General features: G+C 48.7%; 1 long non-coding RNA gene across 1 annotated transcript; it reads right to left on the bottom strand.

The window, feature by feature from the left end:
• Positions 1-20,567: 20,567 nt before the first annotated feature.
• LOC140409470 (uncharacterized) lies at positions 20,568-50,281 on the bottom strand. The gene is made up of 3 exons (XR_011940338.1): positions 50,183-50,281; positions 44,940-45,031; positions 20,568-20,882 (listed from the first exon to the last, which is right to left on the bottom strand). It is a non-coding gene; the product is annotated as an uncharacterized lncRNA (long non-coding RNA).
• Between the last annotated feature and the right edge of the window lie 21,808 nt (positions 50,282-72,089).

Genomic DNA, 72,089 nt, shown 5'->3' with positions numbered 1-72,089 from the left:
GTCGCTGCCATATCTGTTCATCATAGTATTGTTAGGAGTAACTACTACAGGGTTATAAATCTAAGGTAGTTATTAATAAATCCAATAGAGGATTTAGAAGTAATGTCTGTTCCTGGAGTGGGGTTCGAATATGGATCTTGCTACCAGCAAGAGAGAGAATCTAACCACCTTCTCTTGATATTCCGCAAGCCCACATGACCATATAATATAGGAGCAGAATTAGGCCACTCGGCCCATCGGGTTTGCTCCATTATTCATTCACGGCTTCTCATCCCCCTTCTCCTGCCTTCTGATAACCCCTGATTCCCCATATTCAACAGAATTACCATCGCTGAATCTTCCACAATCGGTCAGCAGCTTCAGGTTCATAAGCCAGAAACATAACCGCACCAACGCCACTGTCACTACAAAGCCAATCAGAGGCTGGGAATTTTGTGGTGAATGGTTCATCCCCTGACTGCCCAAAGCCTTTCCACCATTAACAAGGCACATGTCAGCTGTGTAGTGTGACACTTGCCTGGATGAGTGCAGCTCCAGCAACACTCGAAAAGCCCGACGCCATCCAGGACAAAGCAGCTCGCTTGATTGTCACCTCACCTTGAACATTCACTCCCTCTATCTCTGCGCACCGTGGCTGTAGGGTGGAGAGCAGTTTTTCAGATTTTTATTTATTCCTTTGGGGGATGTGGGCATCGCTGGCCAGGCCAACATTTAATGCCCATCTCTAATTGCCCTCGAGAAAGGTGAGCTTCCCTCTTGAACCTCTGCAGTTTGTGTGGCATGGGTACACTCTGAGTGCTGTCAGGCAGGGAGCTCCAGGATTTTGACACAGCGACAGCGAAAAAAGATCTTGTTGGATGAACTGAAGTTTATAAATGAAGATGAGAGGCCAATGAAACGAGCATTGGCACAGTCAAGGCTTGAGATAACAAAGGCAAGGATGAAATTCCTCCTTAGGAAGGAACTTCCTTAGTTTTCTAAAATGTGTGATCTTACACATTCAGTACAGTACTGCTTTTCTCAGCTTTGGGAATGTGAATCTCAGAGTGTGAATGAGCAAAAAACATGATCAAGAAAGGGGAGGGTGAATGAGGAAAGGAGTGGTGGAGTAAATGAATGAGTAAACTAAAGAGCAAGAAAAATGGCAGAAGAATTTAATTGGTAGAACCGTGGAAATTCAACAGGCAAGTGGTTTAATCCCAATAAATTAATCAGTCAAATAAAGAAGCTTGTGGACACTTTCCCCTTCCCCGCACTGTAAGACATGCACTGAACTCTAATACAATATTACGATGGCTTGTTGCCACTCATCAGTACAGCAACATGTTTAGAAAGCATATTCCCATTCCCCTCTTACCAGTTTGACCGCAGTATGCAGAGTGCTATAATGAATGGGAATATTTTTGTGCCACCCACTGCCATCTGTGAGAGATGGGACAAGCTGTGATGTGAATGAGTGAACCTCAAATTGGAACTTTAATCTGCAAGGTAATTAAATAATAGTGTAATAGTTATGCTTTATGATCATGCAATTTCTCCCCCCCCCAACCCCGGTCTTTGCTATGTTTTCAGAGGGCACGCTGTTTACTGACCGAGTAGAGAATATGCAAAATTCATTGTAACCAGGGATACAGTGCTCGCAACTGAGTGATGATAATTGTGCCCAATTTTGTAATACTGGTGCAGTGCTTCCTTTGATACAATTCAGAGGCCACTTGGGTTCACCTTCGCTTAATTTGTAGCCTTTGATGCTCCCCTTGACTGTCCATTTACTCAGTCATGGCGAAAGGGTATTGGACAAACCGGGATTAACCAATGTTTTCTCCTCTCTTATTGCTCTGTATCCGGGGAAGGCAAGAGAATTCGACAAGAGGCAGGATCAGCCCAACTTCCAGTCAGTCAAAGTGCCCTGTGAAATGCATATTAGTCAGCCTGGTAATTGCTTTTCTTTCTTTGAGAATGAACCACCAGCGGTGGCAAAGTGAAACTTGAAATTAAATCCGTTGGTATAGATTGCATCCCATCATTCTGACATTCCTGAGAGCAGTTATTAGCTGCAATTTCAGCCCTTGACAAAGTCACTCGGTAATTACACTTTACTTTGCCGTCTTGCACACCTTACTGATAACTGGACGGCACAGTGTTTCTTGGTTGAAACGTTAAGCTGAGGACTTGCCTGCTCCCTCAGTTCGATGAGCAAGATCCCATGGGACTGTGTTGAAGAAGAGCCCCCCCCCCCCCCCCCCCCCCCTGCACCCCCGGTGTCCTGCTCAGTATCTAGCCTTCAACCAGCATCATTGCAACAGATTAGCTGGTCAATTTCAATGCGGAGATTGCCTGTTGGGCTTCTCACAATTCAACAGTGACTACATTTCAAAAGCCCTTCATCTGTGCGGTCGAGAAGCTGTGAAAGGTTTCTTGGAAACACAAGTTCATTCTTAGTCATCAGCAACATCATCATCAATGGCAAAACTTTGCACTCAGTGGCCTAGAGATTCCACAAAATGAGTTGTTCTGGTTTTACACCAACGCAATACAATTTGTGACACTCGTGATCTGGAGGTGTATTCATGAGCGTGTCCTGGATTGACTTTGGGCCCCGTATCTAAGGAAGGATGTGTTGGCCTTGGAAAGGGTCCAGAGGAGGTTCACAAGAATAATCCCTGGAACGAAGAGCTTGTCGTATGAGGAACGGTTGAGGACTCTGGATCTGTACTCGTTGGAGTTTAGAAGGATGAGGGGGATCTTATTGAAACTTACAGGATACTACGAGGCCTGGATAGAGTGGACGTGGAGAGGATGTTTCCACTTGTAGGAAAAACTAGAAGCAGAGGACACAATCTCAGACTAAAGGGACGATCCTTTAAAACAGCGATGAAGAGGAATTTCTTCAGCCAGAGGGTGGTGAATCTGGGGAACTCTTTGCCGCAGAAGGCTGTGGAGGCCAAATCACCGAGTGTCTTTAAGACAGAGATGGATAGGTTCTTGATTAATAAGGGGATCAGGGGTTATGGGGAGAAGGCAGGAGAATGGGGATGAGAAAAATATCAGCCACGATTCAATGGCGGAGCAGACTCGATGGGCTGAGTGGCCTAATTCTGCTCCTATGTTTTATGGTCTTAGGGACTTGCTTGCATATCGATGTAGAAATGTTTGGCATGTAACCTTGTGTAAAATGGATACAATCGCTGCTGGATTGTGTGGAAATTGGAGCCTAGACTTTCAATAGACTGCCCTGGCAGAAAACAGCAGCCTGGCCAACACCAAGGTTAGCAAAGAGCACGACTTGTTGGTCCGTTCACTTCACCGCATGGCTATGAATTTCATTTTCCCCACTTTCCAGGAGTGTCTGGCACAGGCAGCCAATCAAGGCTTCAGGGTTTGACACACAGGCCAGAAAAATGTCACCATATTCTGACGATTGCCACCTCAGAGGAAGTTGATATCAGATTACGTGGTGTCTGTAACTGCAGGCCTGCCAGAAATATGTCCTTGCCTCCAGGGGTAATGGATGACTAGGACATGGTGTGAGTCAGCATATGGGCAGCAGATTTTCAGATAAACTCAAATTGGTCTGCAGAACAAGAGTCCAGCCAGGACAATCGAGTCCAGATGGTAACAAACAGGGATGGGTCGTGGTGATATGCCTATGCATAGTTTTGTATATAGTTGTTTATCAATGTACATCGTTATCGATGCGACCTCCAACCAGCTGGTGGCGATAGAAATCTACCATGTGACTCGAGATATCCGACAGTTGGTAGTAAGTCGTACAGGAGGATAGTCGCACTAGAACTAGCTCCAGAAAAATTCACTGAATTAATTAATTTTTTTACCGTTTGCATCATCATTCGTCTGTTATCTTTCCACGTGGTCATTTTGTTAATTAAACCATCTTACTGGTCAAAGAACTGGATGTTCTGTGTGCGTCTGAACTATGTTCACAACACAGAACATAACATGGGTGAGGGTTTCAGTTACAGGTGGGCTGATCGAGCCAGGGATGGAGACGGGCAATGGGACGGAGGTGCAATTCAGTGGGGCTTCTGATTGGGTATCGGGTCAGGGCTCAACTGTGGCCTCTGATGGCGCTCTCATCGAGAAGCGATTACAAGAGAAAATTCTGACAGGATTTGCTGCTGCCTCCTGAAACTATCCCCAGCAACGTTGAAGAGTCAAGTCCAAGGGATGGCTCGCTGCAGTGGCCTTTGACTTCCCTTGGATTTTAATGAAGTCGACGTTCCCATTTGGCAAGAACCTGTCCCTTTATTGTATTGAATTGTGGGGTCCCTCCAGAATATGCTCATTACATTTAATAGCAAATAGTAATATTGCAATACAATCAATGTGGATTCAGATCAATAAATCAATGCACAGATATCAGTGTCTGCCTCTGTGGCAGCTAATTCCCGATCATTTGCAGATACACGAATACAAAAGGTGATGTCTGTCTCGTCTGAGATACACTGGGAATTGTTTATCAGTCACTATTTGTTTGGCTTTCCTGGAAATGTCCCTTTCTGGGTTGAGGACGTCTTGCTCCCATGTCACCAGCTCAGTTAATTATGGAAGTTAGGACAGTGAGCATAACACGAGTGTTATGAATGCAAATGGCACCTACAGCAGGCTCCTTTCCACACCCAAAATCTGGATGAATTATTTAACTCCATTAATAATACAGTGGCTGACAAAATTGTGAATCGATACTTTCAGTGAAAGGGAGCCTCTGCAAGAATATCTCTCGCTGCCGAAACTCAGCCTGCGCAAGAGGTGTCTTTAACTCTTCAGAGGCCAGCCGCTCCTAGGGTACTCCGTCACCGAGGACTGCCAAAGTACCCCTCAATCGTAGAGTTGTAGAATTATAGAATGATCGTAGCACAGAAGGAGGCCATTCAGCCCATCATCTGTGTCCTGGCTCTGTGCTTGACCCACTCGGCTAGCTCCACTCACCTGCCACTTTCCCCCGGCCCTGGAATTACTTCCTCATCAGTTAACGATCCAATTACACTTTGGAAGCCACGTTTGAATCTGCCTCCACCACACTCTCAAGCAGCGTACTCCAGGCTCTAAGCACGCAGTGCGTAAAAAAAAAAAGGTTTTCCCTCATATCGCCTCTGGTTCTTTTGCCGACCAACTTAAATCATTGCCCTCCGGTCCTAGACCATTCACAAATGGGAACAGTCTGTCCAGAGCCCTCATGATTTTGGAGACCTCCATCAAAACGTCTCTCAGAACAACCAGAGCATTGCCCGGCTAGCCAATTTTTTTTTATCCTCGGAATCCTCTATTCTCCTAAACCTTTCAGTTACGCTCTTTGAACCAATCCAGATTTATTTGCACTCGTAACTTTTGCTCATAACTTTTTTACCATTCTGTCCCCACTCCCCCAGGCAGATAGGGGGAGTCAGGAAGATTCCTGGCTCCGCCAGCCCACCTCAGGAGAAAATGCCCACAAAGACATTCCCAGGGGCCTGGGGCGGGTGCAGACTGGTCTGTGAACTAATGGATCATATTCAGTTCCTTGGTCAGACTGTTTTCCCTCAATGTTTTTCAAATTTGGGAAGTGTGTGTGGTCACATGAAGGTAACTGAGTGGACATTATGGCAGCAGGGTGGCGCAGTGGGTTAGCCCAGCTGCCTCGCAGCGCCGAGGTCCCAGGTTCGATCCCGGCTCTGGGTCACTGTCCGTGTGGAGTTTGCACATTCTCCCCGTGTTTTTAAGGGTTTCATCCCCACAACCCAAAGATGTGCAGGCAAGGCGGATTGGCCACTCTAAATTACCCCTTAATTGGAAAAATGAATTGGGTTCTAAATTTATTTAAATTTCTTTTTTAAAAACTGAGTGGACATTAATTGCCGGTGCGAATTTGTATGAACCTGCGGACGCTAGTGATCTTTTTTTTGGAACTGATATCACCTTGTTGCAAATTAAGCAAAGTGGCCTTCCATTCTGCTTAGTAACAAAATAATCCAGCTCTTTTACCATTCTGTCCCCACTTTCCTTTTTGGCTGATTCTTCTTCCTCTGTGTGTTTTGATTTTGCACTTGATTCTCCCTCTCCTTCACGGCAAGGTAGCACCGTGGTTAGCATTGTTGCTTCACAGCACCAGGGTCCCGGGTTCGATTCCCGGCTGGCTCACTCTCTGTGCGGAGTCTGCACGTTCGCCCCATGTCTGCGTGGGTTTCCTCCGGGTGCTCCGGTTTCCTCCCACAGTCCAAAGACATGCAGGTTAGGTGGATTGGCCATGCTAAATTACCCTTAGTGTCCAAAAAGGTTAGGTAGGGTTACTGGGTTACGGGGATAGGGTGCAGATGTGGGTTTAAGTAGGGTGCTCTTTCCAAGAGCCAGTGCAGACTCGATAGGTTGAATGGCCTCCTCGTGCACTGTAAATTCTATGATTCTATGAACCCAACACAGAGCGATCCACCATATAACTGGGGGCAAATTAAATACCCGGCAAAAGTAACATAAAAATGCACTGTCATAACCTGGGCTCTGTTGAAACCAATAGTGTCAGGGATCTGGTCTTCTCAGAATGTCTAGGGGAATACGCTTTACCCCGCTAAAGGGGAGGAGCTATCTCGAGCTTCTGGAACAAAACCGTTCGGCCAAGAACCGGCCGGGACTCACTCGGCTGGGTAGCACTTGCTTGGACTCTTTGCTTAGACATAGAAATAAACTTCGCAACTCGGTGTGGGCTCCATTCCTTTTGGGGGATATAATACGCATAACCTCCCTCGTCCACCGGTGTCATAACCAAGCCGGTCTCCCGGGATCGGGTAACTTTGGTAACTGCGCTTGCGCCCCTAGCAGTTGGGGGGTGGGGAGGGGGGGTGGGGGGCATTGAACCGTGGCAGTGCTTGGTTGAATGTAGTGGGAGCGCATGGTTCTCACAGCCGTTGTGGGCACTCAGCGCACGTCTCACTTCATGTGCCTTTCCTTAACGCACAAATCACTTAATAATACGGTGGGAAGGATAATTGCGTCGATGGATGGATACCAGTGGAATCTGGCAACCAGTGGAATCTGGAATAAGCATGGGCGACAGGCAACAAAATGTGTCATGGGCCACACTCAGAACGCAGGTAGGCCGCATGTGGGTTGTCCACCACAGGTCGATACTCAGAAGAATGAGAAGTGACCTTGTTGAGATGAATACATTCAGAGGTGGCTGTACAGGGTAGGTGCTGAGAGGGTGTTACCCCTTGTGGGAGAATCTAAGACCAGTGGCCATAATTTAAAAAGCAGGGGTCTCTGCTTTTTAATGGGGATCAGGAGGATGTTCTTCTCTCAGAGGTTAGCGTTTGGAATTCTCTTTCCCAGTGAGCAGTAGAGGCTGCTGGGTCATTGAATACATTCAAGGCTGAGTCAGACAGATGTTTGGTTGACAACGGAGTCAAGGGTTATGGGGACAGGCAGAAAAGTGGAGTTACCATCACAATCAAATCAGCCATGATCCTGTTGAATGTTGGAATGGGCTTGATGTGATGGAGGGCCCATTCCTGCACCTATTTCCTGTGTTCTTCTATGCACATATAGGCCCAGGTCCCTCTGCTCAGACCATTGCCAAACCGGGAGCTTTTGTAGCTCAGTCAACAGCAGGGCTGATTGGTGAATGTTACCTGCTGTGAGTTAGGATGTGGGCGGCGGAGTTTTTCGATGAGCAGGAAGTTTACAGAAGGTGCAAGGTGGGAGGCTGTCGAAGGGAGCACCTGAATGGTTGGTAAGAAAGACATGGTTCAGGGTTTCTGCTCGAGGTGAGCTGAGGCTGTGGTGGAGGCAGGCGAGGGAGGTGAAAGTTGGAGACCCTTCGCATCAGAGAGGATTTTGAGTCGGAAACTCAGCTCAGGGTCAAATGGAGTGCTGAGGTTGCGAACAACCTGGTTTAACCCTGAAACACGGGCCAAAGAGAGGGATGGAGTCGATGGCAGGAGGCTGCCGCCTTGGAAAATATCCTCTTCTATTTGAATTGGAAGAAAAGTCTACCCAAAACACTGGTCTAATTAATTCATTATTTAGCACCGTGAATCTCAGTCAAGTCGTGAATTGTAATGAAGTCAGCTTTTAACATGACAAAGAGAAAAGGTTTTTAGGTGCAAAAATAATTTAAATTCAGAACTCTTGGTTGATTAAATGCGCAAGGGCAGAAATCAGAACTGGTACACACCTCATAGTAAAGTGTCTCACTTGAGTTTCTCTGCCTTCCCCATTTGAATGAATTACAGCAGAATTTTAGCAGACATTAAGTGAATAAACCCCTTCACAAAAGTAATAATCATTTCTGAATTCGAACTGAAACTTTACACGGAAATGAAATAATAGCGTTCCAAAACTGCACTGCTATTCCTTATTTTTGCACTGCCTCTGTCTAAAGTGCTTTCTCATTTCCATTCCTGGTCCTCCAAACTCCATTGACCAATCCAACTGGTACATGACCAGTCACTCTGGACATATAAACAGGTACAAACTATTTAGCCCCTCAAGCCTGTCCCACCATTTAGTTAGACCATGGCCAGGATCCCAGGATCCCCTCCCCCCCACTTTCCACCCCAAACCCACACCCCGTGATGTGGTTTCCGGCGCCGGAGGCAGATCGGCATTGGCCACCGGCAAGATGTTCCGGTCTAGCCGATGTCTATGCCGTTTTTTTGCACCGCTCGCCCAATCCCATCGCCGTGGGGAGTCATCTTCGGCGTGACTGGTAAATCCCACTGGTGAGAAGGGGCAGAAACCCAGCCTCTTAGCGGACCTGAGAAATAACTTCATACACCCACCTTCGCCATATCCCTTTTAAAAAATATTTTTAATCAAGGCATTTTCATTTTCTTTCAAAAACACGAAATACACCCGTCTGCGAGAGAACAACATAGAACATACAGTGCAGAAGGAGGCCTTTCGGCCCATCGAGTCTGCACCGACCCACTTAAGGCCTCACTTCCACCCTATCCCTGTAACCCAATAACCTCTCCTAATCTTTTTTGGTCACTAAGGGCAATTTATCACGGCCAATCCACCTAACCCGCACATCTTTGGACTGTGGGAGGAAACCGGAACACCCGGAGGAAACCCACGCAGAAACGGGGAGAACGTGCAGACTCCGCACAGACAGTGACCCAGCGGGGAATCGAACCTGGGAACCTGGCCCTGTGAAGCCACAGTGCTATCCACTTGTGCTACCGTGCTGCTATCATATAACACAAAGTCTCCCCCTTACCTTAAACACCCCACGTGCCCCATTATACATCTATAAAATAAAACAATAATAACTACAACTCAAAACAAAAAGCAACCTCTACCCCAACCCAAACAACGAAAACTCCACCACCCCAGGCTCGTTGTCCCAACCCAAACAACGAACAAAGAAACCAAAACGAGGGTAAGAAACAACCTCGCTCCCCCCCGTAAACATCCAGCTGCGGCTCTTCCCACCCACTCCACCTCCGTTAACTAGCGTTTCTACTCGCCAGGTGACCCCCACCTGAGGCTCAGAACGGACTCCCCTCATAATAAAACAAAACCCTGACAACCCGCTCTCCCACCTACCATCTCATGGCCTCAAACCCCTCCACCCCCCCCCCCCATTCCTCCCCCACCCCCTCTGCCACTATGCGCCACATGCTGAAACCCCCATACCTATATCCGAAACGCAGGGCAGCAAACATCACAAAACTGTACTGTTACACATTAACAATACAGATTTGGTGACGATAATACACAAGAACATACAATCTCGCCCCCCCACCCGCCCCCCCCCCCCCCCCCGTGTCATCAAGGAAAGAGTCTACTACCTTTCATTGTGCAAAGGTATGTTTCTAATTTCGCTCCTGAAAGAGGCTCTAATTTTGAGATTATACCCCCGTCGCTGGACACGCCAACCAGTGAGAAAATTTTCTCTCTTTCTACCCTGTCAGTATTTCTTGGAATCTTCAATCAAATTATCCCCTAATCTTCTAAGTGCCAGGGAATGTGGTCAAAGTTTGTGTAATCTCTCCTCATAAATTAGCCTTTGGAGTTCAGGAAACATTCTAGTGAAGCACTACGAGGCCAATATATCCTGCCTAAGATATGATACCCAAGATAGAACACAGTGGTAGACCAGCTGTAGTCTACCAGGCCTTGTATCACTGTAGCATGATCTCTCACTGCTGGTTTTAGTCCTCTAGATATAAAGGCCAACATTCCATCAGCTCTTGGGAATACTTTCCATGTATGTCCATGACATGATTCAGGTTCAAGCACCCTAAATTTCTTTGGACCCCAACTATTCTAGCTTTTCACCACTTCACCACCATGGGGCTGTTTAGCACAGGGCTAAATCGCTGGCTTTGAAAGCAGAACAAGGCAAGCCAGCAGCACGGTTCAATTCCTGTATCAGCCTCCCCGAACAGGTGCTGGAATGTGGCGACTAGAGGCTTTTCACAGTAACTTCATTTGAAGCCTACTTGTGACAATAAGTGATTTTCATTTCATTTCACTTAGCGAGTACTCTAATTTATCTTTCTTGAGGTTCTCCAGGAGGTAAATGTAGACTTTCTCCTCAAAGTTTCCCTTTCTTCCTGTGGGGAAGCTCCAATTCCTCTCCTGGCTGTTTTCTAAATGCAGGACGCTGGGAGTAGGGAACACTCAGTGGGTGGGAAAAAAAAATCAAAATACAGCCAACACCACCTCCCGTCACTCTGGGCAACTCTGGCTCTGCTGGTAATGCTTGTAACTAAATATTGGAAATAAGAGATATGTCACCCAATTACAATTTTGTGAAAATCTTTGTTATGTTAATTGGGCAGTAGTCTCGCCGGCAGTCCTTTCATGAATTTGCCGAGCAACAGCAGTAAAATAAATTCAACAAGACATAATAGAATGTGTCCTGCCCAGCAACCGGTAGAAATCTGCCTAGAGACAGCAGTCGCCGGTATTCAAAAGGTCGGGTGAAATACACCTCTCACAGCAGCAAGATTAGAAGGCATTTCAGATAAGAATAATATGTGAATAGCTGATGAGTAGACGATTGGATTGGATTGGATTGGATTTATTGTTACGTGTGCCAAGGTCCAGTGAAAAGTATTATTCTGCGTACAATCCAGACAGCTCGTTCCATACATAAAATAACATAGGACATACAAGCTGTAGCTGGGTGGCCACCGCACCCTGCCTGGGAAGCTCGTATTCTACGATTCCCATGAGGAGACCGACAATGGTTTCCCTATGGTCCTCGTGGGAGCTACGCCAAAAATTATTGCAAAGGGTTGAGTCTAGGAATGAACTGCACAAGTACTCTTTTAGCGGTGTGATCATTTTTAGATTTGCATGGAGGATTCCCGCACACCAAAGGCAGGATTCAGTAGCCAGCTGAGCACAGGTTGTCCGAAACCTAGACATAGAGACAACCTGAAATCCAACCTTCGAGCATGCAAAATGGGCGGCACGGTGGCACAGTGGTCACCACTGTTGCTTCACAGCTCCAGGGTCCCAGCTTTGATTCCCGGCTTTGGTCACTGTCTGTGCGGAGTCTGCACTTCTCCCAGTGCACTTCCTGCCTTCTTGAACCGCTAGAATCCCTGAGTGTGCTGTTAGGGAGGGAGTTCCAGGATGTTGCCCCAGTTACAGTGAAGGAACGGTCATATATTTCCAGGTCAGAGTAGTGAGTGACTTGGAGGGGAACCTCCAGGCGGTGGGGTACCGGCTGCTCCTGCCCTTCTAGATGGTCGTGGTCATGGAAGGTGTTTGGAAGGTGTTGTCTAAGGAACGTTGGTGAGTTACTGTAGTGCATCTTGTAGATGGTACACACGGCTGCCCCTGCTCGTCAGTGGTGTAGGGTTTGAGTGTTTGCGGAAGGACGAACAATCAAATGGGCTGCTTTGTCCTGGTTGGTGTTCAGCTTCTTGAGTGTTGTTGGAGCTGCGCTCATCCAGGCAAGTGGAGAGTATTCCATTACACTCCTGACTTGTGCCTTGTAGATGGCTTTTGGGGGGGGTCAGGAGGTGAGTTACTCACTGTGGGAGTCCTAGCCTTGAACTTGCCCTGGTAGCCACAGTATTAATATGGCTAATGACCCTGGCGTAACCCAAACTGAGTATAAGTGCCGTTTGATAGCACTATTGATGACTCCTTCCATTACTTTGCTTACGATGGAGAGTAGATTGAGAGGGTGGTAATTGGCTGGGTTGGATTTGTCCTGTTTTTTTGTGTACACGACACAACTGGGCAATTTTCCACATTGCAAGGTAGTTGCCAGTGTTGTAGCAGTACTGGAACAGCTTGGCCAGTTCTGGAGCACAAGTCTTCAGTACTATTGCTGGAATATATTTGTGTGTTTGTGTGTGTATGCACATATTTATGTGTGCACGTGTGTGCTTGTGTTCATGTCTGCATGTCTGTGATTGTTTGTTTGTGTGTGCATTGGTGTGCGTGCATGTGTGAAACTAGCCCGGGTTACATACAATTAATACTATTCTCTTTGCTTTTTTCATTACAAGTAAGCCTGTCTGTCTATGTCTCTTGCAGTAAAAACACATAAACATGTGAACAGCCACTGAATTTGCAAGCACATCCTTTTTACAAAATAAATGAAGAGGGAAAATAGGGAACCTATCCCCCGCCCCCTGCACCCCCCCCCCCCCCCAACCCTCCCAACCTGATCATTTTGGTGATATGCGTAGCAATGTATATAGTTGGATGTACAACCTCCAACCAGCAGATGGGGACGGTGGTCCACCATGTGACTCCACAGATTGGGCAGTTGGTAGTAGGTCGTGCTAGAGGACAGTCGCTTTACAAGTAGCTCCAGGAGAATTCATTTATTCGTATTGTCGTTTGTTAGTTATCTTTCCACGTGTTCATTTTGTCAATGAACTATCTTACCAGTAAAGAACTAGATGTTCTGTGTGCATCTTTACAGTGGCCACAACACAGAACATAGCAATCATAACAAAGTGATTCTCTTTCTTTTTAGCACTGCACTGTGAACTGAAAAGTCTTTCAATTTTATTTTCCTACCGCATCAACTTCAGTCTGACTATAGTAATGGTGCTGTCACTCCTTAATACACGAGCAAACAAGCTGTTCCCACCTGAAGAGTGTTATTGACACAGGAATTTCCGTTCTGAGGATATCTCATTTACAGAACCTTCCATCCATTTGTATGGTTCTTTCAACTCACACCTAAATATAGTCGTGTTTTTCTTTTGATGGTAAAGACTGTTTGTAGAACCACATATTCTCATTTATGTTCAAGTATTCTGCCTTCCTTTCCTGGAGTTACTGAGCACTTCAGCAAACCGTTCCATATCACAGACAAATCACATCCGTAATTTAGCCACTGTGAATAATGGAAGAACATTTGCGATGCCATTGTAGTCAAGCCAGTCCTATTTGTATCTCACATATTTGCGTGTGTCTGACTGTTCTAACCAGCATCGTTCAATTTTGCTAATCAGCATGGAAGGTTAACAGAATTCTTTCCATCCCATAAACCCAAGTGTGGTGGGGGCAATTGGATTGTCCCTTACACCAGCGATCCACATACATTTTAATTTTTTTATTCATGAACAGAATTTGGGCATTGTTGGCAAAGCCAGCTTTCATTGTCCATCCCTGATGGTCCTTGAGAAGGTGCTGGTGAGTCACTGTGATCCATGCGGTGCAGGTACACCCACAGTGCTGTTAGGAAGACTGGTCCAGGATTTTGACCTCGTGACAGTGAAGGTATTTTTCCAAGCCCCGTGATTTGCCGTTACAGAGTCATTTACAGTAACAGAAGGACATAAGGCCCATCGAGTCCAAACGGCTCTCTGTGTCGCAGTCCATTCGGTCTCACTACACTACCCCTCTCAATTCCAGTGATCTTACAGGTTAATCTTGTTTAAGTGTGTGGTAATACCAGGTATTGCAGTACCTGAGAGGTGAATGACCATTGGCTAGACCGCGGGGTCTACCATTGGATAATGTACATAGCCCCGCCCTGAGAGGCGGGGTATAAGAACCGGTGCCGTCCCAGCAGCCTTCACTTCTGTAACATCGCTGCTGGGTACAGTTCTATCTGATTAAAGCTGAATCGATATGACTCCTCGTGGTCTCAAGAGTATTGATTGTGCATCAATATGCCCAACCAATTTTCTTTTGAAATCATTTATCCTCGCTGCTTCCACCACCCTTCTGGGCATGGAGTTCCAGATCACTATCAAATGCTGTGTAAAACCCATTCTCCCTCTCACCCCCCCTGCATTTCTTGCCCAAAACCTTAAATCTGTGCCTCCCTAGTCCTTAGCCCGAGTACTATGTCTACCTTACCCAAACTTGCCATTCTTGTACACCTTTATCAAAGGTCTTGTACACCTTTATCAAATCTCCACCACAACCTCCTTTACACCAAGGTGAACACCCCCAGCTTCCTCAACCTAACCTTGAACTAAAACCATTCTCCTCGGCACCCTCTCAAGGGCCCTCGAATCTTTCCTAAAATGCGGTGACCAGAACTGGACGCAATACTCCAGTTTGGACCTAACCAGAGCTTGATAAAGGCTGAGCATAAATTATCTGCTTCTGCAATCAATGCCTCTAATCATGAAACACAAGATCCCATATGCTTTGCTGACAAATTTTTCGACATGTCCTGCCAGCTTCAACGGCCGATACACATGCACCTCCAGGTCCCTCTGTCCCCTCATGCTCTTTAGATTCATGCCATTGCATCACTATTACCTGTCTTCTGCCAAAATGCACCACCTCACACTTCCCACTATCATATTCCACTTGCCTTCTCCTGCCCTGACCGCCAGCCTATCTTTGTCGTGTTCCAGACTTGGAAGGAAACTTGCAAGATATTTCCATGAATCTGCTGCCCTTGTCCGTCCAGAGGTCACAGGTTTAAAGTGCGCTGTCGAAGGAGCCTTGACAAGTTGCTGCAGTGCATCTTGCGCTGAGGTGAAGGACGGCAGCGCTGCCTTATCCAAAGCTTTCAGCTGAGACAATGTAAGTACGGAAGAATAGATTCACTTTGAATTTCGAGCATCCAATATCCAAATGAATCGCACCCAGGACCGATAAAGCTGCAGAGCATCGAGAATTGTGCTCTTAATCCTCAGGGACGCACCTCTTAGCTTAACTTCGAAGCAGCAACTCCGACTGTAACGGTGCCGCACACTTCTGATTTTCTCACTGCCCATTCCATGGTGCTGTTAAACACGCAAGGCCGCAAGTGATTGCAAATTTGAAAGTTTGGCTGCTTCGCGCTTTTGTGCTTCAGTTGCCTCCCCACCACCCCACTCCCCCTGGTCCTGAATGAGACCTGTTAAACATCACAATATCAGACCCTCAGACTATCCAGGAGGTAACCACGGGAGATCACTTAGTCTCCCACAATCATTTATTTCTTTTTATTGATAGGTCTGTATTTTGATGATAATTTGAGGATGTTTATTGCTGTGGTTCTACCCAGATTTGAAAGGGTTTAAACTGTCCAGGTGTCTTTGTTAGAATCCTTCCGGCCACATATGTCCCTGTCAGGCAGGGAAGAGATGGTCAAGTGAGGGAACCATGGTTGACAAGAGAGGTTGAATGTCCTGTTAAGAGGAAAAAGGAGACTTATGTAAGGCTGAGGAAACAAGGTTCAGACAGGGCATTGGAGGGATACAAGATAGCCAGGAGGGAACTGAAGAAAGGGATTAGGAGAGCTAAGAGAGGGCATGAACAATCTTTGGCGGGTAGGATCAAGGAAAACCCCAAGGCCTTTTACACATATGTGAGAAATATGAGAATGACTAGAGCGAGGGTAGGTCCGATCAAGGACAGTAGCGGGAGATTGTGTACTGAGTCTGAAGAGATAGCAGAGGTCTTGAACGAGTACTTTTCTTCTGTATTTACAAATGAGAGGGGCCATATTGTTGGAGAGGACAGTGTGAAACAGACTGGTAAGCTTGAGGAAATACTTGTTAGGAAGGAAGATGTGTTGGGCATTTTGAAAAACTTGAGGATAGACAAGTCCCCCGGGCCTGACGGGATATATCCAAGGATTCTATGGGAAGCAAGAGATGAAATTGCAGAGCCGTTGGCAATGATCTTTTCGTCCTCACTGTCAACAGGGGTGGTACCAGGGGATTGGAGAGTGGCGAATGTCATGCCTCTGTTCAAAAAAGGGACTAGGGATAACCCTGGGAATTACAGGCCAGTTAGTCTTACTTCGGTGGTAGGCAAAGTCATGGAAAAGGTACTGAAGGATAGGATTTCTGAGCATCTGGAAAGACACTGCTTGATTAGGGATAGTAAGCACGGATTTGTGAGGGGTAGGTCTTGCCATACAAGTCTTATTGAATTCTTTGAGGAGGTGACCAAGCATGTGGATGAAGGTAAAGCAGTGGATGTAGTGTACGTGGATTTTAGTAAGGCATTTGATAAGGTTCCCCATGGTAGGCTTCTGCAGAAAGTAAGGAGGCATGGGATAGTGGGAAATTTGACCAGTTGGATAACAAACTGGCTAACCGATAGAAGTCAGAGAGTGGTGGTGGATGGCAAATATTCAGCCTGGATCCCTGTTACCAGTGGCGTACCGCAGGGATCAGTTCTGGGTCCTCTGCTATTTGTGATTTTCATTAATGACTTGGATGAGGGAGTTGAAGGGTGGGTCAGTAAATTTGCAGACGATACGAAGATTGGTGGAGTTGTGGATAGTGAGGAGGGCTGTTGTCGGCTGCAAAGAGACAGAGATAGGATGCAGAGCTGGGCTGAGAAGTGGCAGATGGAGTTTAACCCTGAAAAGTGTGAGGTTGTCCATTTTGGAAGGACAAATATGAATGCGGAAATACAGGGTTAACGGTAGAGTTCTTGGCAATGTGGAGGAGCAGAGAGATCTTGGGGTCTATGTTCATACATCTTTGAAAGTTGCCACTCAAGTGGAGAGAGCTGTGAAGAAGGCCTATGGTGTGCTAGCGTTCATTAACAGAGGGATTGAATTTAAGAGCCGTGAGGTGATGATGCAGCTGTACAAAACTTTGGTAAGGCCACATTTGGAGTACTATGTACAGTTCTGGTCGCCTCATTTTAGGAAGGATGTGGAAGCTTTGGAAAAGGTGCAAAGGAGATTTACCAGGATGTTGCCTGGAATGGAGAGTAGGCCTTATGAGGAAAGGTTGAGGGTGCTAGGCCTTTTCTCTTTAGAACGGAGAAGGATGAGGGGCGACTTGATAGAGGTTTATAAGGTGATCAGGGGAATAGATAGAGTAGACAGTCAGAGACTTTTTTCCCGGGTGGAACAAACCATTACAAGGGGACATAAATTTAAGGTGATTGATATAGGGGGGATGTCAGAGGTAGGTTCTTTACCCAGAGAGTAGTGGGGGCATGGAATGCACTGCCTGTGGAAGTAGTTGAGTCGGAAACATTAGGGACCTTCAAGCAGCTATTGGATAGGTACATGGATTACGGTAAAATGATATAGTGTAGATTTATTTGTTCTTAAGGGCAGCACGGTAGCATTGTGGATAGCACAATTGCTTCACAGCTCCAGGGTCCCAGGTTCAATTCCGGCTTGGGTCACTGTCTGTGCGGAGTCTGCACATCCTCCCCGTGTCTGTGTGGGCTTCCTCCGGGTGCTCCGGTTTCCTCCCACAGTCCAAAGATGTGCAGGTTAGGTGGATTGGCCATGATAAATTGCCCTTAGTGTCCAAAATTGTCATTAGTGTTGGGTGGAGGTGTTGACTTTGGGTAGGGTGCTCTTTCCAAGAGCCGATGCAGACTCAATGGGCCGAATGGCCTCCTTCGGCACTGTAAATTCAATGATAATCTATGATTAATCTAGGACAAAGGTTCGGCACAACATCGTGGCCCGAAGGGCCAGTTCTGTGCTGTTTTTTTCTATGTTCTATATATATTTATTAATTGTCACTGATGGAGTACTGGGCACCCTTAGGGTGCGATCTAACCGAATTACAACAGGGTCCCATGTCTCGACGTTTAGCCGGGTTTTTCCCAGAGCCGGCAGCGCTGAGAAAGACCATGCTATCGAAAGGGACTTTATTCCAATCTGGAGCCGGTGGGCACCTTGGCAATGCCAGGCTGGCGCCTAGGTGGCACTGCCAGGATGGCAGGTGCCACATTGGCCAAGGTACCACCCTGCAACTACCGGGGCAACTGCCTGGAGGCCTTCGACCCCCTGGGATGCCCTCCCGAAGTGAAAGTCCATCTAGCCCCCATTTGTGGGATCCAGCTGCGAACATGCTCGCCTGAGGTCTCCGAGGCGAAGGATATCACTCTAATATGCAAATTTTATAAATACTGATCTTGATTCAGATCCCGTTGACTTGCGAGATCCCGTAAATCTTGCAAGGCGTGGCGAGCCGGGTAGATCCATGAAAAGGGATCTCTCGGCATCTACCGAACACGTCATGCCGCCATTTGGGCGCAACGCAGCGGATAGATGGCGCCCTGAATTTCATTGACCATTACTACCTAAAACTAGCCATGGTTATTATTCCGCATAAAAGCCAAAGTCCAGCCATTATCTACATTCTCCAATCCCCCAGCCGCATGTTTCTCAGCAGCGCGCCATTCGCTGGTGGCGGGGTTCTATCCTCCCGCCATTTTTCAATTGGATTTCCCATTGAGACCCCCCCCCATGCCGCCACCAATCCCGCTGATGAGGGGCCGCTGCCGGCAGAAAACAAGAATCCTGACATCTGGAGAATTCCAGCCACAATGTGTGGTCGGAACCTTGCAGCCATTTGAGCCGGTGGGATCTCCCGGTAATGCCGAAGGCACCCCCTCACCCCCGCAGGGCGTTTCCCGGTGACAAGATGTGCATTCATTGGGAAACCCCGGAGACAGATCCCGTCACCTGCCAATGGCGTACCGCCTCCAACCACCCTGAAACAGGTGGTAAATATCGGCTGTTATCTCACATTGAGAACAATGCCACTTATTCTATGTGCTATGAACGACCGAGTGTGATCAAAGGTGCAGCACCTGCCCCTTTTCTTCCTCCCACCCCCCTCGCCCCTCCCTCACCGTTCTAGGCCCCAAACACTACTTTCAGCTTAAGCAGTGTTTTACTTGCACTTCAATTTGGTTGGCAGTATTTGCTGCTCCCAATGCCGTCTCCTCTACATTGGCGAGGCGAAACACAGACTGGGTGACTACTTTGCGGAACACCTTCCCTCGGTCAACAAGCATGGCCCCGACCTTCCTGTCACCTACCATTTTAACTCGCCATCCCGCTCTCATGCCCACCTGCTTGTCCTCGGCCTGCTGCAATGCTCCAGTGAAGCCCAACACAAGCTAGTGGAGCAGCGTCTCACCTTCTGATTGGACACTGTAATGATATGCAGACATGTAACCAATGGGTCATCAGAACAAGAAACAACCAATGGGTAATCAGAACACCCAGCGGTGGCATCACCACAAGAGGGCAACACACGACCACTATAAAAGGACAAGGTACACAGGTCCTGCCCCTTCCACTGACAGAAACCTAGAGTGCAAGCCGTGTGTGGTTAGCAGCTCCGTTACACCATGGCATGTGGTCTGGAGCAAGTTCATATAGTTAGTAGAGTATACTGTGTTACTAGAGTCAGATTAGTAGAGTGTGGAACTCATTTAGGAGCTTTGTTAATCGCTCAATAAATACGTTCAACTTACCTCAAGGTCTGGAGTTTCCTTCAGCAACGCCTACACCAAGTAGCGGCTTGTAAGTAACATAACTACACAGACACGTTACAGACCTCGGGCTGTAACTCAACATTGAGTTCAACACCTTTAGACTGTGACCTTTCTCCTCCATTTTAAACCCTTTTTAAAAAGAATCCCATACATTTATTGTCTCCCTACTGCCTCCCACACCAGGCCATCTGTCTCTTGTTCTTAAGGTTGCTACATCTTGTTGCAGTCTCTCCCAGCTATAGTATAATAACCAACACATTGTCCCTCTCAAAACGTTCACTCTGTTTCCTCCCCCTCAGGCCTGCTGAGTGTTTTCAGCATTCCCTGTCCTGGTGAGATCAAAATTCAATGTATTGATCATAGAATCCCTACAGTACAGAAGGAGGCCATTCAGCCCATCGAGTCTGCACCGACCCTGCAAAACTGCATACTACTCAGGCCCACTCCCCTACCCCATCCCTGTAACCCCTTAATTCTACCTAATCTTTGGACACGAAGGGGCAATTTATCATGGCCAATCCACCTAACCTGCACAACTTTGGACACGAAGGAGCAATTTTATCATGGACAATCCACCTAACCCCTACATTTTTGGACTGTGGGCGGAAACCGGAGCACCCGGAGGAAATCCATGCAGATACCGAGGTTGGAATTGAACCAGTCCCTCTGGTGCTGTCAGGCAGCAGAGCTAACCACTGTGCCACCGTGCCACACATACCACTGTGCCACCGATGTTGTATAATTCAACGTTCTCCGTTTCAGTTTTCACTCAGCAACCTTGTAACAAACTCAGTTACCTGATGTATTTTCAATATTCTGACAAAACCATTCTCTTAACATTGGCATGTGTTCAAACATTTAAAAATAAGCTTCCCTTCCATTGCCCTCCCTCCTCCCCAAAATAAAATCAAGGCCCATTTCTGTTTCACTGCGTTGTTTTTAATTTTGAATCTTTCATTTCACATGAATTAGTTTTTAAAAATGCCCCTGTTGACGGCAAGGTCTACAAGACATATGAGCACGATCGCTCAGTGATTTTACAACACAACTTACTGCTCATTAGGGAGATTTTCTTTCTAAATGTATAGATAAATGTCCTCGCTGTTGGATGCACTGATTGTTCCTGGGATGTGTAACAAGCTCAAAGGGTGAAGATTATTGAAACAAAACTCACAAACTACTATGATTCATGAAGTAGTCTCTCTCCTTTCAACGGGATTTATAGATGATGAAGAGTTCTGGGGGAAAAGAAAGCAAAAGTAATTTCTTCATGAGCAAGCATTGACTCCCAAGTCCCATTGCATTGAGTAATAATCTTCATTCCCGTCAACCCTGAAAATCACTCCGGAGCTTTGCAGTAAATTGTATGAAAGCAAAGTAACTGCCAACTCCTGTCAGGTTGAGAAAAACATAAAACTGTTTGCTGCTTATCGACCAGATGTCCTGATGGGTCAGCTGTTGTACAGCCGCTGAGGAGTGAGGCTCTTGGCCTGTGAAGCTTCCTCCTTTTAAAACAAGCAGGAATTTTCTTGAACAATAACAGCGAGCTCATGAAACATGTCATAGATCATAAATCATAGATCATAGAATTTACAGTGCAGAAGGAGGCCATTCGGCCCATCGAGTCTGCACCGGCTCTTGAAAAGAGCACCCTACCCAAGGTCAATACCTCCACCCTATCCCCATAACCCAGTAACCCCACCCAACACTAAGGGCAATTTTGGACACTAAGGGGCAATTTATCGCGGCCAATCCACCTAACCTGCACATCTTTGGACTGTGGGAGGAAACCAGAGCACCCGGAGGAAACCCACGCACACACGGGGAGGATGTGCAGACTCCACACAGGCAGTGACCCAACCCGGAATCGAACCTGGGACCCTGGAGCTGTGAAGCAATTGTGCTATCCACAATGCTACCGTGCTGCCCCCATCATGAAGTCATAAATTGGCCGGCGATTTCAGGGAATGAAGAGATACGCACGAGTTGGAAATATCACCAGCTTTGTTGTTGATTTGTGTCTCTCTGCCGTTTGCCTTGCACAGTGGAATCCAGTTCGGCTGCCATGATTTTTAAGGGCTTGATGTATTAGCACATTAATTGCCCTTTAAACGTATCACAAAAAAGTTAGGCTTAGTATCTAACAGCCTAAGCACCCTTCGGGTAATGCTATCATTGTTAATGCAGTTTCAATAATTGCCTCTGACCCAGAAAGGAAATTATTTAAATTGCTGAATCTCATTCCTGCGTTGTTGCCTCGACTGAAATCAGGCATAATTTGGATTATTCTCAATAAAATCTTTATTTAATATAACTTTACCCAATTCAATAGGATGTTAGTTCTGCGCTTATTTGAACTGTTACATAAAAGCTTGAAGACTCACAACTTGAACTCAAAATGCTACCCGATAGACGGAACTGGCCAGGCCCTTTCTCTGGAGGGTTTACCAGGCAGGAGGAGAGAAGAGATCGGAGAGCTGATCGAGCATTTCTTCAAACACCAGTACTGAGCCAAAGAGGCCAACTACAAGGGAACCGGACCAGCTCTTCCTCTTCCTGGCTGACGCGGGGCACAAAAACAAACAACAACAAAGACTGCAGCTGGATTTAAAACAAACATTTTCCAAGATGGCGCCTGAGCATGGCGGCTCTCCCCTACAGATCCTCTTCCTGCATCTTTTACGTCTGTTCTCATAATATGTTCTGTAATTATTAATTATTGTAGTCTATTCCATGTATTCCTTTTTAAAAAATACATTTTGAATATATTTTCAAGTCAGGATGGTGAGTGACTTGGAGTGGAACTGGCAGGTGATGGGGTTCGCAGGCATCTGCTACCGTTGTCCTTCTAGACGGCAAAGGTCCTGTGTTTTGAAAGTGCTGTCTAAGGAACTTGAAGTGCATCTTGTAAATGGTACACACTGTTGCCTCTGTGCATTGCTGGTGGAGGCCTGCTTTGTCCTGGATGGTGTTGAGCTTCTTGAGTGTTGTTGGAGCGGCACCTATCCAGGCAAGTGGGGAATATTCCATTACACTCCTGACTTGTGCCTTGTAGATGGTGCACAGGCTTTGGGAAGTCAGCAGGAGTGAGTAGCTCTTCGCAGAGTTCCCAAACTCTGACCTGCCCTGGTAGCCACAGTATTTATGTGGCTAGTTCAGTTCAGTTTCTGGTCAGTGGTAATCCCCAGGATGTTAATAGTGGGGGGACTCAGTGACGGTGATGTCATTGAATGTCAAGGAGAGATGGTTAGATTGTCTCTTGTTGGAGACGGTCATTGCCTGGCACTTACGGGCATGAGTGTTATTTGTCACTGATCAGCTCAAGCTGAAAGGAGAGCTGAAGAATGGAGCAGACATTTTAAAGCATTGTAAATAAAACTTGTCACACAATTTAAAGGGCAGGATTTTCCGCTCAATCATCACATGTTTTGCAGTGAGTGAGGCGCCTGCCATTGGCTGGTGGCGGGATCATTTGCTCTGCCGTTATGAACGGGATTCCTGTTGAATGCACCTCTCGCCACCGGGAAACCTGCGGGCCGTGGGACGGGAAGATCCCGCAGGCATGTACAACCAGAAAATTCCGGCTATAGAAATGAGTATCACCACTGCATAGGTTTGATATGTACAAAATGGCCCTACAACTTTTCCCTTTCTAAGTATATTGACTTCTCCTTTGAAAGGTTCCAGCTAAATCTTTTAAGTACATTACTGAGGTTGTTTAAAGACTGTAACTGGCTGAAATAGAACATTATCATTTCACAAAGAGAATTAGGGAACCAAGGGAATGAAATTGGTCCATAAGGATCGTGCAAAATGAACAATATCAAATCAGAAGATTGGTCAGGGGGGTAGGTTTTAAGAAAGCACTTGGCGGGGAGGGAGCAGTGGATTCATCGACAAAATTTGACACCGGGTTGTATGGGTTATTAGAATAGGTGACCAAATATTGGCCTGAAGATTTTAAGGAGCGCCTTCAAACGGGAGATAAAGGGGAAAGGAGATGTTTAGAAAGATTTTAAGCAGAGGGCTTGGTCAGCCGGAGGTATAGCCTGCAACAGTGGAGCAAGGAAAATCGGGGATGTCAGGATTGGGGGATTGCAGAGAACTCAGATAGTCGTGGACATCACTGTTTAAATGGGGTGCAGTCAAACGAGGGACATTTCTGAGAGCTGGAGATTATTACGGTGAGTGCATAGTGTGTCAGTTTCGATCCCAGGCTGCTCCAGAGAGGAGGTGGTGACATATTCACAATTTCAGTCATCACTTGTTGAAAAGAGTAGCACGTGGAAAACTTTGCGTATTATTTTAATGTAACGTGTCAGCCATCCCACACTGCTTCTCGAACGACTCGCGAGTTGGGATAATGAGGCTAACAAAGGAGAAAAAATAGGCAATCCACTGAGAGAATGTGTAGTGAGGATTAAAATGTGATTCTTTTTCTAACCTTACTCACACTTTCCTTGTCAATCAACGCCTTTGGCTAAACTACCTTTTCCATTAAAACCCAGGCTGGAGGAATTTTATTAAGAAAGCCTTCGATTAGCAACACAAGAACCATTATTCCTGGGTCAATGTGCAAACTGCATTCCACATGTTTACACACATAAGCACTCTTAAGAACTGAGGGCCTTTAATTTAACGCTAACCCGTACACACAACTCTGTCCTCTCTCCCTTTTAGAGAGTGTGTTAACTTAAATGAGTGGCAAACCTTACAGCCAAGCATTGGAACCTCCACACTCCTTAGATTAAGCAAGTCCTTTTGGAAGAACTAAACACTCATCCATTTTGTAGCAGCGACCAAATGTTCGCACATAGAACATCGAACATTACAGCACAGTACAGGCCCTTCGCCCCTCGATGTTGCGCCGACCTGTGAAACCAATCTAAAGCCCATCTACACTATTCCCTTATCGTCCATATGTCTATCCAATGACCATTTGAATGCCCTTAATGTTGGCGAGTCCACTACTGTTGCAGGCAGGGCATTCCACGCCCTTACTACTCTCGCAGTAAAGAACCTACCTCTGACATCTGTCTTATATCTATCTCCCCTCAATTTAAAGTTATGTCCCCTTGTGCTAGACATCACCATCCGAGGAAAAAGGCTCTCACTGTCCACCCTATCCAATCCTCTGATCATCTTGTATGCCTCAATTAAGTCACCTCTTAACCTTCTTCTCTCTAACGAAAACAGCCTCAAGTCCCTCAGCCTTTCCTCATAAGATCTTCCCTCCATACCAGGCAACGTTCTGGTAAATCTCCTCTGCACCCTTTCCAATGCTTCCACGTCCTTCCTATAATGCGGCGACCAGAATTGCACGCAATACTCCAAATGCGGCCGTACCAGAGTTTTGGCCAGCTGCAACATGACCTCATGGCTCCGAAACTCAATCCCTCTACCAATAAAAGCTAACACACCGTGCGCCTTCTTAACAACCCTCTCAACCTGGGTGGCAACTTTCAGGGATCTATGTACATGGACACCGAGATCTCTCTGCTCATCCATACTGCCAAGAATCTTACCATTAGCCCAGTACTCTGTCTTCCTGTTATTCCTTCCAAAATGAATCACCTCACACTTTTCTGCATTAAACTCCATTTGCCACCTCTCAGCCCAGCGCTGCAGCTTATCTATGTCCCTCTGTAACTTGTAACATCCTTCCGCACTGTCCACAACTCCACCGACTTCTGCAAATTTACTCACCCATCCTTCTACTCCAGGTCATTTATAAAAATGACAAACAGCAGTGGCCCCAAAACAGATCCTTGTGGTACACCACTAGTAACTGGACTCCAGTCTGAACACTTCCCATCAACCACCACCCTTTGTCTTCTTCCAGCTAGCCAATTTCTGATCCAAATGCACAGCTCTGCAAATGACTGGGAAATGTATGCGGAGAGAGAGAGATATGTTTTCCTCCACTCCTCTGTACTGTTTATTAATTATAGTGACAGACTGACGCAAACTCAGAATGCTTTGAAATGATTAAAACACAAGTGTGAATGGACCGTGAACTCAGTCCAACGCTGAATCAAACACAAAAACCTAATCACAATAAAAATGTTAAACAGCAATGGCTGCTTCATTTATCTTCACAGGCAGTTTATTTATTACGAAGAGCTATCACTTTCAATGGTAATTCTGGGCATATCAATATCTTCAGGTGCCTATCTCAATCCCAATCCTAGTTATTTTCAACGGAACAGAAGGCTGGATCGTTCTGAAAAACCGGGCTATTTTAAGCCCATGGATTTCTAATCAAAGTGATCAGAAAGCTAAAGGCTGCACCATTCATCGCTGATTAAGGATGCAACAATACATCGAAAGCTATTTTTGCAATTTAAATTGATAAATTGCTATCATTATTTCAAATTGTTTTATTTATTTCCTTGTCTTTTGGGGTCTGGCATAAATGTTGATCATCTGACAGGTGACATTACTCTGCAGGTGAGCACGTAGATACTCAGGAAAATGTGACCAAAAAATGAAATGTTGGTAAAGAAACCCGCTCAACGTTTGAGCTATTTTCTCAAAAGTGTGCGTGTTCAGTTTAAGGCCTGACCATTTGTGGGTGTCCAGCCTTTTATTATTTGAGAATGAATTGTTTAACAACATTTGGCGGCATGGTAATGGGGCGGCGCGGTGGCACAGTGGTTAGCACTGTTGCTTCACAGCGCCAGGGACCCGGGTTCGATTCCCACCTTGGGTCACTGTCTGTGCGGAGTCTGCACTTTCTCCCCGTGTCTGCGTGGGTTTCCTCCGGGTGCTCCGGTTTCCTCCCACAGTTCAAAGGTGTGCGGATTAGGTGGATTGGCCATGCTAAATTGCCCCTAAGTGTACAAATGTTAGGTGGGGTTTCTGGGTTACGGGCAGAGGGTGGAGGTGTGGGCTTAGGTGGGTGCTCTTTCTCCCCGGAATGGGCCGAATGGCCTCCTTCTGCACTGTAAATTCTATGATTCTATGATAAACTGTTGTTTTTGTGGGAGAACATCATTCGTGGTGCATCAGAAACGTCAAAGTCTTTGTCTATCTGCCTCGCACCTATTGAAGCTCCCCTTCCTTACCAGTGGTTAACTTTCAGATGTTCTTTGTCAGGTTTTACGACTTATGAAACCTGTCATGTCTGCTGAGAAATGATCTTAAGAACATAAGAACTAGAAGCAGGAGTAGGCCATCTGGCCCCTCGAGCCTGCTCCGCCATTCAATGAGATCATGGCTGATCTTTTGTGGACTCAGCTCCACTCTCCGGCCCGAACACCATAACCCTTAATCCCTTTATTCTTCAAAAAACTATCTATCTTTATCTTAAAAACATTTAATGAAGGAGCCTCTACTGCTTCACTGGGCAAGGAATTCCATAGATTCACAACCCTTTGGGTGAAGAAATTCCTCCTAAACTCAGTCCTAAATCTACTTTCCCTTATTTTGAGGCTACGCCCCCTAGTTCTGCTTTCACCCGCCAGTGGAAACAACCTGCCCGCTGTTGCCATACTTGCTTTGCCGCCTTCGCCAGTCGCACGGCTGTCGAGGGTGATGTGGTGGGACTGATATTGGGGTTGGAGGGTGAGGGTTCAGGGGAATAGGAGAATAGGAGAAAGCAGAAAGGGCTCTGGGAGCTGGAACAGGGAGGTGGAGGGTATGGCCTTACTCATGGACAATCTTCGACAAGCACTTCTCCCAACTCCTGTTCACTGACGAGCAACATGTGAGGAACCGGGGGAGGGGGGGGGGTGGTCGCGAAATGTCACTGGGGCATAAAATCCACTAGAGCCAGAACACATACTAAGGCATGGAAAGCACTGCCTGTGGCTGTCAAGGTCACTGCGCTCCTTTCGTCCACCATTTAACACTTCACCAGAATATCAGGAACACCAGCAAATTCCTTCAATGCCAAGAAGGATGGTCACATTACTTTCCCTGGGTACAGTTCAAAGTAGAATTAGAGAGCAGCAAGATTCATCCATATTGTTGGCTTTCTTCCCGCTGTGACATTTCTGTCACATTTCAATGTCAACTTTTTCCATTAAAAGTTGTTACTTGAGGTTTCATATTTGGGCTGTCGTAAATCGTGCAATCTCACTCGATGTGCAGGGTAGGCTTTGCGCTTGGTCCTGATTGACGGAGTTGGCATATCTGTTGAAGTGTGAAGTGTCATAATGTCCACTCATGTATACAATAAGATGCAGGCAGGGAGTAATTGACACACAGGATGACCAGTAAGCACACAACACTGTGCAGCCAATCACCAGGCAGGACACCACCACTATAAAGCCAGAGGGCACTAGGTTTCCCGCTCTCTCGGGACCCACCTACTGAGACAGTCAGAGTTCACGAGCTAGCACAGTGCAAACACCATGCGGTAGCTAGTAAGTCTGGTCAGGCTAGTACAAGGTCTCCAGTCAGTTCAGTATAGTGTCGACCCACAGCTGAATATGTATATCAGTTCTATCGTTGAATAAAACAGTTTTGGGTCTTCTCCAGTGTTAGACGTCTGTTTCTAGCTTCCCTGCATCGAGTGCAGTCCACATCGAACCTACCTGCCTAACACATCATGGTACCAGAGTGATACTATCTTGACGGACCTACCTCGAGTGAATCAGCGTTGACTAGCAAGCAGCCATCCGGTGAAATGGAAAACATCCAGCCTCCTCCGCAGCTCCGCATCTCCGGCAACCTCGGCGCCAATTGGAAAATCTTCAAGCAAAAGTTCCTCTTGTACATCGAGGCCTCCAACCTCGAAGCAGCATCGGATGCCAGGAAGATCGCGCTATTTCTCTCCACCGCGGGGGACTATGCCATCCACATCTACAACTCCCTTATGTTCGCTGACAGCGAAGACAAAACTAAATTCAAAACAGTCCTGCTGACGTTCGACAGCCACTGCGACATCGAGGTGAATGAGAGCTTTGAACGGTACGTTTTCCAGCGGAGGCTTCAGGGTAAGGATGAACCTTTTCAGTCCTTCGTGACCCATCTCCGCATCCTAGCGCAGTCATGTAACTATGAATCGACAGCTGATTCCATGATCCGGGATCAGATCGTTTTTGGGGTCCACTCCGACTCCCTTCGGCAGCAGCTCCTGAAAGTCAAACAGTTGACCCTCTCTGTCGCTATCGAGACGTGCGTTGTCCATGAGCATGCTAAGAATCGTTACTCCCACATCAGGGCGGCAGAAACTGCAAAGCTGGCCTCCCACGAGGCGGAATGGGTACAGGCCATTGCACAAATGCAGGGCCTGAGCAACGAGGAGAGTGGCTGTTTCGCGCACTTTTCCCGGGTCCCTGCGCATGCGCGCCATGACCGAGTGGATGACGAGCCCGACAACCCGACTGCGCAGGTGCGTACGTCGGACGACCGCACTGCGCATGCGCGATGGCGCATGGAACACGCTGACGTCGGCGTCATGACGTGTCTGAATTGTGCCCCCGCCCATTTAAAGCGGCAATGTCCGGCAAAAGGACGCCAGTGTCTACGGTGTGGCAAGCTTGGCCACTACGCAGCCCTTTGCAGATCTGCTCCACCGCTCAGCAGCCAGCGATCCCAGCTGCGGCGCAGAAGTGTCCGCTCAATACAATAAGGCATGCCAGATTCCGATCCCGACAGCCCAACGGACCCTGATGCTGAGTGCCTCAAGTCCCCATACCGGGTGGGCATCATAACTACACATGCGCTGCCTTCCACCACAACGGCGAAACGCCTCTCGATCCTGAGGCGATATCCTGAGGCTGTCGATTCGTGGCGCGGCGTACTCTCCGAGTACACTGCTTTGGAGGGGGCGGAGCATCGCAAAAGCAGCGCTGCCCCCGATTTGGTCGGGAACTCGATTGCAATTCCGGCGCCGCCGACCGGAGAATCCAGCCCCTTTTGTGAGGTGTAATCCATTATTCGGCTGCTACGGTGGTTCTTTAACCTTTTGAGACCACAGCATTGAATTACACCAGAGTGTGATTGTTGTTTAGTGAAGACACTTAACAAGTTGGAAAATGTTTGCGATCTGCTACTAAATAACCAAACAAATGTCTTTTGGGACGTAGAGTTGATCGGGGCATAAGAGTTCATTTGATGTACAAGTGAAAAAGTGAGGAGATTTAAAAAACAGAAGCACTATTGCTGGTGGGAGGGTGCAATTACAGTAACTCAGATGGTTTCATCATAAGTGTGAATAGAAAAATACAGAATAGAAAAAGTTTTGTTTTTATAAATTTAGAGCACCCAATTCATTTTTTCCAATTAAGGGGCAACTTTCTTAGCGTGGCCAGGCCACCTACCCTGCACGTCTTTGGGTTGTGGGGGTGAAACCCACACAGACACGGGGAGAATGTGCAAACTCCACACGGACAGTGACCCAGAGCCAAGATCAAACCTGGGACCTCGGCGCCGTGAGGCAGCTGTGCTAACTACTGCGCCACCCTGCTGCCATCAGAATAGAAAAATTAGGTTGGGAGGTATTGGCGGTGGGCCTTTAAGGGATGCCTTCACCGGAAGGGAAGTGTGTCATGTGATCCAGTCACAGTTCCACTTTGGCCTGTGAGCAGAACGCACACAGACAGATCTGCGCTGTTCTGGGGAACAACTACACAAAGGTCCTGGGGCAAAATCACAAATGGCGAATATGCTCTATAATGGGAGTGAATTCGGCAGATACCAGCCATCGCAAAATTTATTTGGCTGAAAGGAACAGGGGCAATAAAGTTCAAGATAATTGTACTGCAGAAATAGTTTGACAATGCAAGAAAAGAATGCAAAATTTGTCACGCAGAGGCAATATAAACTATGGTGGTAATTTTCCAGCCCCACTGTGGCGGGATTCCCCCGTAGGAGCTGTGGCGAGCCATTCAAACCTCCGTTGACCTCGGCGGGACTGGAAGACCCACAAGCTGGAGGGGCCGGAAAATTTCTGCATGAGTTTATCAGTATGCTAAATTCAGTACAATGGGCGGGATACTCCCGTACCCAGCGGGGCAGGGGGTTCCCGGCAGGACGGAGTGGCATGAACCACTCCGGCGTCGGGCCACCCCAAAGGTGCGGAATCCTCCGCACCTTCAGGGGCTAGGACCGCCCCGGAGTGGTTTGCGCCCCGCCGGCCGGCAGGATAGGGGCCTGGCGCCACGCCAACCGGCACCAAAGGGCCTCCGCCGGCCGGCACGAGTCGGCGCATGCGCGGGAGCGTCATCCCCATTCATGCGCACATGGAGTCACATCCGTACCGGGAATGGCGGATGACCACGGCCTCTGGTGCGGAAGGAATAGAGTGCCCCCACGGCACAGGCCCGCCCGCAGATCGGTGGGCCCCGACCCGGGCCAGGCCACCGTGGGGGCACCTCCCGAGGCCCGATCCCCCCCGCGACCCTCCCATGAACCCCGAAGCCTGCCCGCGCCGCCAGGTCCCGCCAGTAAGGGACCAACTCCAATTTACGCCGGCGGGACTGGCATAGAACGGGCGGAGAATCCGGACAGCCCCGGGGCCCATTGAGTCGCGCCGGACCGCGCCATTCTCCGAGGCGGGCGGCGCAACTCACGCCACGCCGGTTTTTGGGGGATGGGAGAATTGGGAGGACGGCGGGGGCGGGATTCACGCCGACCCCCGGCGATTCTCCCACCCGGCGAGGGGTCGGAGAATCCTGCCCAATGTTTCTGGAGGAATTGTGGAACAATGCAATGCGATATGAACAATATAAAATTTGTCATTCAGAGGTAATATAAGTTCACAGTACAGTAAGGTTTGCCACACTTGGAGGCATAGAGTCATTGATGTTTACAGCATGGAAACAGGCCCTTCGGCCCAGCTGGTCCATGCCGCCCAGTTTCTATCACTAAGCTAGTCCCACTTACATTACAAATTACAGTGCAATGTTGTACGTAAGAGTGGAGGTAGAGAAAGAGAGTGGGTGATGTTGCTGATGTAGACGTTGATGTGGATGAAAAGAACAATATTATTCTTACTGCTTTGCCTTTTGATTTTCAATTTTGTAAAGTTCTCGGTAAGAAGCACTGGCAGTGTCAATCGCTCAACAAAAGACAAAGCTTCTCTCCGTGTTTGCCCCATGGGGTCTTTCAAATCTTCAGCTTCTCCAAAGAGACCTGCTATCCTCTTGGTTACGAATTGAGTCTGCTTTGGTTCTTCCTCCTGCTCCTGCGCCTGTTTACTCGCATTTAGTTCACTCGGTCCAACCAGTCTTTCCCGTTGAGAGTTCCCCTTGATGAGACTGAAGCAACCTCTTTGCTTTGTCAGTGATTAGGCCCTCAATTCCCTCCCTTCCAATTGTTTTACCAAGTCAACAACCCTGGTCACTTCAGCAGCCACACTGGGGAACCCTGTGAGATCATTCACAGCCCCCGGGTCAAGCTTTTGTCCGGCAGGCATTTGTGGATGGAGCTCTCGTGCCATCCCTTGAGTCCTGCATTATGACGTCTGATATTAGGGCGTTGGATTCCTTCCCGTGATCACGGACTGTGGTTGAAAGTTCTGCTTCCATGGGATGAAGGATGGGGCGGAAACTTTGTTGGGTGTAGTAAGCCCGGCAGCAGGGTAGCACAGTGGTTAGCACAATTGCTTCACAGCTCCAGGGTCCCAGGTTCGATTCCCGGCTTAGGTCTATGCGGAGGCTGCACGTTCTCCCCGTGTTGTGCGTGGGTTTCCTCCGGGTGCTCCGGTTTCCTCCCACAGTCCAAAGATGTGCAGGTTAGGTGGATTGGCCATGATAAATTGCCCTTAGTGTCCAAAATTGCCCTTAGCGTTGGGTGGCGTTACTGCATTATTGGGATATAGGGTGGAAGTGTAGGCTTGGGTTTTGGTGCTCTTTCCAAGAGCTGGTGCAGACTCGATGGGCCGAATGACCTCCTTCTGCACTGTGAATTTCTATAAGCCGGGAGTGAGGAAAGTACTCCCTGGTCCATTAGCCGGAGGGGTCAGGTCATATTTGGGGGTAAAAACAAAATATCAACGTCTGGATGGCTCTCTGCGAGATGTGGATGGATGTCCAGGTGCATTATCGAGGATTGGTAGGACCTTGAAGCTCTTTTCCCTCAGGTAAGTCCTGACAGCTGGCAGAAAGCAATTGGCAAATCAGTCTTCAAATATCCCTGCTGTAATATTTGAAGACTGCTTTATCCTGCTTTGTCCTGTTGGGCTGTTGGGCACTACTTCCTGTGATCGGGAACGCCGATCAGGCACTGCTGTTAGCCTTCCAAATGACTGGCAGATGAGATTTACTTTTCCCTGTAAAAGCTTTAGGGTTTTCTGACATACAATCCAGCATTGGATTAGATTTAAAACCTGCCACATTGGCACATAGTAGAAGCGTCAGCCTGACCTTTGCTGCTTTGAAAGATGGAGCTGTCCTTCTTTCGACATGTAGATCCTACTTGGCATTTTCTGCCAGAAGAGGCCAGTTTTGCCTGCATTAAAGATCTGTCACTCTCTTCAATGTATTCTTGCAGCACGTTGAGAATCTCTCCTGCAGTTGCATGGTCAGCTGATCTAGCCTCCCCCACCAAATTCATATTTTGCAGCCCAAAGTGTCTTATTTCTGACGAGTGGACCATGAACTGGGTCCTCCTTTGACGCTGGGGCTTTATCCACAAGATTAACTTTTTTTCATTCATTCATGGGATGTGGCCTTCAGTCCAAGCCTGGATATTGTCCAGGTCTTGCTGCATTTGGACATGGACTGCTTCATCATCTGAGAAGACACAAATGGTGCTCCACTCGCACCCCTGTCCCATGGAGTAGCTCAGGGGGTCACCGAGCGCCACAAGGTAGGAGGAGGTGATCGGGCCCTTGCCAGTGACCCCCGCAGGGGAGATGCCAGAACACTGCAGCACCTCGGACTCCCCCAAACCTGTCCTTGGCGCATCGGGCGGGCAGCGGGAAGAACGGGGCGGCACCATGCCACCTGGGATGCCCGAGCAGCCGCCTGGCCCATCCTGGCCTGGTTGCCCCAGAAGACAGCTGCCAACAAGGACCCAGGTTGCAGGGCAGGAATCACAGCAGGCCACCTCCACTCCTGCTGTACTGTCTAGGGATTCACCTAGACGTAGTGTTAGGACCCGTAAGCCCAAAACGTTAGACACCAGTTAAGTTGGTACGGGTGCAAGGCACAGTTTCCTTATAGGGGCTAAGCCACGTATCTGTAAATATTTGTGCACATTAAACACATGTTAATACTGTGCACAGGTGCTCTGTCAGATGGGTGTGAGGGGTGGGCTGGTCTGGGCTGGCCAGGTGGCACCGACAGAGTGCCGCGGCACTGCCGGGGTTCCAGGCTGGCAGTGCCCAGATGCCCAGGTGCCAGGTTGGCATTGGCAGGTGTCAAGCCCAGGGGGGGCCTTGCCAGGTAGAGGGGGATGAGGGGGATCCCGGGAGTCTCTCCAGGGGAGGAGGGGTGGGTGTGGGCTAAAACGCAGGAGGGACCTGAAAGCAGGGATGGAGGATGGGGTGGGGAAAGGTCAGGACTGCCGGACAAAATGGCACCCCAATCTGCAAGGAGCCATTCCTGCTGACGAGCGTCACCCGCCACGAACATCCTGCTAAACGGGCTGTTCAGCGGACTTTACCTTGAGTCTGCTGAATCGCACCCCTTGTGTTTTATGGCTTCCAAATGCTGTCTTTTCTTTCTTTCAGGGCCAATAAAAATTCCAGTACAACCGTTAATATTTCATTCACGGATGGGCGAATATCTGGGTCTGCGGTGGTCGATTATGTGTACAAGAACGTTCGTGCAGGTAAATGAATTAGCGAAAGAGGAAGTCACAAACAGCGGGGGTTTACTGTACGTCTGTGTTGTTTCGTGTCGGGAATGCACCGCATCAGGATGAGCTCTGGCCCTGACTTCACGCATTCTCCAATTTGACTATCGGTCTTGAAAGCAGAAACACAGTCGGAAACTCAGCATGTTCCTTCCTGATAGATCTGCTTCATGATCAATAACATTAGCCTTGGTGCTGGCAGTGGCAAAGCATGCAGCAGGGAAATATTGACAGTGATTGGCATCAGTTTATTGGCCCAGAATCACCAAATATTCTCTTTGTCGCTTTCAATGCCAGTGTTGTTTGTGTGCTGATGTCTTTCAACCATTTGTTACATTGGACCCAGGTACCTTGAAGCACTTGATGTGTTCAATTTATTCTCCACTGTCAGGTAGGTAACTCGATAAGATTACAAATGTTTGCCTCTAATTGTCATTCCTTTGGGTTCGACCGATCAGTGTTGACTTTGTTTTATTCTCCTCCTACACTTCAGTCTAAAATCCCTCCTGTCTAAAATGTAACATTCACCCTATCAGTGAGTCTTCAATTCTGCCTCAGATCAATATTGTAAGCAAATGTCAAGCTGTTCTCACCCCCCACAAAGATATTCGTAGCTATCTATATTTCATTAGGGCTTCAATCATTACGTGCCAAAGGTAGATATTGAGCAAAGCTGGTAATAACAGAAATCCTCGATGAACATAAATGGCAAGATAAAACGAGTCTTTTAAAGTGTTCATCTGACACGAAAGATCCCACCGTATTGTCCAAATGAATGGGGAATGCTCCCAACATCTGGCCAATGTTTCCCCCTCAAACAAACAACACTATCAACCAATTGGGTCATTAATCTCATTTACTGTTTGTAATACCTCTTTGCTTTCCCTGACAGTGACCCCCACTGCGAACAACAGGAAGATTCTGCCAACGCCAATGTTGGACCACTACCGCACAAAACACTGCGCAGGGGAGGCGGGGGGTGGGGGGGGGGAGGGGGGAGGCGGGGGGTGGGGGGGGGATCCCACCCAATGTTATCATTGCTTATCATCTTTTAACTCTTTCAATAAATATTGCAACTGACCTGCGAATAATATTCAGCGTTCTCCCTGCTACTATTGTTAAAATAATAGGTCCATGGTTCCCTTGGTGTATTGACATCACAAGGTTAGCACCGGTGTAGAGTAGTTTTGACTTTGTGTGATTGTTAGAGTGTAAATCTCACCTGACACCAGAATACGATACTGCGCTCACAGTACTTGGTCAGGTTTGGTTTGTACTACAGAATGTGGACTGGACATACCCTTGGCAACCTCTCTGGTTGCCAAATAGATGTCAATATTGGAACTTGGGTGGGGAGATGGCTAATTCAGATTTCTACCACTGCAGCCAGCAAAATGCCATGGCCCTCAACGCTGCAACATATATATAATAATAATCTTTATTAGTGTCACAAATAGGCTTACATTAACACTGCAATGAAGTTACTGTGCAAATCCCCTAGTCGCCACATTCCAGCGCCTGTTCGGGTACACAGAGGGAGAATTCAGAATGTCCAATTCACCTAACAGCACGTTTTTCGGGACTTGTGGGAGGAAACCGGAGCACCCGGAGCAAACCCACGCAGACACAGGGAGAACGTGCAGACTCCACACAGACAGTGACCCAGCGGGGAATCGAACCTGGGTCCCTGACGCTGTGAAGCAACAGTGCTAACCACTGTGCTTCCGTATATTCAGTGTACTCAGCAGCGTCTTAGTCTCGTGTGGAGCAAGCTGACTTGCCCGGACCCTCTAGGCTGACGTGGGGCCTCAGGAGAAAGCCGGGTGGGCTTATTCATATGAAGCATCTGAGCGAAAATGCTCGCCAACTGTGGTGAGCCACGTATGGCTACGTAAGGCTGTTGTATATATGTTCACTATTCATAGAATCATAGAATCATAGACGTTTACAGCATGGAAACAGGCCCTTCGGCCCAACCAGTCCATGCCGCCCAGTTTTTACCATTAAGCTAGTCCCAGTTGCCCGCACTTGGCCCATAACCCTCTATACCCATCTTACCCATGTAACTATCTAAATGCTTTTTAAAAGACACAATTGTACCCGCCTCTACTACTACCTCTGGCAGCCCATTCCAGACACTCACTACCCTCTGAGAGAAGAAATTGCCCCTCTGGGCCCTTCTGAATCTCTCCCCTCTCACCTTAAACCTATGCCCTCTAGTTTTAGACTCCCCTACCTTTGGGAAAAGATGTTGACTATCTACCTTATCTATGCCCCTCATTATTTTATAGACCTCTATAAGATCACCCCTAAGCCTCCTACGCTCCAGGGAAAAAAGTCCCAGTCTATCCAGCCTCTCCTTATAACTCAAATCATCAAGTCCCGGCAACATCCTAGTAAATCTTTTCTGCACTCTTTCTAGTTGAATAATATCCTTTCTATAATAGGGTGACCAGAACTGCACAGTATTCCAAATGTGGCCGTACCAATGTCTTGTACAACTTCAACAAGACGTCCCAACTCCTGTATTCAATGTTCTGACCAATGAAACCAAGCATGCCGAATGCCTTCTCCACCACCCTGTCCACCTGCGACTCCACCTTCAAGGAGCTATGAACCTGTACTCCTAGATCTCTTTGTTCTATAACTCTCCCCAACGCCATACCATTAACTGAGTAGGTCCTGGCCTGATTCGATCTGCCAAAATGCATCACCTCACATTCATCTAAATTAAACTCCATCTGCTATTCGTCGGCCCACTGGCCTAATTGATCAAGATCCCGTTGCAATCCTAGATAACCTTCTTCACTATCCGCTGTGCCACCAATCTTGGTGTCATCTGCAAACTTACTAACCATGCCTCCTAAATTCTCATCCAAATCATTAATATAAATCACAAATAACAGTGGACCCAGCACCGATCCCTGAGGCACACCACTGGTCACAGGCCTCCAGTTTGAAAAACAACCCTCTACAACCACCCTCTGCCTTCTGTCGTCCAGCCAATTTTGAATCCAATTGGCAACCTCACCCTGGATCCCGTGAGCTTTAACCTTCTGCAACAACCTACCATGCAGTACCTTGTCAAAGGCTTTGCTAAAGTCCATGTAGACAACGTCTACTGCACTGCCCTCATCTACCTTCTTGGCCACCCCCTCAAAAAACTCAATCAAATTTGTGAGACATGATTTTCCACGCACAAAGCCATGCTGACTGCCCCGAATCAGTCCTTGCCTCTCTAAATGCTTGTAGATCCTGTCTCTCAGAATACCTTCTAGCAACTTACCTACTACAGACGTTAGGCTCACCGGTCTGTAGTTCCCAGGCTTTTCCATGCTGCCCTTCTTAAACAAGGGCACAACATTCGCCACTCTCCAATCTTCAGGCACCTCACCTGTGGCTGCCGATGATTCAAATATCTCTGTTAGGGAACCCGCAATTTCCTCCCTAGCCTCCCACAACATCCTGGGATACATTTCATCAGGTCCCGGGGATTTATCTACCTTGATGCGCTTTAAGACTTCCAGCACCTCCTCCTCTGTAATATGCACACTTCTCAAGACATCACTATTTATTTACCTTAGTTTCCTAACATCCATGCCTTTCTCCACCGTGAATACCGATGAGAAATATTCATTCAGGATCTCACCCAACTCTTGTGGCTCTGCACATAGATGTCCTTGTTGATCCTTAAGAGGCCCTACTCTGTCCCTAGTTACTCTTTTCCCCTTTATGTATCTGTAGAATCTCTTTGGATTCTCCCTTGCATTATTTGCCAAAGCAATTTCATGTCCCCTTTTTGCCCTCCTGATTTCCCTCTTAACTCTATTTCGACAATCTCTATACTCTTCAAGGGATCCACTTGATCCCAGTTGCTTATGTACGTCATATGCCTCCTTCTTCTTTTTGACCAGAGTCTCAATATCTCGAGTCATCCAGGGTTCCCTACTTCTACCAGCCTTGCCCTTCAGTCTAAAGGGAATGTGCTTACCTTGCACCCTGGTTAACACATTTTTAAAAGCCTCCCATTTACCAGCCGTCCCTTTGCCTGCCAACAGTCTCCCCCAATCTACCTCTGCAAGTTCCTGTCTGATACCATCAAAATTGGCCTTGCCCCAATTAAGAATTTTAACTCTTGGGCCAGACCTATCATTCTCCATAGCTATCTTAAAACTAATGGAGTTATGGTCACTTGTCCCAAAGTGATCCCTCACTAGCACTTCTGTCACTTGCCCTTCCTTATTTCCCAAGACGAGGTCAAGTTTTGCCCCCTCTCTAGTCGGTCCATCCACATACTGAATGAGAAATTCCTCCTGAATACACTCAACAAATTTCCCTCCATCCAAGCCCCTAATGCTATGGCTGTCCCAGTCAATGTTGGGAAAGTTAAAGTCCCCTACTACTACCACCCTATTACTCTTGCAGCTATCTGTAATCTCCTTACATATTTGCTCCTCAATTTCCCGCTGACTATTTGGGGGCCTGTAGTACAGTCCTACCAAGGTGATCTCTCCCTTCTTATTTTTCAGTTCCACCCATATAGACTCAGTGGGCGAACCCTCGGATATATCCCCTCTAAGTACTGCCGTAATGTTCTCCCTAATCAAAAACGCCACTCCCCCTCCTCTCTTACCTCCTGTTCCATCCATTCTCTAGCATCTGTACCCCGGAACATTGGGCTGCCAGTCCTGCCCCTCCCTTAGCCATGTTTCAGTCATAGCTATAATATCCCAGTCCCATGTGCCCGTCCATGCCCTGAGTTCATCCGCTTTGCCCGTCAGGCCCCTTGCATTGAAATAAATGCAGTTTAATTGGACTTTCCTTGCTCTTTGCCCTGCTTTCTCTGGTCATGCTTTACACACCCTCCCTTCCTGCCTTTTGTTTCTGTCCCCACTGACTTCCTACATCGGTTCCCATCCCCCTGCCACATTAGTTTAAACCCTCTCCAACTGCACTAGCAAACACACCCCCGAGAACATTGGTTCCGGTCCCACCCAGATGCAGACCGTCCGATTTGTACAGGTCCCACCTCCCCCAGAACCGGTCCCAATGTCCCAGGAATTTGAAACCCTCCCTCTTGCACCATCTCTCAAGCCACATATTCATCCTAGCTATCCTGTCATTCCTACTCTGACTATCACGTGGCACTGGTAGCAATCCTGAGATTACTACCTTTGAGGTCCTACTTTTTAGTTTAACTCCTAACTCCCTAAATTCAGCTTGTAGGACCTCATCCCGTTTTTTACCTATATCGTTGGTGCCTATATGCACCACGACAGCTGGCTGTTCACCCTCCCTCTCCAGAATGCCCTGCAGCCGCTCCGAGACATCCTTGACCCTTGCACCAGGGAGGCAACATACCAACCTGGATTCTCGTTTGCGTCCGCAGAAACGCCTGTCTATTCCCCTTACAATTGAATCCCCTATCACTATAGCTCTGCCACTCTTTTTCCCGCCCTTCTGTGCAGCAGAGCCAGCCACGATGCCATGAACCTGGCTGCTGCCACCTTCCCCTGGTGAGCCATCTCCCCCAACAGTTTCCAAAACGGTAAATCTGTTTTGGAGGGAGATGACTGCAGGGGATCCCTGCACTGCCTTCTTACTCTTCTTCTGTCTGTTGGTCACCCAATCCCTATCTGCCTCAGTAATTTTAATCTGCGGTGTGACCAACTCACTGAATGTGCTATCCACAACTTCCTCAGCATCGCGGATGCTCCAAAGTGAGTCCATCCGCAGCTCCAGAGCCGTCAAGCGGCCTAACAGGAGCTGCAGTTGGACACACTTCTTGCAGATGAAGGAGTCAGGGACACCAGAAGAGTCCCTGACTTGCCACATCTCACAAGAGGAGCATGACATGGGTCTGAGCTCTCCTGCCATGACTTAAACCTGAAGTTAAATTTGAACTACACTACACAGCTAAGAGAAAGTCAAAGAGAGAGAAATCACTTGCCAGTCACAAGCCAATCACTTACCTGCTGGCTGTGATGTAATTGCTCCCGAGACTCCCTCACAGGTCTGCTTCTCTGCACCTCCTTAAGATGAGCACCAAATTCCCGTAACTAGTTAATTAATTTACTTAATTAATTGGATTAAAAAAAATTTTTTTTTGGGAAACTCAACCCCAAACACCAAACTCCAAAAAAACACAGCCTTCACTCGCCTCTTACCCGAACTCAGCCTTACCCAAACTCAGATACACTCTCTTTGCCTCCAGCACTCTGTTTCTAAAGGCATTTCAGCCACACCCTTTGTATCCTTCCTGATTTACAGTCAGCCAATAGGCCTGCCCCCGAAACTGATCTCCCGAAACTACCAGCTGACCTGCAAGGTAAGGAAGTTGTTAAGCAGTACTTACCTCACCCACGCCGTGACCTTTTAAACTGTCCCCTCTGCCTCGCAGCTCCCGCGCTTTTTCAATCTCCCGCGCTGTTTCCAAAGTCCCGGCTCTCTCTCTCTCCCGTTCTACTGTTCTATTAGTATTGTTATCTCCACTGTTGTATATACTTATTGTTATTGCTGTTCTGTTTTTGGTTGTTGCTGTTGTACTGTTGGAATGTTATTATTGGTGCTGCTGTTGGCTCCGCCCAGCGGTGGGGGTATAAAGCCTGTTGACCTGGGTCAGCCCTGCAGTGCGTGAGGAGCTACAGGTCGGCACATATTTAGTTTATTAAAGCATCGGTTCACTACTTCTCAGCGTCTCGTCTGAATTGATGTCTATCACCAACACTTCAGCCTTGTCTTTTTTACTCAGGTTCTGGACTTTGTGAACTGGAACATGGGATTTTTGTGGAGCGTCCTCCTCCCATTAGTTGCCCGATTCGTATCATTATCATATCATCGAATCCCTACAGTGCAGGAGGCCATTCGATCCATTGAGTTTGCACTGACCCTCTGAAGGAATGTTCTACCCGTATCCACTCCCCTGCCCTAACCCTGTAACCCCATAACCTAACCTGCACATCCCTGGACACTAAGGGCAATTTAGCACGGCTAATCCACCTAGCCTGCACATCTTTGTCCAGTATCATTCTCCATTGCACACAGAATGATTAAAGAGGTTCTGTCGTCTTTGCAGCCAGATAGCTCTGCCTACTGTTTGCTGATTTTAGTGCGTAGTAAGCAGATGTGCCTTACCTGAGCCAGCCTGGTGCCTTGTTCTAAAGTATATCTTCCTACTGTTCCTGACACACTGACACTTCGCATTGAACCACAGCCAATCTCGCAGCGGGGAGATGGAGCAGGAGGAGTGAGGAATATGCTGGGCTATGAACTCTCTCCATTTCAACCACTGATGGCCCTCAGAACTCATGGCTGCTCATTTTGAGTGGCTAATTTGGTCCTTTGCCTGTCCCATGTGCCACAGCACATCGAAGGGGGCCACTTGTTTCACAGCACTTTCCATTTTTAATGCACCATAGAATCATCATAGAATTTACAGTGCAGAAGGAGGCCATTCGGCCCATCGAGTCTGCACCGGCTCTTTGGAAAGAGCACCCTACCCAAGCCCACACCTCCACCCTATCCCCATAACCAAGTAACCCCACCCAACACTAAGGGTAATTTTAGACACTAAGGGCAATTTATCATGGCCAATCCACCTAACCTGCACATCTTTGGACTGTGGGAGGAAACCGGAGCACCCGGAGGAAACCCACGCACCCACGGGGAGGACGTGCAGACTCCGCACAGACAGTGACCCAAGCCGGGAATCGAACCTGGAGCTGTGAAGCAATTGTGCTAACCACTATGCTACCGTGCTGCCCGTATGTCATGCTACCATGCCATACCCCCTGTGACAACAAGAAAGGTAGTCGAACGCATTATAAATGTAAAATTTTCTTTACTTCAGAAAGGGCGCCTGGGTTAGTTCAGGTGGCTGGACAGCTGGTTCGTGATGCTAGAGCGAGGCCAACAGCACGGGTTCAATTCCCGTACTGGCTGAGCTTACTTATCATATATCATAGAATTTACAGTGCAGAAGGAGGCCATTCAACCTATCAAGCGTGTACTGGTCCTTGGAAAAAGCACCCTACTTAAGCACATGCCGCCCCAGTAACCCTACCTGACCTTTTGGACATTAAGGGCCAATCCACCTAACCTGCACATCTTTGGACTGTGGGACGAAACCGGAGCTCCTGACGGAAACATGCAGACCCGGGGAGAAAGTGCAAACTCCACACAGACAGTCACCCGAGGCCGGAATTGAACCCGAGTCCCTGGAGCTGTGAGGCAGCAGTGCTAACCACTGTGCCACTTATGACGGCTCAACCTTGCCCCTCGCCTGAGTTGTGGTGATCACCAGGTCAGAAGAATGAGAGGTGATGTGGTTCGCACTGTTCCTGTCCTGGCCAGGGTCCCAGGTTCGATTCCCGGCTTGGGTTACTGTCTGTGCAGAGTCTGCACGTTCTCCCCGTGTCTGTGTGTGTTTCTCCGGGTGCTCCGGTTTCCTCCCACAAGTCCCGAAAGACGTGTTTGTTGGGTGAATTGGACATTCTGAATTCTCCCTCAGTGTACCCGTACAGGCGCCGGAATGTGGCGACTAGGGGCTTTTCACAGTAACTTCATTGCAGTGTTAATGTAAGCCAACTTGTGACAATAATAAAAATTATTATTTATTTATTAATATATACAATGCCGAAGGGGCTTGACTGGGTAGAAGCTGAGAAAATATTGCTTCTGGCTGGGGCATAGAGAGCAGTCTCAGAGTCAGGGACTTAGGACTGGGATTGATTTACTCAATTGTTTTTGAATCTTTGAAATTCTTGACCCCAGGAATCTGTGGGTCCTCAGTCGCTCAGTATATTCAAGACTGAAATCAAAAGATTTTGGGGTACTGAGAAAATGAAGGGATACAGCGGTAGGGGTTGGTTTAGCACAGTGGGCTAAACAGCTGGCTTGTAATGCAGAACAAGACCAGCAGTGCTGGTTCAATTCCTGTACCAGCCTCCCCGAACAGGCGCCGGAATGTGGCGACTAGGGGCTTTTCACAGTAACTTCATTGTGACAATAAGCTATTATTATTAATGCAAGGAGGTGGAAGTGAGGCAAGTAAGCCATGATCTTGTTGGATGGTGGAGCAGGCTTGAAAGATCAAATAGCCTATTTCAGCTCTGTCCTATTATATTTATCCTGCTCTTTGATAAATCAATTACTTCTATACCTAGCCAACATAAATTATTTTGATGCCTATTGCCATTATCCACAATTCACCTTTCTATTTGCCTCTTAGCATTTCTTACGCTCGCTTTAGTTACTTTCACTCACTTCTCTATAACTTGCAGCCCTCGTTATTTTTTTCAATTCTTGTGTGAGAAACATGCATTGCTTGTCCAAATCCCCGCCTTTCATGAGGTACAGTAGATGCTCTGTCTCACACATCAAGTGAAAAAATCAATCCCGTTTCCATCACGTACTAACTTTTATATATCTTCACTGGAGTGAAAATATTGCAATCATCAGATAAAATGCACATTGCTGCTTCAAAAAGAATGATTTAAATATTAAGGAAACTATTTGCTTGTGGAGTCGTTGCTCTGTAATTAAATCTCGGGGAGAGATACAAAAAGCACGTTACGAAGAGGAGCAAAATATATTTGCAATTATGATTTGCACAAACATAGTTAAAGTAGACGAATTGTACAGAATGATTTGTTGCATATTGCACGCATGGGAGTGGATGTGGATACTGCTGAATGTGACGATGAGTGCACAGCTGGTTAACTGAGGGTTACTGTGGGCCTTTGAGGGTAACAAAGAGAGCTGCTCGTCGCACCATTTTCCTGCTATCAGGGGGTGCGCGCAAACAAGCACTTTAATCCCCAAACAGCAGGCCAGCCAATCAAGCGGAAGATACAATAATCTTCATAATCAGTTGTCAACTGCAATTAAATGCTATTTGAAACAGCTGGAATAGCATTTAGTGGGCCAGGGCAGCTGTGGGCTGAGCTGGATTGCCGAGGAACAGAGACACAGGAAGCCAGGTTTGCTGGCCAGGTGCTGGGTGCCCTCCTGCAAGGAAACCAGGAAGGGGAGGGGCGCGCTGTATGGGACTGAGAGGCCACCGCTCAGTGGTGTCTGATGCAGCACGCTAGGGAGGAGGTGGCAGGAAATATCATTGCTAACTCTCGCACCAGCAGGAGCTGGAAAGAGTTCAAATCCAGGGTTTGAAACCTCAAGACCTCTCTGACAGTGGGGCAACGATGTAGTTTCGTGTAACTAACTCGTGACACGAAGAATATAGCACCTTTAATGCTAAGGGTTAGAGTATAAGAGTATAAATCAATCTTGCTGCAATTATATAGGGCGTTGATGAGACCAGGCCGGAAGTACGGTGTGCAGTTTTGGCCTCCTTACCCGAGAAGGGATGTACTTACCGTAGATCCCGACCCCCTTATAGTCTGATCAAACCACCCCTATTACTGGCACTTACCTGAGAGCCATTAGGTAAGTCAGGTGGACCAACATTGATCTCTTGCCTTGGGCAGGCTCCACTTGGATGACCAATTCCCAAATCAATTCTCTGCAATGAGCAAAAGGAAACTTACAGAAGATTATATATTCCTTGCGTGAAGTTCCTTTAGGAGTTGATGCTGTGATGAGCCAAGGAAAAGTGGGAGGAATAAATTAAGGTGAAGTCCTGTGAAAGGAAGGAAAGCAGGAATGAAGAACGACAAAAGGAATTTTGAGCCTGCTCTGCCAATCAGTAAGATTATGGTTGTTTTCTTTAACACAATTCTACTTTAATTGATCCAGGTCTTGAATCGATACTCAATCACTGAAATCCACCTTCCTCTGGGGTAGACAATTCACAATCCTCCGAATAAAGAACTATAGTAAATGCAATAATTGTCGACCATCGGTTAGCTAACTCACAACGACGGGCTTATTCAATACCAATGATATACAGAGCACTCTAATCGATGTCTAAATTCTCAGCACGGGATCGTCAACAATAACCTGCAAAAAGCCTGTGCTCTACACCACGCTCATTCTCCATTGGACCATCAGACCACATGACCCTTCCGAAGCATGCCCCCATTAAAGGGGCTAGCTACGACATCCCTCCCTCTTTAAGTCCCTTATTACGCAGTACATTGAAAACATATACAACTTTCAAAACATTAGCGATAATGAACAATCTGTAACACAGTTTATCAGAAACTCAGTCTGTCGGTGGACATTTTCTTTCTCTAGGATAGATGTAATAATAACAATCTTTATTGTCACAAGTAGGCTTACATTAACACTGCAATGAAGTTACCGTGAAAATCTGCAGTCGCCACATTCCGGCGCCTGTTCGGGTACACGGAGGGAGAATTCAGAATTCTCAGCCGGTACGGGAATTGAACCCGCGCTGTTGGTCTTGTCCTGCATTACAAACCAGCTGTCTAGCCCACTGAGCTGTAGCTGAACTGGTTGAGGTTCCGCTGGAGAGGCAGCTTTGGTGGACCTGCTTCACTGGGACTATCACAAATCATAGAAGTTACAGTGCAGAAGGAGGCCATTCGGCCCATCAAGTCTGCACCGGCCCTTGGAAAGAGCACCCTACCTAAGCCCACACCTATCCCCGTAAGCCAGTAACTTCACCCAATCCAACCCAACCCAACCTTTTTTGGACACTAAGAGCAATTTAGTATGGCCAATCCACCTAACCTGCACATCTTTGGACTGTGGGAGGAAACCGGAGCACCCGGAGGAAACCCACGCTGACACGGGGAGAACGTGCAGACTCCGCACAGACAGCGACTCAAGCCGGGACTCGAACTTGGGACCCATGAGCTGTGAAGCAACTGTGCTAACCAGTGTGCTACCGTGCCCCCCAGGGCTTGGTACCAGCTTGGTAGCAGCACATCACTTGCCACTGTTTCCTTGGTTTCACTGGGAGACCACTTTGACCTGTCACTGTCAGATCAGCCCCTTCACTCCTTGTACAAACACTACCTGCCGGCACAGTTGCATCAAGCAGTAACAGTGGCCCTTGGGATAGCTCCCATCTCCGCAAATAATCCATGTGTTTCTTCAAAAACTTCTCCCGCACTCTCACTTCACAGGACAGCGACTCCGCCTTGGCCACCACGACTCCCGGAACCAACTTGGTCCACTTCCAAAATTCTTTACAAAAACTGGGTCGTCGATCTCAAACGTTCTTTCCACATTTGCCGATCATGGCTCCTTTTCTGGCAACTCTGCCTTGTCTCCAACCTCCCTGCCAAGCTCAACCCGGTTGTTAAGCAGTGACCCATCAACAGCTTAGCTGGAGCTACACCAGTAGTGGTATGTGGGGTGGTTCTGTAGCCTAACAGGAACCCTGATACCTTGGTTCCTAGTGACGAAGGTGATTGCTACTCCATACCAGCCTCGAATGTCTGAACTGCACGTTAAGCCAACCCATTTAATGATAGCGATGAGGTCTAAATATGCTTTATTCCATGAAATCTCATGAATTTCTGGAATTCTGCACTTGTGAAGGCCGTTTCGTTGTCTGAGGCAAGTACTTCTGCTACGCCGTGGACGGCAAAACATCGGGGCAGCTTCTCAAATGTGGTGCCTGAAGTTGTTAGCTTCATTTCAAATACCTCCATCCACTAGCAAAAGCAGCGGAACACCCATGAATGGGCCAATATAATCTCCGTGAACTCTCACCCAAGGGCAAATCTGCCATTCCCAAGGGTGCAAGGGAGCTGCAGTTGGCAATGTCTGGTGTAACTGGCATTGGTCGCATTGTCCTGCAATCCTTTCAGTTTCAGCATCGATGCCAGGCCACCGAATGTAGCTTCTCGCTTGCATTTTTATTTTGGGTACGTCCTAATGGGCGCTGTGCAATTCTTCAAGCAGTAATTCTCTTCCTGGTGTAGGGATGACCACTGTTGTTCCCCAAAGGATGACACCATCCTTTAATAAGCCGATAAAGCTTCATTTCCTCCGAATCTTTCTCACTCCATCATCCATGTAGTACCGTCTGTTTAACCTTCAATAACAATGGGTCGCTATTAGCTGCTGGGAGGATGACAACCGCTTCTTCACTCCTGCGAATGTGTCCTCCCGTGGAGTGCCCCATGCCCACTTCTGGTTCTTCCTTCACAAGGTGTGAAGAGATGCCAACAGGGTGGCCAAGTTTAGAATGAATTTTGCATAATGCTTTCTGAGGCCCAGAAATGATTGTGGTTCCGTGGCGTTCTGCAGAGCAGGGGGTCGCTTTTACGGCCTGAACCTTCTCCTCCACAGGGTTCGGGTCGTTCCTTGCCCACCCGATACCCCAAATACGTCACCGCCTTTGCTTGAAAAACGCACTTGCCTCTCCTCAGGTGGGCGTCTACCTGGGAGAATCACCTGAGGACCTCCCCTAGGTTATCCATGAGCACCTTGTCGATGGCCCCCGTAATGAGCACATCATCCTTGGGTTTCCTGGAGTGCGCCTTGCATCCGTTTGAAAGATTGCCGGGGCTAAAGAGATCCCGAAAGGGAGGCGAGTGTATTCAAATAGACCCCTGTGGGTGTTTATAGTCACATACCTCCGCGATGCAGAGTCCAGTTTTAACTGCAGATAAGCGTGGCACATATCTAGTTTGGTGAATGGGCATCCTCCAGCCTGGCATGCAAGTCCTCTACCTGAGGCCAGAGGGTAACAGTCCAGGTGGCGTGCCCTATTCACAGTTAGTTTATAGTCCCCAGAGAAGGGAGCAGACTGGTCCGCTTCATCACCGGGACCGTGGTCCACTCCGCAAAATCGCACAGGATGTATGATGCCCAAACTTTCCAAGCGCGGCAACTCAGCATCCACTTTGGTTAGCAAGGCGTAAGGAACAGGCCGTGCCCTGAAGTCTCTGGGCTAAGTTTCTGGGTCCAATTAGATGCGTGCCTTGGCTCCCTTTATTTTGCCCAGTCCTTCCTGGAATACCTCTGGATATTTACCTCGGACATCATGCAGGTTTCCAGTGCCTAACTGGAAAATCTGCCGCCAATTGAGGCGGAGTACACATAGCCAATCAGGCCCCAGCATGTTTGGATCCGGCCCTCGCACCATGACCAAAGATAGCCTGCCAGTTTGTTGACCGCGGGTTACCGGGGTCACGGTGGTTTCTATGACGCTCATTGGTTCAGCAGTGTCAGTCTCCAATCTGGCCTCGGTGTCGAGCAGCTTAGTGCCAAAATTGCTGTGCAGAGTTAGCGGAAGGTGTGCTGACCAACAATGGACATGCGCCCATTAGGGCGTGTCCTGTGGAATTTCCATCACCAAGGGGTGTCCACTCACCTGCAATGTGACCCGAATTAGCGCCACCTGATGCAGTTCAATTGCATCAGGCTTTCCTCCTCGGGGGGGGGGGGGGGGGGCGGGGGGTGCACATGCAGGACCCTGGCTCAGGGCGTCCTCATCGTCTGTCCAGGCCGGCGCGCTCTCTGCCGATCCTGGCGGCCTTGATTACAGCGTCTCCTACGCCCACATGCCGGACAACGTTGTCGGAATTACCCCTCACCCCCGGGGGAGGTGTCCCGCTGGTGTGTGGCTCCAGACTATTGAGCCCGTCTGCGGTGTTGTACCTGTGGTTGTTGCTTTGGAGGTGACCGGGCCATTTGGGCACTGCTCTGGGATGGCGCTAGAGTCTGATACTGAGGTCGAGCAACACTATGGATACTATAGTACTTGGAACCTTGGAGTTTCTGCACCCCTTTCTCCACCTTTCAGCGGGCCTTTGCTAGCCCAATGACCCTTTTTAAATCCAATGTAGGTTCCGCCAACAGCTTCCTCTCTGTGGCCATGTTGTTGATTCCACACACAAGCCGATCCCTCAGCATCTCAGGTAGGGATGGCCCAAATGCTCAGCCAGCCATCGGAGTCGAGTTAGGAAATCCGCCACTGACTCCCCCGGAGTTCGGACAGCTGCGTTGAATTGGTACCATTGTAAGATAACTGATGGTTTTGGGTAATAATAGTTAGACGCTAGTGCAACTAATTCATCAAATGATATTTGAATCTGGAGCAGCCAGGTATGTGAGGGTTTTGTAATGCTAAGGTTGGGGCCTACATGCTGTCAGGAGGGTTACCTTTCGCCAATGCTCTCCCAAAATGCCATTGGCTTGAAAAAAGTACCTCATCTGCTCTGCATACGGTGGCCTGCGTCAAAGGCCTCCAGTTTCCCGAAAAATTGCATTTTTGAAAGCCAGACCCACATGCTGCTGCACGACAAACTTCCGGAGTGGCTGGGGTGTCCTGAAGTAGAGTTCAGATTTTCCCTTTTCCTCATCGCCAGTTTAAAGACCCAGGTAGGAAGAACAGAGGCCTGGACTCTCCGTTTCGGAGACTAAGTGCTGACTCCAGTGGAGCGTGAGTGGTCTTTCACGACCAGAAAATCGGTGTGAAACCCTCCCCGATTCCGGTACCAGTGAGGGGCTGGCACCGGTGCTGACTGAAACTCCCGCACCAAAAACAGCCGGGTCCCGGGCCGCACATGCACTGTTGACGACCTTGCAGCAGTCGCACCCGACAACATGGCGCCAGCCAGGCTCAATCCCAATCCGGCATCCACAACCCCACAGCCCACCCCCTGGCCACCGCCATGAGTGCCATCAGTTCGTCAAATATTTTGGAATCTGGGGCCGCAGGCTATTGTAGGTGCTAAAGGTAGGGACCCCACAGGTGGTCAGGAGTATCACCTTCTGCCGGTCATCCCCTATACTGGCGTTCGCACTAAAAAAGTAATGCATTTGTTCAGCGTACTAGCCCGGTCTGCCACGCTCGCGTCAGCAGGATCGAGCCTCCCAAAGAGCGGCAAGTTAAACCTGTTCCGACCTTGCTCCTCTGTGGTGAGATTCAGCCGTGGCCTGGACGTCCAGAATCGCGGCCTGTAGTCCGTTTTTCCTCGTCGCCAGTATTACAAACACAGGGGTCCTGAGAAGGATTGAAAAGGGAGGGTTATTAAACAAGCCAAAGCAAAGCCGTAAAGCGTGGCGGGGGGTGGGTACACCTAGTCCCAGCCGAGACCATCCAAAGATGCCGGTTCCCTCCCTGGCCGACTTTCAGTGGTGAGTTTTAATGAGCCCCGTTGTTAGGCTTCTGCCCCTCAGCGGGGAGCTGGTATTCCATGGGCTTCATGGGGGGGATCAATCGGGTTGACCAGTAAGGGGCCAGTAGCCATGCCACATAAAGCCCCCGGCTTTACCTGCCGATACGGACGCAGAATGGCTGCGCAGGCGCACGACGGCGGCCGGGCGACACAACTTGGCACCGGCCATGCACGGACAGCAGTTAGAGAAAGAGATATAGTATAGTTAGTACTTGTAGTTAAATATAGTTAACACTTATTCTGAATTACTTTACCACCAGTGATAGCTGTGTAAGGGTGAACAAACCCATTTCATCATTAGTATTTATATTCGTTACTCATTAAACCTATTTTGCTTTGAAGTGAATCTTGGTAGTTTCTTTGAAATCTGGCCATCAGACCATTCTGGATGTAAAGCAAAGAATAATGACTTTTTATAAACAAGTAAAATAACAGCTCACAGCCCTCAAATTATTATTTTTTAAAAAATCATCTTTAATATGCAGAAGACTGCGAGTGCAGGTGTTAGAACAACAGCTCTCATAGAACATACAGTGCAGAAGGAGGCCATTCGGCCCATCGAGTCTGCACCGACCCACTTAAGCCCTCACTTCCTCCCTATCCCCGTAACCCAATAACCCCTCCTAACCTTTTTGGTCACTCAGGGCAATTTATCACAGCCAATCCACCTAACCCGCACATCTTTGGGACTTGTGGGAGGAAACCGGAGCACCCGGAGGAAACCCACGCAGACACGGGGAGGACGTGCAGACTCCGCACAGACAGTGACCCAAGCCGGGGAATCGAACCTGGGACCCTGGCGCTGTGAAGCCACAGTGCTATCCATTGGCAGTACAGCACTCGGGGTGTACTGAAGTCACGATGTGTACTGTGTAAACGCAAGTCAACGTTTTCCCCAAAAAAAATTCCAATTAGAGCCTTCACAAATTGAAATGCAGTCGGGGCTGTTTAATTGATCAATGAAAGAGTTAAGCGGACAGCAAGACAATATAGGGCCTTTAAATGCGCAAGCACTCAAAACAATCCTTGATTTTATTTTATTTTGTCCTTCCAGACATCAGTTTACACCTTATTTATTTTTAATTTGCATAAATGTTTAAAGCTCTTGAAGGATTTCTCACCACAGGCTGACTGTGGTTATGTCAAGTTCCTTATAAATATTTCAAAACAACTAAATAACACAATAAAAAAAAACACTTGCAATTGTGCACAGGAGTCAAAATGGTCGTTCAGTGGATTTTACAAATGTGCTTGCAAGGCAAGATTAGCATGAACTTGCCATCTGAAAACCATTTTTTTTCATCATTCAAATCTTTGCCTTAATCTCCTTTGCTTCTTGCTGAGTAATCTCTCTGAGATCTCTGCACTGCACTCCCTCCGAATCTGGCTTGTCCCTGATTCCAATCGACAGACTGTTTACGGTCACGCCGTCAGCTGCCTCGGCCCCCCCCCCGAGCTCAAGAATTCTCTCCTCAATCCTCGCCACCTTCTTCCCTCCTCCTTTGAGGTGTTCCCTGCCACCCACCTCTTTGACCTTTCTGTCACCCTCTCCGAATAATGCCTCGCCAGGCTCGGAGTCAAATCTGTTTTGCGTTATTTTGGTCAGGCTCCTGTGAATCTCTTTGGGACATTTTGCTACGTCAAATATGCTTCAGACATGCACACGGCTGCGGATGCTGAGTTGTAGCCTTCAGGTGCAGTTTAGGATGTCGCATTTCTCCGCTGGAGGCTTTTATCCAAATGTCTCTTACTCTACACCACAGTCCCCGGGTAAAAGGTTAAAACGCACCAGGTGACAGGTAAACACCCATCCAGAAGCCTCTCAGCAGGCCATAGGTGTCGGGGGCGGCTTGCCAGCCTCAGCGCGCCCGAGACGCCTCTCGCGAGATTCGCGACGCTCGAAGCGTCTCCCGAGATTCAACGGATCTGATAGAGGTCTAATAAATTATGAGGGGCATGGATAGAGTGAATGGGCAGGCACTCTTTCCCAGGGTGGAGGGGTCAGTCACCAGGGGGCATAGGTTTAAGGTCCGTGGGGCAAAGTCGAGAGGGGATGTGCGAGGCAGGTTTTTATGCAGAGGGAGGTGAGTGCCTGGAACGCGTTGCCAGGGGAGGTTGTGGAAGCAGATACATTAACAGCGTTCAAAAGGCGTCTTGACAAACACATGGACAGGATGGGTGCAGACGGATACGGCACAAGGACATGCTGAGGGTTTTGGCAAAGGGTGATATCATGAATAGTACAGACTTGGAGGGCCAAAGGGCTTGTTCCTGTGCTGTATTGTTCTTTATGCTTTGGAATCTCGTGAGACGTCATGATCTGGATCTTACCCTCACTGGGCGAGATCCAGGTTGGCATATTTAAGTGAGCCATTGGGCAGCACGGTGGCGTAGTGGGTAGCATTGCAGCCTCAAGGTGCTGAGGTCCCAGGTTCGATCCTGGCTCTGGGTCACTGTACATGTGGAGTTTGTAAATTCTCCCTGTGTTTGCGTGGGTTTCGCCCCCACAACCCAAAGATGTGCAAGGTAGGTGGATTAGCCACACTAAAATTGCCCTTAATTGGAAAAATGAGTTGGGTACTCTAAATTTATTGGGGCAGCACGGTAGCCTTGTGGATAGCACAATTGCTTCACAGCTCCAGGGTCCCAGGTTCGATTCCGGCTTGGGTCACTGTCTGTGCGGAGTCTGCACATCCTCCCCGTGTGTGCATGGGTTTCCTCCGGGTGCTCCGGTTTCCTCCCACAGTCCAAAGATGTGCAGGTTAGGTGGATTGGCCATGATAAATTGCCCTTAGTGTCCAAAATTGCCCTTAGTGTTGGGTGGGGTTACTGGGTTGTGGGGATGGGGTGGCGGTGTTGACCTTGGGTAGGGTGCTCTTTCCAAGAGCCGGTGCAGACTCGATGGGCCGAATGGCCTCCTTCTGCACTGTAAAATTCTATGAATTCTCCCAACGCCTGGGACATAACGGCCGGGCTTGGGAGAACTCGCCAGGGTGCCCTATAGCACTAGTCCACACAAACCAGGCATAACAACACCTGCGGGGCTCTCACAGATCACTAGAGAACCCCAGATTGTCAGGCTTTGGGAACATGGCATCCTGGCACTCCCGCTGGCACCCAGGCACTGCCAGCCTGCTACCCTTGCACTGCCACATGGGCACCCTGGTGCCCGGGTGGAACTCTCAGGTTGTCGAGGCTCTGCCAGGGTGCCAGGCAGGCTGTGCTAAGATGCCCAGGTACCAGGTTGTCCGTGCCAAGGATCAGGCCCGAGGGGGGGGGGGGGGGACTTGCCCATAAGAGGTGGGGTGAGGAGACCTCAAGGACCTCCGAAGAGGTACGTTGGGTGCAATGGGGGAGTCCGGAGGTCGCGTTGGGGTTGCTGAGATGGGTCGAAGGACCAGGGCAGTCTTCAAAAACGGCGGGTCGGCTTCCTGCACTGGGGAGCTGAGCAGGAAATGATGCAAGTGTGGCCTTGGCAGGGCCGTCATTGCCTAGGCCAGAGCAAAGTGCAGTGCTGTTGAATAGCGGTGTCAACCTCGGTGCTTCAGGCGCTGAGAAACACACCGCTAAACAAGCCCAAAACGGGACTGCATTTGTCCCACTGAACCACGCCCATCATCTCTATCTCAGTGGGTGGCAATCTGGTTTCAAATCCCCTCGCAGAGCCGTCAACAATATAAGCTGAGGCGTCCAGTGCAAAACTGAGGGAATGCCGCACTGTTGCAGGTGCTGCTTTACGGCTGTGCCACTAACCCAAGCCTTGTCTGCATCTCCCAGGTGGACTCAAAATCCTTTGAAGAAGAGCAGGGCGCCCTGACCAATATTTATCCCTTACCCAACATCACGGATCCCCCCAGCCATTCTCGCGTTGCTGTGTGCGAGAGCTTGCTGTGTGCAAATTGGCTGTCCCGGTGTCTACATTCCAAGTGTGATGAAGCTTCAAAAGCACTTCATTGATGTGAAAGGCGCTAGCAAAATGCAGCTCTTTCTTTTTTAACATGTCCTACATGTGGCTTATTGAATCAGGCTTATTTTACACTTATCGAATTCCAGAGTCGGGTAATTGACTCTCCCTCGCAAATCTGAGGGTACAGAGGCTGCGACATCCTGTTGGGCGGATAGTGCGATTATGTTATCAACTTCGAACAGCCTGAGCTGTTACCATAGTGACGTGCTCAGTACTATGCAATGAAAGGTGCTGGTGGAGCTGCAACACAATTGTTTTTACAATTTCAAAACCGTCTTTGAAAGTTTCCAAAATCTGTGTCAGACCATTTTTTTTTGAACAAGTGCGGTGCTGAAGATTTTGCTTTTGAAACTCTAACCAAATATTTTGGGTACAGACGTAGCAGGTGGTCAAAGCGGGGCAGGTTTAGCTCACTTGGCTACACAGCTGGTTTGTGACGCAGAGCGAGGCCAGCAGCACGGGCTCAGTTCCCCGTACTGGCTGAGGTTATTGATGAAGGCCCTGCCTTCTCAACCTTGCCCCTTGCCAGAGGTGTGGTGATAGTCATCTGGGACTAAGGTGACTTTACCGTCACCTATTCAACCTCCATTTATCATTCTTGGCAATCTAGATTGTCCATTATGTTGAGGTGTGAAGTGTGGGCTCAATGTTGGTGCTACTAAACACCTGTGTCTGTGTGGGTTTCCTCCCGGTTCTCCGGTATCTCCCACAGTACAAAGGTGTGCAGGTCAGGTGAATTGGCCACTCTAAATTGTCCCTTAGTTTCTAAAATGTAAACCATAGAGATGGATGACCATCTCGCCGGAGAACCTTCCAGGTGATATCTTTGGTACAATTCCTGCTACGTCCTCGTTACCAGTGCCGCAATGTTCTGGGTCCTTCCGTGCCTCGCCCTTGACACGTTCCGCGTTATGCCCTTCCTTCAGAGAGGAGGCGCTCTGAAAGCAAATGTGCCATTCTCAACCACCTAGCCCACCTGTTTGAAGCCAGCGAGAACCCGTGGTGTCTTTAGATGTGAAAAGTGTTTTTTATTTTGCTCTATTGATAAATCTGCCGGGTTATATTGGCCACAATTGACAAAACTGCTCAATCTGTGCTAGTTTCCTGCCAAGAGGCAGACACACCGCCCCAGTCAACACCGATATAATCATAATTGTACAGCCAATTTATTTCACACTGCGCCGTGTGTTAGGTGCGAATCAGCAGCTTCAATGTTTCGAAACACGGTGACAAACGCTACTGTCTTGTAAATGTATTTTGCAAACTGCTGCAGATGTACAATTAATGCGCAACTTAGGCTGATCTTGGCTATGGCACCAGGTAATTGGATATTGTCTGGGAAGCTTGTGGTTCAGGGCTGAGGTGAGTGTAAACACTGGAGGAATTGAATTCAGTTTGAATCAGCTGACCCACTATTCAATTTTTCTGATATTTACACTTTACGGATCCAAATTGAATTGAATTTCCCATTAGAAATAGGGCAAAGTGTGATTCATGCTCAGCCGCACAAAGCTGGCTATTCGTCCGTCCGAATTCTCAGTGAGGCCTTCAACGCTGTTGTTTCATCGGCATTGTTAATTGCTGAATCTGCAGCACACTTTGATCTTCCCTCACACCCAAGGTCGCCAGCTCTGGTCGGGCGCATTCTTAGACATGTCATGACATGACCCCCTCCGTCCTGCTGCCGAGCCGCCCCACCCCCAAGCACCTGCCATTAGTCACCTGACAAACCGATTGGCGCACGGTAGCACAGTGGGTAGCACAGTTGCTTCACAGCGCCAGGGTCCCAGGTTCGATTCCCGGCTTGGGTCACTGTCTGTGCGGAGTCTGCACGTTCTCCCCGTGTCTGCGTGGGTTTCCTCCGGGGGCTCCGGTTTCCTCCCACAGTCCAAAGACGTGCTGTTAGGTGAATTGGACATTCTGAATTCTCCCTATGTGTACCCCAACAGGCGCCGGAGTGTGGCAACTAGGGGAGTTTCACAGTAACTTCACTGCGTTGTTAATGTAAGCCTACTTGTGACACTAATAAAGATTATTATTATATTGGATGATTCTTGCCTATCAGCCATGTTTCCCACTTCTCCAATGATCTTTCCAATTAGTGAACAGAAATGTTTAGAGCGAAAATTTAAAAAATCCAAACATCTTCCTCGTATGTTTATTGTTCCAGTCATTTTTATTCTAAGTTTTGCTCGCAACAGTGGCCTAGGAAGACTCTTCAATTCCTGTAAATTCCAGGGATCTCCTAGAGCATTGGGAATTCTACTCACAATATAGCCCTGATACATGCAGAAGGAATAGGTTTTCCACAAACAAATCACTCTTAATTGTTAGTTCCTCTCTGCTGCTGGGTCTATGTAAAAGACTCTGAGCTCTGAAAGAATATTATTGCCTTGTGAATGACAGCCAAACACGGTCCCGCGAATTGTGAGCTTTGCTTACATTAGCCCTCTCTGCCTTCTTAACGCCAGCCCCCAATTCACAATTCAGCTTCGGCAATTGGCTGAAAATGTGAGGGCTCTGAACTTTAGAGATTTACATGTCTTGATGGAAGGCTGCAACTTTAAGATCGAGGGCGCGATTTAGCTGCTCCATTAGCAATGGGCGCAAATGCCATAATGGCCGCTATGTATCACGAGAGGACAAAAACATTGAGATTCCGGAACGCGATATTCCTGAACCTTCCCTGATGATGTGATCAGGTTGATGCCCAGGAAGGGTGAGTTCCTGATTAACATGAATTTGAAGTCATTAGCGTCTACTTAGCGGGGCTAACGCTACATCTTCAGCCCTCATTCAATCTTCCCGCCCACCGGGCGTGACATCACGCCAGGGCAAATCACTACTGCTTTGTAAAAACAGGAACCAAACGGATCCACCTCCGAAAGGGAGCAAGAAGCTGGGCGCCTCTGTCACCACCTAACACCACGGAGTCCAAGAGGACAGAGGCTGCTGGGAAGCTGTGTGGCGGGGGGGGGGGGGGGGGGCATGTCCAGCGGTGTCTGGGAGGGGGCCAGAGGGGAGAGAGAAAGAAGAAGGCAGATGACAGGGGCATAAAGCTGTATTCGTGGGGTGGGGTGGGATGGGCTGGGGGTCGCGGTTGGTGTCGGTGGTCCTGGAGTCTGCTTCCTGTGCTGTGCAAGTCTGTGGGATGGGAGTGTGGGACAGGGGTGGCTGCAGAGCATATGGGGTGGGTGGTGGGATGTGATGAGGGTCAAGGAGCAGGGCCTAATGGGCTAGGTGGATGAGACCCCGAAAGAGGAGGCAACATGGTGCCCACCCGAGGGGCAATGGGGTGGGTTGGGGTGGGGTGGGGGGGGGGGGGGTTGGCTGTGTTGCCTCAACCTCTGGAGTAGCTGTCTAGGTGGCCTAAGTGTTGAGGCATGACAGCAGTGCGATCTCTGGATGGTGCAGCCTGAGGAAGAAGAGTGCCTATTAGTACTGCCTCTCCCTAAAGCAGAAAGCAACTGTGCCCCCGAACATTCCTGAGACTCCTGCTCGTCATTCCAATTGGACCTGTCAGCTTCCCAGTCTCCAAGTCAAGGAATGGGATGAATCCTCAGGGTTCAAGGTTCAATGATTGATTGCACGTGATCAAGGGGCACTGGGCTCACATCTCGACCTATTGCCTGCCCTTAACCGCCAAGGCAGACATAACCGCCCAGTTAACCCTGGCCATTCGGGGATAAGCAAGCAGATAACCCTCCTGTCAGAACCCCCAGTGGCATGGGCCGAAGGGAGGGAGGGGGGAATCCCAGAGACTAAAGGCGACTCTGACTGGGTGCGGCCGTAGGCCGGGGCCTGTTCTGTTAGGAGAAGGGAGGGCACCGGAGCTGTGAGTGAGCGATCGCCGCTGGCGAAGGCCTGGGCCAGGCCTCTTCCAGGGGAAGGACGATGGTCGGCAGCTGTTACACCAACCTGAATCTCTCCCTCTTCCCTCACAGGATTCTGATCGATATCGGCATGCAGCCTCACGAGGGGGACTGTGTGACAAGTGTGCCACGTCCTTGCAGACTCAGCGCCACGTGGTGGCTGAGGGCATCCACTCCCTGTGGCTGTCAAGGTCACAGAAACCATCAACTTCTACGCCTCAGGGTCCTTGCAGGGCTCCACAGGAGCGCTCCATCGGAAATTACAGGCATCTGCCCGTAAGTGCATCCGTGATGTACTGAATGCCAGGACTCTGGACTACATTCACCTTGACCTGGACCAGGCCTGGCAGGAGGTGAAGGTTCATAGAATACCTACAGTGCAGCAGGAGGCCATTCGGCCCATTGAGTCTGCACCTATGGGCTTTTGGTCATCCACTCCCGCAAAACAAAGCTGCTGTGCGCTCACCAGATGTTGTGCCTGCTCATGTGTGCCAGTTTTCCAGGGAGCGATCATGTCAAAGAACAAACAAAGAACAAAGAAATGTACAGCACAGGAACAGGCCCTTCGGCCCTCCAAGCCCGTGCCGACCATACTGCCCGACTAAACTACAATCTTCTACACTTCCTGGGTCCGTATCCTTCTATTCCCATCCTATTCATATATTTGTCAAGATGCCCCTTAAATGTCCCTATCGTCCCTGCTTCCACTACCTCCTCCGGTAGTGAGTTCCAGGCACCCACTACCCTCTGCGTAAAAAACTTGCCTCGTACATCTACTCTAAACCTTGCCCCTCTCACCTTAAACCTATGCCCCCTAGTAATTGACCCCTCTACCCTGGGGAAAAGCCTCTGACTATCCACTCTGTCTATGCCCCTCATAATTTTGTATACCTCTATCAGGTCGCCCCTCAACCTCCTTCGTTCCAGTGAGAACAAACCGAGTTTATTCAATCGCTCCTCATAGCTTATGCCCTCCATACCAGGCAACATTCTGGTAAATCTCTTCTGCACCCTCTCTAAAGCCTCCACATCCTTCTGGTAGTGTGGCGACCAGAATTGAACACTATACTCCAAGTGTGGCCTAACTAAGGTTCTATACAGCTGCAACATGACTTGCCAATTCTTATACTCAATGCCCCGGCCAATGAAGGCAAGCATGCCGTATGCCTTCTTGACTACCTTCTCCACCTGTGTTGCCCCTTTCAATGACCTGTGGACCTGTACTCCTAGATCTCTTTGACTTTCAATACTCTTGAGGGTTCTACCATTCACTGTATATTCCCTACCTGCATTAGCCCTTCCAAAATGCATTACCTCACATTTGTCCGGATTAAACTCCATCTGCCATCTCTCCGCCCAAGTCTCCAAACAATCTAAATCCTGCTGTATCCTCAGACAGTCCTCATCGCTATCCGCAATTCCACCAACCTTTGTGTCGTCTGCAAACTTACTAATCAGGCCAGTTACATTTTCCTCCAAATCATTTATATATACTACAAAGAGCAAAGGTCCCAGCACTGATCCCTGTGGAACACCACTGGTCACAGCCCTCCAATTAGAAAAGCATCCCTCCATTGCTACCCTCTGCCTTCTATGGCCTAGCCAGTTCTGTATCCACCTTGCCAGTTCACCCCTGATCCCGTGTGACTTCACCTTTTGTACTAGTCTACCATGAGGGACCTTGTCAAAGGCCTTACTGAAGTCCATATAGACAACATCTACTGCCCTACCTGCATCAATCATCTTAGTGACCTCCTCGAAAAACTCTATCAAGTTAGTGAGACACGACCTCCCCTTCACAAAACCGTGCTGCCTCTCACTAATACGTCCATTTGCTTCCAAATGGGAGTAGATCCTGTCTCGAAGAATTCTCTCCAGTAATTTCCCTACCACTGAAGTAAGGCTCACCGGCCTGTAGTTCCCGGGATTATCCTTGCTACCCTTCTTAAACAGAGGAACAACATTGGCTATTCTCCAGTCCTCTGGGACATCCCCTGAAGACAGCGAGGATCCAAAGATTTCTGTCAAGGCCTCAGCAATTTCCTCTCCAGCCTCCTTCAGTATTCTGGGGTAGATCCCATCAGGCCCTGGGGACTTATCTACCTTAATATTTTTTAAGACACCCAACACCTCGTCTTTTTGGATCACAATGTGACCCAGGCTATCTACACCCCTCCAGACTCAACATCTACCAATTCCTTCTCTTTGGTGAATACTGATGCAAAGTATTCATTTAGTACCTCGCCCATTTCCTCTGGCTCCACACATAGATTCCCTTGCCTATCCTTCAGTGGGCCAACCCTTTCCCTGGCTACCCTCTTGCTTTTTATGTACGTGTAAAAAGCCTTGGGATTTTCCTTAACCCTATTTGCCAATGACTTTTCATGACCCCTTCTAGCCCTCCTGACTCCTTGCTTAAGTTCCTTCCTACTTTCCTTATATGCCACACAGGCTTCGTCTGTTCCCAGCCTTTTAGCCCTGACAAATGCCTCCTTTTTCTTTTTGACGAGGCCTACAATATCACTCGTCATCCAAGGTTCCCGAAAATTGCCGTATTTATCTTTCTTCCTCACAGGAACATGCCTGTCCTGTATTCCTTTCAACTGACACTTGAAAGCCTCCCACATGTCAGATGTTGATTTGCCCTCAAACATCCGCCCCCAATCTATGTTCTTCAGTTCCCGCCTAATATTGTTATAATTAGCCTTCCCCCAATTTAGCACATTCATCCTCGGACCACTCTTATCCTTGTCCACCAGTACTTTAAAACTTACTGAATTGTGGTCACCGTTACCTAAATGCTCCCCTACTGAAACATCTACCACCTGGCCGGGCTCATTCCCCAATACCAGGTCCAGTACCGCCCCTTCCCTAGTTGGACTGTTTACATATTGTTTTAAGAAGCCCTCCTGGATGCTCCTTACAAACTCCGCCCCGTCTAAGCCCCTGGCACTAAGTGAGTCCCAGTCAATATTGGGGAAGTTGAAGTCTCCCATCACCACAACCCTGTTGTTTTTACTCTTTTCCAAAATCTGTCTACCTATCTGCTCCTCTATCTCCCGCTGGCTGTTGGGAGGCCTGTAGTATACCCCCAACATTGTGACTGCACCCTTCTTATTCCTGATCTCTACCCATATAGCCTCACTGCCCTGTCAGCTACATCCTCAGCAGTCGCAGATCCCTGGAATCTTCGAGCGGCACCTCAGGCTCCAGGGACGGCTCTTTGGGGACAACGGATAACCCCAGGTCATGGCTGATGACGCAATCGACCGCTGCAGGCACCAAGCACAGTGAGGCGCACAGTGCGACATGAGCGGTCAGCGGGCAGTGCCTGTTGAGGACGTGGTTCCGCTGCCTTGGCATGTCTGGTGGGGCCCAACAATACAGCCCCCCCCCCGAGGGCGCAATCTCTACTCTGCCCTCCACAACCTGGCTCTGCAGCAAAGTGAGAAGCTTCCCGAGGATGACCTTGAGGAGCGGACAAGGAGGACATGCAGGAGGGCAGCAGGGAAGAGCCCACTGAGAATCCGGAGGCCAGGCAGGGGCGAGGGGGCGCATGTGCAGGAGGGCTAGAGATGCCCTCATCACCCCCCCTCCCATTATATATAAGAGGACTAGCTCGCTGTCTGACAGCATAAGCCCCCCCCCCCCACCCCCCGCCAAGAACATCATGACCCCCGCAGTGACCAGGTGATGAAGCTGGCCAAGGTAACAAACATCAGGGTGCTGGGGCTGAAGAGTCCTTGAGTGCATACAGCAGCCTGGTCAATGCAGGAGGGTGACGATGACCCACAGTGAGGAATATTCTGTGATACTCCTCAGCTACTGCTTCTGTCTGACTCCTGTCTGCCTGCTGTCAGCACCCCTGACTCCCCTGCTCATGTCTGAGTGAGGTGCAGAACTACATTCCTTTGTCCCCCCTTGCTCGAGAGAGGGATTAGGGCCGAGGCTCCAGGGTTGTTTGAATAATGTCTGAGCCTTCTGACTACGAATTAAACATTTGCACTGAGAGGGACTAGCCGTCTGGCGGGCATGGAAGGCCAGTGAGAATAACTGTGTCCCAACTACAAAGCAAGGAAGATGGTATTCGTACATGGGCCAGGCCAAAGGTTCACAATACACAGAACTCACACCGATAATGACACTTTGTCATTTAAAAAAAATATTCCAGCCCTAGATTCGGTCAAATTCTATTTAAAATCAAAATGGATTCCAATTTAAATTTACTTGATTCATTCTGGATTGAAAAAAACCATAAATGCAATCTCATTGGGCAACTCAAAACAGGACACAAATGTTGCCTTTAGGAAATATGGTGGCAAGCAAAATGTGCCACTTTCTCATTGTCCCATCGATGTGTTCAATTTAGTATTAGTGGCAACAATGCGCGGTATCCTTCAGCTGTTTTGGCTTGTGTTATTGACAGTTGACTGACAGGTAAATATTTCCACTAATGTCTTCCAAAGTTCCATGTTTTGCCCTCTCTACTTGCTAATTAGTGAGACAGTCCACTGATATTCAACCTCCACCCTCCAGCACTTGTCTTGCCAGAGTCACCCCGTGTTGAAAGCCTATTCTTTTCACTCGTATCCTGAAGGAGGTTTCTCTGAGCTGTTCTGTTGCTCTGTTGTCTATGCCTTTAACTGCCTACGGGGATGTTTTCTCTCAGTGCGTGTCTCTGAGGGACAAGTCCACTTGTGGGACGGTAAAACCCTTCCTTTATTCACTCCTATATTGCTTCGTCTAAGCTTCAGAAAACCTAAACTTGAAGTGAGCCCTTTGCTCCTCTGGTCAAAGCACCATTGTGGAGGACGTGGCTCCGACCACACTGTCACTCTCCTGATATGTCACCGAGGCTTCAGTCTCTGCTTGTGTGCCTAGGTGTGCTGGCGACAATTACAAAACTGTGGGGATATCACATCAAGTTTCAATTCTGTCCTCACCTGTTGTCTACATGTGTGTGCTCTCTGGCATAGACCAATGGACAGTGCGTGGATGTGAAAGCTAAGTAAAGTTGCATTGCCATTAGCCCAGATGACCATAGGCCGCTTTTCCCTCTGAGGGGGGGAGCTGACTGGTGGTGGTTTAACCTGAGGGTCACCACACCTCAGGCGAGGGGCAAGGTTGAGAAGTGGGGGTCGGTGCGGGAATTGAACCCGCGCTGTTGACCTCGCTTTGCATCACAAACCCCTCCTAACCTTTTGTGGCCACTAAGGGCAATTTATCATGGCCAATCCACCTAACCTGCACGTCTTTGGGCTGTGGGAGGAAACCGGAGCACCCGGAGGAAACCCACGCAGACACGGGGAGAACGTGCAGACTCCACACAGACAGTGACCCAGCGGGGAATCGAACCTGGGACCCTGGTGCTGTGAAGCAACAGTGCTACTGTGCTGCCCTTGTTAATGTAAGCCTACTTGTGACACTAATAAAGATTATTATTATTACCTGCGTCACGCTGTTGCGGAGAAGAGCTGAGCAGACTGCACACAGCTCACCATGGAGCAAGAGAATCAGAAAGCGATCCAACCCAGGAACCCAGGTAATCTTTGTGTCCGCTTTTAAATTGCTGCATCATCATAAGTTGTTGTTGAGTTGAGTAAGAGTGTAAATGAGGTTGAGTAGACGTGAAAGGTGCTATTTCTCTATTCTCGTGCCCGCTTCCCAATCCCCCGCCACTCAAAGGGCAGCTTGGCGACACAGTGGTTAGCACTGCTGTCTCACAGCGCCAGGGACCCGGGTTCAATTCCGGCCTCGGGTGGCTGTCTGTGCGGAGTCTGCACGTTCTCCCCGTGTGTGCGTGGGTTTCCTCCGGGTGCTCCGGTTTCCTCCCACAGTCCAAAGATGTGCCGGCTCGGCGGATTGGCCGCGCTAAATTGCCCCTTGGTCTCGAAAAGAAAAGGTGAGGTGCGGTTACTGGGTTACAGGGATAGGGTGGGGGCATGGGCCTAGGTAGGGTGCTCTTTCAGAGGGTCGGGGCAGACTCAATGGGCCGAATGGCCTCCTTCTGCACTGTAGGGATTCTATGAAAATGATTCTCCACTGATCAGATTTACTGGTAACGTTAATGTTCTCAGCTGAGCATCAGCAGCCATTCAAATCTAAGTGAAACTTACCTAAAGGGCTACGATAGTCCACGCATCTGTAAAACTGGTTGCTTCCAGTCTTGTAACTCATTCTAATTGTTCATTGTGGGGCAATGATCACATTATCTCTGCACGGAGACTGAGAAACTGGGCTGTCCACGAGCTGCTGCAGTAACTAAAATGCAACTCAGTGAATTATTGCGTTGCTCGTGATGTTACTCCCGATGCCTCACATGTAAAGTGGCTATAATTCACCGACACTGCAGCTTCAGGAGTGCATCTGTCACTTTGCATACTCCATGACTGACTTACCAGCATTTCTCACTGCTCACCATCAAAGCCAATGTTACAGGTCTGGGGAGAGGCAGATGAATGGATAATGCAGGACCAGGTGGACTGAGAAGGGAGCAGCTGGGCCCACAGGATAGAGCATTTGATCAGCTTGGCCAAATTTGGATTCCTGCTGGCGCCGTTCTCCAGGCCGTGGTGAAAATCGGAAGCAGGCAGCTGTGGGCATTCAGCTCTGCAAAAGCCTAGAGTTGCCGGCACGCTGTGTACCTTCCGAGACACGCCAAGGTTTCTTCAAGAGCACCTTCTGAACTCACAACCAAGGCTCGGACAAGTATCGGTCGTTTCTTCATGGTCGCCGGGTCAAAACCCTAAAACCTCCTAATGAACAGCAGTTTGGGGGAAACCTAAACCACGTGAGCTTCTGTAGCAACACACCACCACCTCCTCAAGGACAATTAGGGATGGGTAATAAATGCCCCTTCCCATGAATGTGTTCAACAAATCACAGGGAGTAGTTGAGGTAAACAGCTCAGAACACAGGCAGCACGGTAGCATAGTGGTTAGCACAATTGCTTCACAGCTCCAGGGTCCAAGGTTCTATTCCGGCTTGGGTCACTGTCTGTGCGGAGTCTGCACATCCTCCCCGTGTGTGCGTGGGTTTCCTCCGGGTGCTCCGGTTTCCTCCCACAGTCCAAAGATGTGCAGGTTAGGTGGATTGGCCATGTTAAATTGCCCTTAGTGTCCAAAATTTCCCTTAGTGTTGGGTGGGGTTACTGGGTTATGGGGATAGGGTGGAGGTGTGGGTTTGGGTAGGGTGCTCTTTCCGAGAGCCGGTGCAGACTCGATGGGCCGAATGGCCTCCTTCTGCACTGTAAATTCTATGAAGCATTTAAGGAGATATTACGTAAGCGCATGAGGGAGAAAGGAGTATTTTGGATTTGGATTTGTTTATTGTCACGTGTAAAGTATCACGGTGGAAAGTATTGTTCTGCGTACAGTCCAGACAAATCGTTCCAGACATGAAAAGAAAACATAGGGCATACATAAATACACAATGTAAACACATAGACACAGGCATCGGGTGAGGCATACGGGAGTGCAGTACTACTCAGTAGAGAAGATGCGTGGAGAGATCAGATCTGTCCGTAAGAGGGTCGTTTAGGAGTCTGGTAACAGTGGGGAAGAAGCTGTTTTTGAGTCTGTTCGTGCGTGCTCTCAGACTTCTGTATCTCCTGCCCGACGGAAGAAATTGGAAGAATGAATAAGCCGGATTGGAGGGGTCGTTGATTATGCTGCCCGCTTTCCCCAGGCAGAGTCAATGGATGGGAGGCGGGTTCGTGTGATGGACCGGGCGGTGTTCACGATTCTCTGAAGTTTCTTGCGGTCTTGGGCCGAGCAGTTGCCATACCAGGCTGTGATGCAGCCGGATAGGATGCTTTCTATGATGCATCTGTAAACGTTGGTGAGAGTCAATGTGGACATGCCGAATTTCCTTAGTTTAAATAGAAGGAAATGTTGATGGGTTGAGATGAAGAGAGGATGGAAGGAAGTTCATGTGCAGAATAAACCCCAGTTGGGCTGTCTGTGTGGAGTTTTCACATTCTCCCCGTGTCTGCGTGGGTTTCCTCCGGGTGATCCAATTTCCCCCCACAGTCCAAAGGTGTGCAGGTTAGGTGGATTGGCTGTGCTAAAATTGCCACTTAGAGTCTGGAGGTGTGCAGGTTAGGTGGGGTTCTGGAGATCGGGCGGTAGAGTGGGCCTGGGTAGGGGGCTCTTTCAGAGGATCTGTGCAGCCGCGATGGGCTGAATGGCCTCCTTGTACATTTTGGAAACTCTATGACTCAATGGTATGGTCTGTTTCTGTGCTGTGACTTATAGTTAGATGATCTCAGAGTTATTCCTCAATTGTATGTCAAGGATGCCAAACTGCCAACCAAACTTACCACTTTGAAGGAGAGCCCTCTATCACTTATTAGGCAAACTATGGCAACCTTGTTGGCTCTTTACCTGTTGAGTGAAAACTCTTCTAAGATTAAAGGTGGCAACACCTCTCGGATGTGCCGGTGACACCCCTTTGTCTCAAATGGACAGGGTGGCCACTTAGTTCCAGCGGTGCCAGTCCTCACACCAGTTGAGAATCTGTGGGAGCCCCATGTCACTTCTGTGCAGTAGGCCCGACCCACTTCATATACACTCAGACACTTACCTATCTGTCGTTGGCCCTCCCACAGGGTGGAAATCCCACCCCCAGACCTGCCCGCCAATCAAAGGTCAGCTGTTCTCCATTGCCGGCAATGCCAGCAGAAGGGCTTGCTGCTACTAATGCTCCAAGGCCTAGACAAGCAATCGGGGCTAGATGCCGAGAGATGGATGACTGCGGCGTGATGAGTGGGGGAGTCACTGGTGAGGGGGCAAGGGGGGGTCAGGGGGGGGGGGGGGCACTCAATGAAGAAACGTTCAATATCGATCCAGGTCAGGGTGGTGTGTGATTTGGAGGGGACCTTAGAAGTGGAGGCACATCCCTGCAATCGCTGCCCTTGTCCTGCTAGATGGTAGAGGTCATGGGTTTGGAAGTTGCTCCTGAACAAGCTTTGGTGAGTTGTTTTCAGCGCCCCGTCACCACCCCCCAATTTCTGACGCCAGGTCCCTCCATCAGACAGCAAGTTCCTGTCAACGAGGAAACTGTTCTATGAGGCCGCAGGCAAACCCAACACGGGGGATCTGTCCGAGTCACCACCACTGCTGGATTCGGGGATAATAAGAAGTCTGAAGACTCGCACGTCCAGACATAGGAACAGCTTCTTCCCCACAGCTACAAGACTCCTCAACAACTCCCCCTCGGACTGATCTGTTCCCTGTATGAACACTATTCACGACGCCTTATGCTGCTCTTGCTCATGTATTTGCTTTGTTTGGCCCCTTGTTCCGCACTGTAACCAATCACTGTTTGTCGATGTACCATTTGTCAATGTTCTCTGTTGATTATTCTTGTGTCTACTGTGCACGCATTGTGTACATTCCCTTGCCCGCAGAAAAATACCTTTCACATGTGACAATAAATCAAATCAAATCAAGTCAAATAGTTGCCTTTGTGTCTCATTTAAGGGCTTAATTAACATCCTGCAGCCAATGTGTGGGATTCCCACATTTGGGCTCTTCCTGCCCCTGACTAAATTGTGGATGATTTCCTGCCATCAGGACTCAGCTGCCATCTCTCCTGCTTGCTTCCCCTGCCACCATTCCAGATCCTGTGGGCTGTGTTAAATTCAACCCTCTATGTGCGAGGAGGCAACTTTGAGATCCATTGAGCTGATTCACCTTATCTGTTTTTTTCCCTTATGTACGAGTTGAGCATCACGGCTCGGCCAACATTTGTTACCCCTCCCTAACTGCCCTTGAGAAGGTGATGGTGAGCCACCTTCTTGAACCGCTGCAGTTAGGGAGGGAGTTCCACGATTTTCACCCAACAAAAGTGAAGGAATAGCGATATATTTCCAAGTGGTGTGTAAATTAATTGATTGATTGATTTGATTTATTGTCACATGTCACGTGTACAGTGAAAAGTATTTTTCTGCGGCCAAGGGACCGTACACAGTACGTACACAGTAGACTAAAAGAATAATCAACAAAGTACATCGACAAACAGTGATTGGTTACAGTGCGGAACAAGGGCCAAACAAAGCAAATACATGAGCAAGAGCAGCATAGGGCGTCGTGAATCGTGCCTTACAGGGAACAGATCAGCATTCTGTATAATCTGTGAATTAAGTCCTTGTGAACTGAACTGAACACCAAAAACGTTTTCTCTGCCGTTCCAGATCACCAATATTCTGCTAGATGCAACTGTGTTCTTCATCAAAGGTGAAACTGTTCATTGTTTTAGTCTTAGATTGCGTGTGGAAAAGGTCAATTTGTGGCAATTCATGGAAATATTATCAGTGCATGTTGTGGATGTGTGTATGTGTGCATGTGCGGTATGGGTGTGTGTTTATGTGTGTGTGTGCATGCATGTTTGTGCGTGCCTGTGTGTGTTTGTATGCGTGTGTGCATGCCTGAGTGTGTGTGTGTGTGTATGTGAAGGTCGAGAAGCATTGCTGTATTAAGACAGTTACTGGACACAGGGTTACTGGTAGCTGAACTCATGCTGATAGTGGTGTGAAGAAAATTATTTTCAAACCTTGAGCTCCGGAGGACTGCGCACCAATCTGCATTAGAATTGATATGGAACGACATGTCACGGGCAGCTGTTCATTCCGTGGAAAGAGAAATGATAACAGGTGTACCAACAAAGTGGAAGGAATGACCACCCAATAGGAATGATATACATTGGATCTGATACCATCGACAGAGACATTCCATGAAATACTAATACAGAGAGATGTATGTACCTTGACCCTAACTCAAATCTTTAAGGTGACATTGCCCGAGAATTGAAGCGTTTCAACCACAGTTCAGTGCGTTATGGACTTAGGACTTGTTTGTGCTGGAGATTCTGCCTCTTAGAATTAATGATTAGAAAATTGGACAACCCAGGCACACTGACCCACCTATCTGCAGAGCTTACCATATGGCGTTACGCCAATATTAAACATTTCTGAGTTGAGTTCAAGACACCATCAGAGAATCAACGCAGTGGCGAAAAAAAAATCGCCACTCAGTGATAAAGTCAGTAATGCACGTGAAGTTTTGAATCCGCCACAACGCTCTGCCTGAGAAGCCATTTGCAGATTTGACAATTTGCATCATCTCAAAGAGTTCCTTGATGTGATGTGGGTGTCACTGGCAAGGCCAACACTTGTTACCTGCCCCCCATTGACCTTGAACGGAGCGGCTTGCTCGGCCATTTCAGAGGGCAGTTGGAACCGGAGTCACGTGCAGGCCGGATCAGGTAAGGATAAAGATATCCTTCCCTTTTTGGGGGGAAAAAATTTAGAGTAGCCAATTAATTTTTTCCAATTAAAGGGCAATTTAGCGAATTTATTCCACCTAGCCTGCACATCTTTAGGTTGTGGAGGCGAAACCCACGCAAACACGGGGAGAATGTGCAAACTCCACACAGACAGTGACCCAGAGCCGGGATCGAACCCGGGACCTCGGCGCCGTGAGACTGCAGTGCTAACCACTGCGCCACCGTGCTGCCCTGATATCCTTCACCAATGAGCATCAGTGAAGCAGACAGTTTTTAGTTTACAACAATCGATGTTCGTTTCATGGCCATAATTACAGCGACGAGCTTCACAATTCCAACTCCTTAATCAATTGCATTTTGAATCCCAGTGGGATTTAACCACTTGCCCCCAAAGCACCAGCCTCGGTCTCTGCATTCCTAGTCCAGGAACAACGGAACTGTTTTGTGTAGATTTCCAGATTTGCACATCAGCCATGATCCCATTGAATGGAGGAGCAGGCTGGCGGGGCTGAATGGCTGACTCCTATTCCTATGTTCCTATGTCCCTCAATGGGCACCCAACGGGGGATGTGGGCCTGAGGCAGTGACTGGCCACAGTTGCACTCTGCCACTTGCGTGTGCACACCGACATCAGACCGCACCAAAGTCAGAAATGGAAGATTTTGCAGACAGTTGGGTTCCTCTGGCAAGGAATTAGCATTTGCGCGGAGCAAGGGAAATTGCTGGCCCGCAATCCTTCTTTTCTCTCCATCGGGTGGGTTGAATGTCAAGAAATGATGAAGCTGTGATCTCCTGATGAGCATGCGAACCGCACCAGGAACATGACACTCAACCGGGGAGGAAGCGCTACCACCAAGTTCACATACTTCATCTTCCCCACGGGTAACTCTACATCGTGCTGAGCTGTGCACTGTAAGCCGTTGGATCTTTCCTCATTCTCGTATTGTTTTTACTCTGTGTTGCTGCTTTCTGCATCTATCTTTCCTTTCACTGATATGTATTTCACGATTTTTGTGTATGATATTCTGCACTTATAATTGCACAATTGACCTGATTGTTTTGAATGTAAGTACGTCAATACCCCATGTTTCAAGCTCTCTCACCCAGTGCAGTTTCAGACAACATCCTGGGGGTTATCATTGATCAGAATCTGAACTGAACCAGCCATATCAATACTGCGGTGATCAGGGCAGGTCAAAGGTTAGGGATCCTATGGTGAATAACTCACCTCCTGCTGTACATCCCCCTCCCATCCCCCCCACCCCAAGGAGTAGCCCGGGGGTCATCAGGCACCCTGAGGGAGGAGGAGGTGATGGGGCCTGTACCGGTGGACGCCCCCAGGGGAGGTGCTGGATTCAGAGCCTCTGAATCCCCTGCAGTTGTCCCTGGTGCATTTGATGGGCAGCGGGCAGAACAGGTTGGCACCAAGCCACCTGTGACACCAGGAAGACTTCTGGGCCCATCCAGGTCCAGTTGCTCCAGAGGACGGCCATTAAAGGTGACCCTCCCCAGCTCAAAGGGTGGGTGGCTCAGCAGGCCGCCTCCACTTCTGAAGTACCGCCTGGGGGACCACCTGGAAGGAGCTTTAGGGCACGTAAGGGTAGAACAGTAGACACCAGTTAAGTTGGCACAGGTGAAGCACTTAGGTTAGCGATAGGGGCTCGGGCATTATACTGGTAAATAGCACAATAAACACCTGTTCACCGACATTCCAAACTGCCTCAGTCCTCTGTCTGAAGTGTGTGAGGCTGGGCTGGGTCAGGGCCCCCAGGACAGTCGGAGGTTACCCCCAGGGTCGCCCTTGAAGGCGGCAGTGGACGGGGCCAGACATGTGGGAGCGCCATGTGGAAGGGCCTACCTGGTGAGTGACCCATCGCCACCCTGATAATGAACCATCGGCCCCCACCCCGGACTCTGTCCCACCCCCGCCTCCCCAGGGGGTCAATGGGACCGTGAGGTGAACAGCCAGCACGGATGCAGTGATCATCCCGGGGTGGACAGTGGAGTATGATACTGAGGGCAGGAGTCAGACTTTGTCAAACAATGCGGAGGTGGTCTCGTGGGACACTGTTGAGGATTTGCATTGTGGGGGCGGGGGGGGGGGGGGGGGGGGGGGGGGTGGGGGGCGGGAGGCGGGGGGGGGCACTCCGATGGACTTTGGGGACAACTCCCTTAAAGCGTTACCCCCTTGACCCACCGTGAGGTCCACCACGTCTGGGCCACGCTGGGAAATACCTGCACCAATTCTCGCCCACGTGAATCCCGGCCCAGAGGATCAGGGAATCAAGTGGGGTTGGGGAAACCGGAGCCCAGTCCGTTAATAGGATGCAAATGGGTCAATTGGACCTATTTTCATTCTCTCGCTGACATGAAGCAGGAATCTCAATACCACTGTCAGCTAAAGCCCACAGCATCAGAGCCGCCAATCCCATTGATTTGACGATGTTGGATTCTCCGCCACATCGGGATCTCCGCTCCCAATGGCAGAGGGTGAGGAATCCAGTCCCT

Source organism: Scyliorhinus torazame, chromosome 3 (genome assembly GCF_047496885.1).
Source record: "Scyliorhinus torazame isolate Kashiwa2021f chromosome 3, sScyTor2.1, whole genome shotgun sequence".
Classification (NCBI taxonomy): Eukaryota; Metazoa; Chordata; class Chondrichthyes; order Carcharhiniformes; family Scyliorhinidae; genus Scyliorhinus; species Scyliorhinus torazame.
Note: the sequence above shows the minus strand (reverse complement) of the source record. Positions and strands in the feature narration are given on the sequence as shown.